Source organism: Dryobates pubescens, chromosome 6, assembly GCF_014839835.1.
Source record: "Dryobates pubescens isolate bDryPub1 chromosome 6, bDryPub1.pri, whole genome shotgun sequence".
Lineage (NCBI taxonomy): Eukaryota > Metazoa > Chordata > Aves > Piciformes > Picidae > Dryobates > Dryobates pubescens.
Window position 1 is genome coordinate 37,459,263 of NC_071617.1, and position 72,089 is coordinate 37,531,351.

General features: G+C 40.6%; 2 protein-coding genes across 2 annotated transcripts in view; both read right to left on the bottom strand.

Annotated features, from left to right (window-relative positions):
- Positions 1 to 911: 911 nt before the first annotated feature.
- On the bottom strand, positions 912 to 46,114 carry AHCTF1 (AT-hook containing transcription factor 1). The gene is made up of 36 exons (XM_054162335.1): positions 45,774 to 46,114; positions 38,881 to 39,007; positions 37,455 to 37,708; positions 32,980 to 33,160; positions 32,014 to 32,221; positions 31,241 to 31,357; positions 30,065 to 30,149; positions 26,823 to 26,973; positions 24,709 to 24,841; positions 24,440 to 24,621; positions 23,928 to 23,989; positions 22,905 to 23,033; positions 22,010 to 22,100; positions 21,827 to 21,916; positions 21,535 to 21,675; positions 20,704 to 20,808; positions 19,875 to 19,968; positions 17,695 to 17,818; positions 17,551 to 17,607; positions 16,329 to 16,475; positions 15,404 to 15,591; positions 15,093 to 15,237; positions 14,860 to 14,991; positions 14,418 to 14,565; positions 14,173 to 14,323; positions 13,655 to 13,762; positions 13,081 to 13,276; positions 12,269 to 12,466; positions 10,352 to 10,781; positions 9,083 to 9,185; positions 8,651 to 8,757; positions 7,848 to 8,029; positions 4,009 to 5,818; positions 2,986 to 3,119; positions 2,251 to 2,357; positions 912 to 1,625 (listed from the first exon to the last, which is right to left on the bottom strand). Exons 2-36 carry the CDS (start codon positions 38,999 to 39,001, stop codon positions 1,433 to 1,435), a joined length of 6,804 nt encoding a protein of 2,267 aa, XP_054018310.1. The 5' UTR covers positions 39,002 to 39,007; positions 45,774 to 46,114; the 3' UTR covers positions 912 to 1,432.
- A 21,442-nt stretch (positions 46,115 to 67,556) lies between these two features.
- SRD5A2 (steroid 5 alpha-reductase 2) overlaps positions 67,557 to 72,089 on the bottom strand; it is a 25,891-nt gene continuing 21,358 nt past the window's right edge. The window contains exons 2-5 of the mRNA XM_054162499.1: positions 71,242 to 71,405; positions 69,292 to 69,393; positions 68,218 to 68,368; positions 67,557 to 67,679 (exon numbers count right to left, since the gene is read on the bottom strand). Coding sequence (XP_054018474.1) covers positions 67,613 to 67,679; positions 68,218 to 68,368; positions 69,292 to 69,393; positions 71,242 to 71,405 — 484 coding nt within the window. The 3' untranslated portion in view covers positions 67,557 to 67,612. The remainder of the gene's footprint in view (positions 67,680 to 68,217; positions 68,369 to 69,291; positions 69,394 to 71,241; positions 71,406 to 72,089) is intronic.

Here is a 72,089-nt window from a genome sequence, read left to right on the forward strand (position 1 = left end):
AGGCTTTTGTTCAGTCACAAGTACTCCCAAAGAGAAAAAAAAAAAATATCCAAGTGCACACAACTGCTTCTCTAGAACAATCTGTTCTGAGACAGAAAAATCATGACCCCTGAAGCAGCTTCTTTTACAAGTTCAGTCTGTCACTGATACATTCATCCACCACGTACAAGGTATTAGAGTTCACCAATAAATTATTTCTTAAGAGTAGCTGTAGTAGTTTTTACTAATTGAAAAGTTTAATGTCAGGTTTCCACCATTCTGTAGTCTTCCAAGTTGCATCCATATATAAATTAACATACATAAAAATAATCCATTGTCTAAAAGGCTGTACATCAAAATAGTACTTCCACCGTCTGCTTTTAAAATAGTTTCTTGAATTTATTTTTATAAATTGAAGCTTCATAGGGACATTTATTCCATAACCCAAGATATCAATCAATTATTCAAAAATACTGTTTGCAACGAAGATAACCTGTACATTTTTTGTACCTTTTTCAGACTGCCGTGAGCTTTACCATCGGGATTTTCAGTGCTGTGTGATACGCAGGCTTCAAATACTGCAAAATATGTTTACAGACAGGAATCATTTCCATTATAGCATCCTCCTTCTTCTTAACTGTATGAAAATAATTTTAGTTCATTTTAGTTCAAATTTCAAAGGATGTGGGTGATACCCATTTTCATTTGGTACGCTGTTGGAAGCACTGCACTTCACGCAGTAAATTTTTTGCTGACGACAAGTTGTAAAAAAACCCAGTGAAGCATTAGAAGTGTGACTAGTCTCATCAACTAGAGAGCAGCTGTCCCGAAGTTCAAGACAAATTTAAAAACTAATAAAATATTGCACAGCTTAAAATGCAACTTGTTTACATTCTGATTGCAGTACAGTACAACTTAACCGTGAATGTAAGAAACTACCGCTCTGTACTGCGAGACCAAGCACTTGTGCCAGAGTGTCAAACGCTTAGAAAATATAAACTAGCGTGGTTTAAATGTTCTCTTGGTTTGGGAACTGCAAGCAAACTTGTCTAAGCTTAAAAAGCTTTTTTGGCCTCAGCAACTCTGGCAAACCAACTTTAATGTTTCTGAGCAACACAGGCCATCCCATTATGCCCTCAAAAAGCTATCAGACAGTAAGCATATTGTGAAGTATACATTTTTATTTAACATTCCTAAAATAAGCTGTATTTACATATTATATAAATGTATGAAGTCTTAATATAAAATAGAAAACTGCATTGACTGAGGAAATCACACTCCATATGGAGTTACTTATTGAAAGACCATTTGTTTATGAAATTTTACAATAATTTATATAAATTATCTCTCCCAAATGAGTTTGGTTTGGGTTTTTTTTCCTTCCCTTTTTACTAACCCACACAATTCTGATGACTTTACAAACAGCGGTGTACATTAAAAACTTTAAAAACAGTTACAGCATCTTCCGGCGCACAACTGGCTTTGGAAAATTTGTCAGTCTGGTTTTGTTCTTTCGCAGAGTCTTCTCTGCCCCATCTGCAGTTTCTTTCTGTTTGCTTTTTGTTCCATCCACTGGACTTACAAAGGGAGAGATTAATTTTATTTCCACTGGTGGAGGTGACCAAGAACCTTCTTTTCTTGTGGCTCTGAAAGAGAGGTATCAAATGGGTATTTTTATTACCAACAGAATTTAGTAGAGGAAAAAGACCCTCTGAAATTACAAAATCAACACCAAAGAATTATTCGTGGGCTTCTTTGTACATAGGATCAAGGCAGAAAAGGTACAAAAAACAAGCTTCCTTTTGCTTTCATTCCTTACTATACTGCCCCAAGCATTCTCAGCAACTATCCATATAAGACTTCAGAGCCCTCCACTCCATCTTTTAAAAGCCAAACATCCCCAGTTTTCCAGAAGCAAGCAGAAAACATACCCAGAAACAAGTTTTCTTTGCTCATTTTCTGACGTACTCCTGCCTTGTATGGGGAACTAATGACCGTAAGAGTGTGGTTTCATAAGGCGAAATAAGGCAACATAAGAGCATGCCATCATTGCATAGAGTATCCACTTGCCCTTTTTTCTATTCCCTCCCTTTTCTATTTCCTTTAGAAAACTAAACTGTAAAGTGGGAAAAAGGTGCCTATTAGGCCAGCAAGCGGGACATGCTCATCAAGTCAGAGCAGAACCGCACAGCAAGTCAGGAAAAGTTGTATGACTAACAGCTGAAGTGCTACCAGAGGAATGCGAGTAACTGTTCAAGAAGAATATCATACTTGCTTGCTTTCTTCATTTTTGATTTTGCAGTTCTACCTCTCTTCATTTTTCCCTTTCCCACAGACTCTGTGGATTTGGTATCCTCCTCCTCTTTAGCTGGAAGCTCCTATGTTAAGGCAAAAAAATGTTACTTATGTAGAAGTTCTTACACTTCTGGAGAATACAAATGAATGTTTTTTTCATGTAGAAGTCATACAATCATAGAATTGTTAGGGTTGGAAGGGACCTCAAGGATCATCTGGTTCCAACCCCTCTGCCATGGGCAGGGACACCTCACACTAGATCAGGTTGCTCAGAGCCACATCCAGCCTGGCCTTGAAAACTTGCAGGGATAGGGCTTCTACCACCTCCCTGGGCAACCTGTTCCAGCATCTCACCACCCTCATGGTGAAGAACTTCTTGCTACCATGCCAAAGTTATTTCCAAAAGCATTACAGTTCCTCTCTGCAAAAACAAACCTTCTATCTCAAATTACTAAAATCCTAAAATTCAAATTCTAAAATTAACAGATAACACACAAGTAAGTTTAAGGAAAACCTTTTGTGTAAAGCAAAGCAATACTTATTAATTTTTGACTTACACTGATTTAAATTTGATTTTGTAGCTAGTTTTTATGAAGGAAAAAGGGAAAAAAAGGTTAGCTCAAAGGAAAAAGGCAAGGCATTGAAAAGTGTAACTTGGAAAAGTGGTATAAAGCCAAAGTCAAGAACATGAGACTAAGAGTTTTTACTTACTGGTTCTTTCACAATTTGGGAATTGCTAGATACATTTTTCCTCCTTGACCTCAAAAGAGGGGGTGAAAAGACAAATTGAGAAGACAAGTCTGGGTCTAAGTCCTTTAGCTGCACGGCCTGGTCTGTTTTTCCAGCTAAAATGACAATGCACTGTTAACAAGCATGTACATTTATACATAAGAGACAGTGATGTTAAGCTACAGCTGATAATCAAGAGCACAGTAGCTTCCTGAAATAACAAGTCCAATCAGGTTATAAACACTCCTTGCAGAGGTTATTTTTTTCCCTGGTTCTACCTCTTGGGATCCATTCTTTTACAATATATTGAGAAACAAAATATAGCCAGTCTAGTGACTTTACCTGTACTTATGTGGTATTCTGCTCAAGAGGCATCAGCAGGTATTGCATATCTCTGTAGAATGTTTGGCATGTACTTTTTCATAAAAAGAACTCTCTGTGCAGTAACTTCACTAACAAAGGATATGCCCAGGAAAAACAATCAGATAATTAAATGGTTGCATAGTGTGTTGCAAAATGCAGCTCATTTTAAGTCAAAGACTGAAAAAAATTGGAAGCATGTCTTCATTTCTCTTTTGGTGGAAGGGATGGCAATCACATATCACAGTATCACTGTATAACTAAGGTTGGAAGAGACCTCGAGGATCATCGAGTCCAACCTGTCACCACAGACCTCATGACTAGACCATGGCACCAAGTGCCACGTCCAATCTCCTCTTGAACACCTCCAGGGACGGTGAATTACCAGATACCCTACAGTTTTCCAAACTGATAGAAATTAAGCTCATCACAAAATTCAGCTTACATTTCATTTCACTCTGTGCCTCATCTGTTTCTACCACAACTAGCCAGCAAGTTATGGAGAGTTCAGTGGAAAGATCAACTGCCTCTTTCCAGTATTTTTATTTTGCAGTCTTTACAGTAATTAAAGCCTTACAGTCTGTTTTCTGTGGCTTTACAAAACAGCAGTATGTCCTATTTGGTGTATAAACTTAGTGTACCTACCTTTAAATTTCTTTGTCAGCTTTGTAAGAGGAGGAGAGAAAAGGAAAGACTCATTTTCCTCAACAGACAGTTTCTGATGCATGGCAGTTCTTTGAGATCTAGTTCTTGTAATACGATCTGTTAAAGTTCTTGATGCTTCACTGTGTCCTGATGGGTTCGTGACCTCAAGCAACAAAGGGCTACCTTCAGGTCCCTGGGGGAGGACCTCCTCTCCTGTGGTCTCCTCCAATACTGATTGTCCCTTTCTGCCCCGACGTCCTGTCCTTACTGTGGTCCTAGGTGTGGCCGATTCCTCATTTGGCTGTGCAGGTGTTTGTTCATCAGGGTCCGTTCTTTCTGGTTTAGCATGTGGAACTCTTCTTGTTCTCCTAGGAGTACCAAGTACTTCCACTTTCCCACCTGAATGTATGTCTTCCTGAGTAGAGAGAGATTCTGTGTCTGCCAAGAGATTTTGTGCCCCTTTCCTAGCACTTCTTCTAGGAGTGACAAGAAGCTTTAATTCTGTTTGAGGAAGAGATAACTTAGACAGATCAAGGTCAGAATTTTCTGAAAACTCTGATGAATTCATCTTTTTTCTTCTGCCTCTTTTAGTTGGCACAGGTAAAAGGGGTTGGTCACTAGGATGCACGTCTTGATCCTTCGCATTTTCAGTTAACTGTAAATTAATGCTTTTTGGTTTTCTTGCACTTCTGCTGGGGCTGGCTACCTTTTTTGTCTTATTATCAGTGTCAGTCTGGCCAGTTTCTTGATCTCCTGATGAACCTTTTTTCCCTCCTCTAGTCCTTTTGGGAGTACCAGAAGCAGTAATACCTTCAGCAAACGAAATTTCATCAGCCTCTTCCAAGAGTTTAGATGCAGCTTCCTTTGCCCTCCTTAATCCTCTTCTTGGAGTAACAGCTATAGACTGCATACTAATGGGCAATGTTTGTCCATCAGAATGGCTGCTTTCTGCTTTTTCTACATTAGTCTGTTTAGGCTTTCTCCCTCTCCTAGGAGTAACAGGCATCGCAGGTATTTGTACATCTTGCACCTTTTCTTCTGTTTGGAGACTAGATGTCTCAGATGCTTCTTTTGTTCTCCTGGTACTTCTCCTGGGAGACAGTGCAAACAGAACTGGTCCATCTGTCTTCAGTAGTTGCTGAGCACCTGCAGATGGAATACTTACACTTCTACTCAGCTGCCCCCTTGTGCGTGTTCTAGGAGTGATGGCATACTCTACTTGATGTCTACCGGTTTCCTCTTCCAATCCTTCTGGCACACTTGTTAAGGATGCTTTTTCCCTCTGGAATCTAGTCACCTTTTTACCTATAGATTGTTCTACAACTTCAGATGTAAATTCTTTACTTCTTGTGTCTTTGATTATATCCAGTAAGTTCTCAGCAATAGCCACCTTAATGGGTTCGGGAACATATGGGAGTGACTCTGCAATATTTTGAGATTCCTGATCACTAGTGACAGTGGACACAGAGTTTGTAGCATGTTCTTGCTTTTCAGTATTTCCTAAACTGTGCACAGGTTTTTCCTCTGTTGGGCCAGTTGCTTTAGAAGCTTCTGCTAAGGTAGGGTCTCCCAGCTCTGCTTCACCTTCTTCTCCTTCCAAGACTAAAGTAAAACTACTCTGAGATATAAAAAGCTCTGCATCTCCCTCAGCAGCATCACATTCACCATCTCCAGCATCAGGCACATCACACGCAAACTGCTGCTCTATAGCATCATAGTTGTATTGAAGACTGCCTGATGGATGGGGCTCACTGCACGATGTTTCAGGTGCTGCTTCTGAGGTTTGTGCCTTGACTGCACTCTCAATAACCTAAAGGTAAAAAATGTCTGTTAATGCATTAATTATCAAACAGGCTAACTACAGACTGAGCTAGACATAACTGAGGACAGTGAAATGTTGTTTTTCCTTTCAGATCACCATAGAATGGGAGCTGGAAACATCTGATGAACTCCCTACTGAGGTAAGAGTTTATGCGTTTAAGGGACAGAAACAGAGCGTTCAGTGTGTGCAGTCTCCTGCTTCATTTCTGAGATTTCTCTTTGTGGCAAGTGATTTCCCACCACCCATGAACAAAGTTGGCAGTTTTGCAATACAAGCTGTATACACAACTGGCAGTAATCACCACGTTGCAGTGCTTGCTTGATGAACCACAAATCCATGCAGAGTGACCAACTCTGTCTCTAAAATAGTCAAATACAGTTATGTCCCCAAAGTTTAATGCTTTAGTCACCATAGTTGTGATGGAAACAACCAAATTTGCCAGGTATCACATCCAATAACTCAACACAACACTTTATGGAATCACTAGGGTGGCATGAGACAATACATATATTCTGTATACTTTCACCTCATGATTTGTACTGAAATTATTCTTTCCTTCTGGAGCCAAATGAGATACTCAAGCTTTCACGTGGAGGACAAATGTAGTATCTCTTAGGTATTTCAAGTAACTCAAGATGGTCACAATAATTTAATCTATGTGTAAAGGTCTTTGTCCAGCCCTCTAAGGTTACCTAGCTAGCCAACAACAGCAGAAAGAAGTCAATTAACAAGAATCTCCAGAGAATCTAATTATTTTCTTCCCTCTTGATTTGCCAAAAGTTGCTGAAATGTCAGGGCAACATGCCATGCTTCAAAACTAAAGAAATAAGTTTGCATAAGCTTCCCTATTACACTTACAAATCTACAGAGAAGAAAACATTAAGTACTTTGTCCTAAATTCAGTGAATGTCAACAAGCCAAAAAGAAAGGCTTGCACAGAAATCAGTGAGAACCAGTTCTAATGAAAGCAAAAAAATGTTTAGTGTACTACATGAATGTCTGCAGAAGTGTGTGATTGCCTCATGTACGTGCTGCTCCCTTCTTCCCATGGCACATTTTCTATTTACTCTCTTATGTAATTCATGTCTTTCCAAGTCTATAATCATCTTCTCTGCAACACTGTCCTAAATCCTCAAGCCCACATACGCTAAAGAAGTGACTGCCTATTTAACATCATCTGAAATCTGAGGCACTTAAAAACCTTTTCTGTTACATGAGACCTATCTGTATGTGGTACACCTACATTTCAGTTTGTATTTCACTCCAACTATTATTAATTCCTGTGAATATAATCCTACATGAAACTGACAGTGTACCCTAGATGGCACTTAGAGGTCATCCACAATGAATCCATCAGCCCCAGCAGAACCAAGAACAGGCAAAAAACCTGAGACACTGTAGTCCTAATTTTCAGTCCATGTGAATAACCTTTTAAAATTTCTATTTTACAAAGTTGAGATATTACAAAAATGAATGCTTACACTGAAAAGTTTTAGACAGCTGAAAGTATCTTGATACTGAAATAAAGTCATTACTGGGAATTCTGTTTATATTAATAAGGAACTAACAATAAACGATCTTGGCACCTACATCATTCTAAAAATTAGTTTGGTTCCCACATTATTTTGTCATTTGGTAAATGGCTCCCAGTATCAAAAAGCTGCACTCCCCAGCTCTTCTACTGTCTTTAACATTAAAACTCTTTATGTTTCAGGTCAGATAAATATTTAAGTTCTACTAAACTAAATGAAAACATGGTTATTTAGAAAAAAACAACAAACAACTAAGCTTTAGACCTTCTGTTTTCTACTACTGACTCAAAGACCTGTGTTCTAGGTACAGAAAATGCACAGGAGAAAAATGTATCTGCCCTTACCTAATAAGGTTTTAACTTGTGTTAGCCAGCTCAAGAAACTGCAATGTTTTTGCATGCCTTCTAATTGTCAGTAAGACAGCACCGTCCTCAATTAGCAAATTATTTTCTCTTTTATAGAAAATGGGAAACTAGTTTACTTACATTAATTTCCTCAGTTTTAGGAAGATTGTTAGAAACCATTATTTCTTCCTGTGGAGAAGTGACTTCTTCAAATTTGGCTGCTTCTAGGTTACTTTCTTTAGGTAAATCCACACACTTCCCTTCAAGGCGATTCTGTGAGCGAGCACTGACTGCATCCTCCCCGTCATGGACACTTAACACAGCTGAAAGATTTATGGAAATTTTAACTTATCTGTGATATAAATGATACAGGTTTAAGCAACAACAAGTCACAGAGGGACCAGGAGCCAACAATACAGTTCTCCCATCTGCAACATACATTGCACTTTCTCCAAAAAGCAGAAGCCAAAACTACCTCTCTGGTAAAAGAGGAAATCTCCCAACAACAACAGAAAACAAGCAGAATGGGAAAAATAGCTGGCAAGTCCAGAGAGAAAAAAGAACAAAGGAACATTGACAGCTAGTTATTCTTCATAGCTTCAATACCAATACTTCATTATCTTTTAAAATAGTAACTCAAGCAGCAGATCCCACACAATGCAAATTAGTAGCGTTATACAGCATTAAAATAAATGCTGATGTCTCCTTCTAATAGTTTAAATTCTGTCAGTTTTCTCAGTATCATTATGAAGAACAGGAACATTCACTATGCATTTCCTACAAGAACCTTCTTTGAGGAAGGGACGCTCTCGACAGTTCAAGGAAAGTTAGCAGTAACACCCAAGTACTTCACTCTGAGACACATGTAGTAGGTACCGCGAACTGCACATTCTACTTCACAAGTTCAGCTACCTTAACTCATGTACCTCCAATACTGTACATACTTTCATTGTCTGCCTCCACTGATTCAGAAAGCTGTGGGTTTGTTGCACTTGGTAAGGCCTTTTCTTTTGATGAAGAGGACATCTGGGACTCCAGGTGGTTTGTTTCGCTTCAGGAACAGAAAGAGAGACATTAATCATAAAGCTTCAAAATAAACCATGAAGAACTTTTACAAATTACTTTCTCACTGCAAAACCTTGGAAGTTGGAAGTCTTTCACACCGTATGTTAGTGTCCGCAGTGATTTTAGAAAAAAAAGGCCCAAATTGACAGCCAAATCATTTCTGTTCAGAGACAGAAAGAAACAGAAGAGCTGTTGTATTTAAGAACACAGGAAAGAACCAATACCAGATTAAAATCATTCTTTTCAAACACAGGGAAGCCTGCAGTTACATGTTGTGTGAAACTCAAGATGCATCTCTTTTGTAAACTTACCCTTCACTTGCAGTCCCAAAAGTAGCAGCCTCGGCAGCTTTAAACACCAATTGACTGTCCTTTGGAAGGGTAAGACATTCAGCATTTGGTTCTTCCACACATCCTACAAATGTAAGATAGATGGATGACTTCCCTGATGCACAGACATTCTCTTTGGATATTTATCTCATTCCAGCAATGCTTCTATCCTTTCTTGACCCTATTTCCCCTCTACCACAAGAAAGCATCTAAGGTCTTTTCTTGTCCTTTCCTTTAGTGATTAACTGGTAGTGCTGAAATCCAACTGCTTGCTAATCTGTTTTTAACCTAAACAGATTCAATTTTAGAAACATCTCCCCTGTCTTCTACTATCTGCTGCTTCCAGATTCAGCAATTAACTCTACAGACAGCATGGAATAGCACTTTTTTTATGAAGAGCTGAAAGGACTGAGTGCTGTATGTCAACACAGTTGGCCATAGCTGTGTTTGTACACCTCCTCCCCGCTCCTGCACCAATTTCATTACCAACTCTTCGTCACTGCTCACAAGCTAGTGAGCTGTTTCTTTTCTAATCTGCCAGCACACCTGCTTGTATGAGCATATCCTCAGCACCTCCTGGCTTGAATGAATCCAGTTAAGCTAAATTACCAAAGACCAGATGAAATACAAGGCTGCACAAACTATTGAGCCAGCAAAACAAGCAAATATAGCTGGAATGAGAAACAGGTAATAGAATCATAGAATTCTTAGGGTTGGAAGGGACCTCAAGGATCATCTAGTTCCAACCCCCCTGCCCATGGGCAAGGACACCTCACACTAGATCAGGCTGCTCAGAGCCACATCCAGCCTGACAACACACAAGCAGACTCAAGAAAACTATTTAACTGAGCACTAATGAGATGGTTAGGGCAAAAAAAGGAAAAAATCTATCTAGTCAAAGTACTAAGCTTGCTGTAAAAACCCTGTAGCCCACGGAAGTGCTCCTGAAACATAACCAGAAGCCTAAGCTTTTAACTCATATCCCTCACAAAACTTGCACAAATCACTGCAGCCTCTCAGCTGCAATTGCACACAAGTAATGCCAGCCAAAGCCACTATATATTCATAATGGCAAGGATTCCCAAACCAAAAAGGATACAGAATACAGGAACAACTTTAAAAGTCTAGGATAAGGAAGTGCCCAGGACACTAGCGAATACTCATTGTTAACTGCTGCAATTATCAGCAATTTAAACTTTTGAAGACATTTGAATATTTCAGAAACTTAAGTAATCACAAGATGAAACACACCAGCTTCTTTTCCTAGTTCTGATGAATCTAGTTGTTCTGTCTGGAAAGGTTTGTCTTCAACCATTTCACTGTCTTCTGTCTTCTCTAATTCATGAAAATCAGCAGGTTGTTCAGTGGAAGCATTAGCTGGTTTAGCAGCTATAAAGATGACATCATCTTCAAAATCGTCAGGTGATTTTGCATCATGATATTCCAGAGTAGTTTGGTCTGACCTGACAGAAAAGTTACTGTTTTCTTTGCTGACATCCATTGTCCCCAAACCATCTCCAGGTATGCTTTCTGAAGACTCTTCCATTTCAGCACGATCATCCTCAGTATTGCTCAGAGCAAACAGAGCTGGTTTATGTCTGCTTTCAGACCAAGAATCCTCCACCACTCCATGATGCTGCTCAGATGAAGCTCCAGATAATGCTTTATCATACTCTGTTACCTGTTTAGGAAAAAAAAAAAGTTTCATCATGAGTAACATGCACATGCTTCTTCTCAAAGCTAGAAAAGAACAAACATACTGGTATCTTAAATTTTACAAGCATCACCTGTTATAACCTGGAGTGAATACTGAACTGAACAGTTGAAGAACAGTGTCTTACAAGTATTTGTGTTCACCCTCTGAGGTAACTCAGGGAACCATTTCTACTGAAACACTCATTTTCTTGACACATTCCCTTCTAAACAGCCTTTCATCTAATCAACATTCATCATTCTTTCACTAATACTTCCTAATGTTGCCTGGAAGTAAGACCTGCCATTACACCTACTTTTCTTCTTTCTGAAAGGTGAGTCTGCTATTCCATGGCAACCTTCCAGTGGAATTTTCTCTGGGGTTACAGCTCCCAAAATACAGATGCACAATTAGCAATCTGACATTAGATGAAAGCAGATGTAACACAACACTTCAGAAATTCCAGGCACTACAAAATGAATTGTCATTCTAGCACATGACCTTGGAGAATTAAGATAATTTGGGTTTTGTAAGCTCTTGCTTCTGCTGTCATCATCTAAAGGCCGTTCATTTTCAAGCTTGCCTGTTCAACTTGCATTCACAACTCAAATACTTTAGTGTTCACTATGTCTGTAGTTTGGAACGAGCAAATCAATCTGGCCACACCACATTATTAGTAAGAACTTCATCTAGGAGAGAGCGCCTCTTGTTACCGTTGCAGTAAAAGGTATGATAAATACAAATTATAGCAGCTTTTGGGCACGTGTGCAGAAAGCTCATGCATGTAGGTACTGGCACATGCCCCACTCTGCTCCTGTTCTCAGTATGTTATACAGCAACTCAGCAACTCCATGATAAACTGAATCAGGGAATCCAAATTACACAACAGAAGGAGTAAAAGGAGGCAAATTTCAGATGGACCAACTTCATTTGCTGATTATACGACTGCTATCCATAGTTAAAGGTGAGAAGCAAAACCCAAGAACTCTAAGGTTAGAGAACAGACAACAGTACAGCTCTCTTCATTAGGAGTCTATTTTTATCATAATTTAAGCAAATCCAGTACTGTGAAAAGAGAGACAAAGTAAATGCAGCTCCTGTCTTCTCTTGCTTTCAAAGAGGTTCAACTAGCAAAGCTTACAAACCCAAACAATTGGCTTGATCCATATTCTTTACCTTCCTGCCATACCACCACGTGAAAAGGCACAGCAGGCAGCTGAAGTAGCAACTTGGAGCAATCACAGTTCCTTAAGGCACTTCAGTGACAGCTGCTGGGGTCACTGATGGTCCTGCTGGCATAAGATGTTATGGATGGTCTAACCTCGCTGGTTTTCCCCAAATTCAAGTCTGCCATTCTCATTTGCAATTCCTGCTCTCAGCTTAAGGCGTTTACACAATTTTTAAAAAACCTTAAGTCACATCATGGTCTAAAAAGCCTTTAACTGGAAAAAATCACAAACCACAGCCCAGCTTACCCCAACAGTCCATTTTGCTTTTGAGTTGTCTTCCCTGAAAGATATTCTAGGTTCCTTTGCTCGTAGAGGAGGAGTAACTGATCGTCCTGGAGATGCAGACGGAGTTGCTAGGGGTGTGGTGCGAAGGCTAGATCTGAGAATAGACTGAGGGGTAAACCCAGGAAAACCAGAAGCAGATGTGGCCAACATTTTAGCTCTCTATGATCATAAAGAAATAATAACATTTCATTTAAAATCAGGTAAATCTTCAAACCAGAAGACTTCACTTGTCAAAACTATTAGTTTAAATTACAAACTGAGTTTATACCAGCAGAGAGAACTGTCTAACATCTGCACTGCTCTTTTTCCAAAGGTATGACAATCTTAATAAATCACCACACTTTTTATATTTCTTCTGCCTTTTTTAATGTCAAAATGTTACCCTAGTTACAGTTGACTGAAGACACTGCCATACATAATGGCAATCTGCAAAGCAACAGCTTAAAAAAAAACACCCCAACTTTAACTGACTTTGTTCCATGCAGTGAAGACAAGTGCATTTCACAAAGCTAAGGGACACCATGCAGACGGCAATTAACTTATAACTAAATTTTTCCTCTTCACAAGTATTCCCATGTACTGCTTCCCACAGGACTGTAAATGCAATAACCACAAGCATACTGAAAATATTCTGCCAACTGAAATCAACAGCATTTACGCTAAATATTTGGTGGTTTTATTTTAAACAAAGTTTATGGAGTTTTAGGTTGGCTAGTTCTTACTGTTTGGTTGTGGGTTTTTTGGTGGGGTTGGTTTTGTTCTAAAGTACAAACCTTAACCACAAGAGGAGTCTGTAGCAAATTCAACTCTGGTGCTCCTGAAAAATTCTTTTGAGAGTTGGAAGAATACATATTTGATTTCAATGGGCTGAATGCCATGAATGAAGTAGAAGGTCTGCATGGTGACTGCCAGCTACCACCCTGTGCTGCAGAATCTGAAGGAACAGGACGAACCACCAAATCCAGCAATCTGTTAAGACAAACAGTTTAAAATATAAAATAAAGAAACGGGAAAAACATCATGCTGCATTCGAGAAATCTGTTGGGGTGACATATCAGGCTCATTAATATTGCTTCAAATTTCATACCTAATTTCCTAAATAACTGCAAGGCAAGAGTAATGCAATTTTAAGTTCCACAAGTTAGGTTCATTCCCATGGCAGCAGAAAATTCACCTACATTTCAACACTGGAACCACTTCAAACTCTCCACTTAGTTGTGTCCCAAAGCTGACCTTTTCTTTAACAGACACAAAACTCAATGCAAAGAGAACACTCTGCAAGCACAACATATACACTCATGTACAAGAGTATATTTTAGAAATATTCATTGTCTAGAGCTACTGTACCTGGAACATTTCTGTGACGATTTTGTAACTGGTGTCCCCACAAACGCATCCCGCAACTCTGCATCAAGGAGAGGAGATGGTAGGACTGGTGGCTCTGTAGCTCTAGGACTAGAATTAAAAAGGATTATCTAACTGAATTTCATGGCCCTGAAGTCCAAACACACCGGAATTTAAGTTTATTTGACCATACCACCTGTAGGAAAATTAATGCTAGCTTCTTTTCCACTCTTCATAATTCTGCCCATTTTGCAGTAAAAAAAGGTAGAAATGAAGCAGAAACTGGGCAGGCAGTGGTAAAAGATTACTGTTTGATCACACAATCAAGTCCATTGCAATCTATACACCAAGAGGTTGTTGGTAAATCATACTGCTTTTGATGAATTGATTCTTACACATTCTATACTTTATGTGCAAAAAAGCCAAGTGAATCTTTATTCAGGTGCACTTCCCAGCAAAACACTAACATCATTCAAACGGATTTGTCTCTCAAGGCTAAACTTTGTTTAAAGTCTGCTTACCTATCATACTGTGAGACACTGGTTTTCTGCTCATTTCCTATCCATACTTCTCCAATTTTGGAAAGTACATTACTGATGAAAGTTGATCTTGTATGCATATTTCCTGCTTTAGCTTGTTTTGTAACTGTTGATAATGGCTTTGGTCTTGATACTGCAAAGCAAAAGGGAAAAATGATCACCCTTGTGTAATCAAAACAATGATTAGTGGTCTGTTATACTATTATACTTCCCCCCCTAAAAATTACCTTCTCTTAAGATTGACGAAGGCAAGTGGTAAGGCCTGGCTCTCTCTTCCGCCAGCTTCCTCTGAACTCTAGGAAGGATCTTGCCGTATTGGTCTAATATGTAATTTCTGGCAACTGCTCTCTCTCTCAAGTGAGGATCTCGATCATTCTGATGAATGGAAAGCAGAAAGTTACATTGCAAGACACTGCACAGATCTGTGCCGTTTCTACTTAAGAGAATACATTTCCTCTACAGATACAGTAAAATACATTCAGTAGTGTTGGAATCTTGAAATAGTCTGTTCAACTTCTGGGTTCAGATGTAACTTCAGGTGTACAAACTTACTCCTGCTTCTTTACATAACGGTTTAAAAAACCTAAAGCAGGATTTCTACTGAGTACTATGAAAAACTGTCAGTAACACCTATCAGAAACTTGCACCCTTGACAAAACTTACACTTACCAGAAGATTAACATTCATTGACCGATTCAGCTGTAGTGCTGGGATGTAGTTGGCACGCTGCAGATGGTAGACTAAAAGAAATTCAGGATTCTGGATGCCAGCATTGGTCTGTAAAAACTTCTCCAAACACTCCTAGGAGAAACAACGTATTTCCAAAATCCATTATGATTCTGATGCTTTTTTCCCCCCCAACATATATATTAATAAGATCTTATTATCTCCTCCATACTTACTTGTTCAGTGTCTGTGAAAGGTAGCTTCAGCAAGTCTTCCATTAGTCCCATCTCCTGACAGATTTCATACATATGTTTTAACAGCTCTTCTATGTTTAACTTAGTGGTATGTTGCTGCAACAAACCCCATGCCTCCACCATGCACCTGTAATGATTTTTTTTGATGTGTAAAGGAATATTAATAGTATAAGCAAAAATATTCCCCCAAATTGATGTATTTAAAGTTTAAGGGAAATTTAAGGAATGATTTGGGGCTTTTTATTTTCTACCTTTCACAATATTTGAATGCCAAAGTGGTGGAATTTCTTTACCTATTGGACAACAACACAGTGAGGAAAAGCCGCACTTCACTACTGCTCGACATTGATGGCCTCATCATCTGTATGTATCTGAGGGCTCGCCTATGCTCTCCTTGGCACATGAGGGATTGAATAATCCTCGTATGTTGCCACGACACAGTTTTGATTGTAGCTGGATGAAAGAGCAGGGCCAGTGAATTCTGTGGAAGTTAGAGACCAGGTCTATTATGATATATGCATACAGGCATGTAACAATCTTTTAAAAGTTTCTTAAGGGTGAATGTGTGTTAAATAAACTTATATGACAAACTAATGAAATACTTGATACAGGAGATGCAAATAAAAATTCTTACTATCTCCAGAAAAAAAAAATCAGTTGGTCATGAAGAACAAAGCAAGTGCTTTAAAAGGAGTAATTCACACTTTTCTGAGGTAACTAAATCTTCATATACAAATGCTGGTTGTAATAAATACATAACTAAATAACGAACTGATCTCCCAGAAGCAGACATTAGCATTGTGACAGGCAAAAAACAACTTTCAGCAGCAGAAAGAGCGTGAATAAGATGGAAAAGTCTCTTTTGCTGTCTTCTGTCTCAAATCTTGCTGCTATGATCATAGTTTCAGTATTTAATGTACCCGAACCACTCTTTTTGAGAAAGTACTCAACTGGTCTGCTGAAAATAACCTAAACCGATGGTTTTGAAAATGCCAATGTCAAACATTATTAAAACTGATTTATTCTGAACTTTTCATGAACTTCCTGTCAAAGTAATTAAAAAAAATAAAATAATTTACTGACGATGTCAAAACAACATTACCAAAAAACAGCTAACATTTATTATCTATTATTAGCTAAACATCACTTTAAAAAGAAAATTTGTAGATTACATCTTTGTACTGTAATGTATGTATAACTGAACTGTAACATACTTACTTCATAATCATTGTGATCAAGAAGCCAAAAGCCTTGAATAAGCTTCACAAGACCCCAGGGGATAGCAAAGGCAGTTGGGAAGGAGTCAATTGAAGCTTGTGTTTTATTTGGAAAGGAATGCATGATATCTAGCAGCAAGTAAATTGTCTGATATTGAGTATCCAATTAAGGCTAATAATTTTTTAAGACCAAAATTTCATCATATTTAGAAAAACAATGAAATATGAATACAGAAGTGGTAGCAAGCAGAAAACAGGAATGTGTTGGTCTTGCCATTTTGAGCTATTATAACCTGAATATAGTCAGGTCCTAAACACAAAATAGCATTCTGAATAAACAGCCAGAAATACATACTCTTTGATTTCTGCAAGGCATTCAAAAAGCTTGTCTTTAAATACCTGAGTTACAAACTCAAGCTCTCTCCTTTCCAGAGTCTATGAAACAGTGTAAATTATGGTGTCGTACAATGCAGCTTAGTTCTCAATGATTAAAATTAGATTTAAATCACTAAGGGGATCACCACTGGGAGTATCTTTTTTTTTTTCCCGACATCCAGTTTTAGGAACATACTCTAATAAGACTGATTTAAGATACAACTGTTTTTAAATCCCTTGCTGTGTAGGCTCCATTCTTGGGTTTAAGCAACAAAAGGAATTTTGTACATTTCGGTATCCTAAAAAGATTCTGCTCAATGACTTTTCTCTCTGTTATTCTGTGTGCCTGCCCTTTTAATGGAGCAAAAGCAAGCACTGTGATGGAAAAAAAAAAATCAACACTTTCAGCAAAAATCAGGTACTGGTAAACCACTGTTAGAAAGCCTTTTGCTCTGTAGCAGCCTACTTTAGTGCATCATTGTAGTAAGCAGCCATTGCTACAGATATGGATGATTGAAAAAAACACCCCACTGCATTTAGATTTTGAGAAAAACTAAAGAAGATTTTAACACTTCTTAGAAAATCACCTCACATCAGAAAAACTTTGCAACTAAACAAAACAAAACCAAAAAACCCCAAACCAACCACCACCCAAAAAAAAATCATAAAGTCTGCAGTGCAAAGCAACAAAGCAATGCCTCTGACTGACAATTCTAAACTACGTTTTCCATTTGCATCATGTTTGAAACGTAAGCTAAAAGAAGGTTACTAAATACATACATGACAAAGACTGGAGAAAATTTACATACATACACTGAAGGAGTAAAAGTATTAGCTAGAAAGGATACAATTGCATGTTTGCAGCTTTCTTCAATGTTTTCTAGCAAATAGAGATCCAGCAATGCCTGAAAAGAAAAAAAAACAAACATTTTTTAAATGTTTTTTTGAGGAGAGAGGTTATTCTTACTGTTTTCATTGAATGCAACACTCACATGTAAACTAGCAGGTGGGTATTTCCCAGTTCCTCCTTCATCTCTCCGCCACAGTTTCTCAACTTTGTCTCCTAACTGGGAAACCATTCCATCAATCATCAAGCAGTCAGAATCCCATTTTCCTCTGGAATAAAAGGTAGCAAGGATTTGGACAGAATGACACACTAATTCCAGCCTCTCAGCATTAACCAGTCAAAAAAACTAAAAGCTTCCATGAGTTGAAGAAAGAAACAAACATACAAATGCGTAATTAAGACTTGAAAGGCGCGCACACAAACATTTCTGAGTCAGATGAAAGACGATCATTAGACCATGCTGAATTACTAAAGGAGTTCAAAATATAAATCCTAAGAAGTTCTCTTCTTAAGAGAAAAGTTGCAACGACCTTTCAGCGTTTCAGGTTTTCTTTAGTTTATTGTATGTAGTACACAGGAAGTACAAAAAAAAGGCTTCTAAGTGCTAAAAACAACCACTCTCATACTGTCTAACAGAGGAAACATAATAGTATCAAAACAGCAGAACTATTCTTTACCACAAATCTAATGCTTCAAATTGGACTGCTCCAATAGAGAGCTGTGAAACAACATAATGAAAATTTCAGATTTTATTCTCAACATCTCGTTTTTGTTACTGAAAACCAAGTTATTTTTAGAAAGCTGAGCACATGGGTAAAATTCAGTATACTATCATAGGCAGCATTTCTGTTTCTATACACATACCATTACAACCATGGATGGCTGAATCTTTAAAAAAATCACATTTTTCAAAAGTCCATAACAGTTTTCTGCTGACTGTGGTTCTACCCTTTAATTTCCCAAGGACAGAAAGCATGAAAATCACATTGGACATTGTATGCTTCTAAAGGAACACATGAGCCTGTGTGTAAGGTACTTGACAAGTAAGCCAAGATGAAATTTAAAGTCAATACCTAATAACACTGCAGCTTCCACCTTAACTCATCTTGTAGTATTTTATCAGTACCATAGTCTTATGTTCCCTTATTTATCTTTCAGTAAGATTTCCAAAGAAAAACCTATTATCCTCTAATCCAAGGCATATCACCTCCATGCTAGCTACCTTGTCCAGGGAAGAATTCACCTGAGGAAAGGACTTACAGAATCATAGAATCAGTAAGGTTGGAAAAGACCTCAAAGATCATCAAGCCCAACCTGTCACCCAAGACCTCATGACTACTAAACCATGGCACCAAGTGCCACATCCAATCCCCTCTTGAACACCTCCAGGGATGGTGACTCCACCACCTCCCTGGGCAGCCCATTCCAATGGTGAACAACTCCCTCTGTGAAGAACTTTCTCCTCACCTCAAGCCTAAACTTCCCCTGGCGCAGCTTGAGACTGTGTCCTCTTGTTCTGGTGCTGATTGCCTGGGAGAAGAGACCAACCCCCACCTGGCTACAGCCTCCCTTCAGGTAGTTGAGGACAGCAATAAGGTCTCCCTTGAGCCTCCTCTTCTCCAGGCTAAACAATCCCAGCTCCCTCAGCCTCTCCTCATAGGGCTTGTGCTCGAGGCTTCTCATTAGCCTTGTTGCGCTTCTCTGGGGTCTCAATGACCTTCTTAAATTGAGGGTCCCAGAACTGGACACAGGACTCAAGGTGTGGCCTAACCAGTGCTGAGTACAGGGGCTTCTATAGCCAGAGAGTCCTAGGTGTGCCAGCGACATGTAACCTGGACTATCTTATTAACTTACACAACTGTACTTGTAAATTGAAGATTTAGGCCAATACAATTACTTCCATCTATTACAAAAATCAATAAAAGGGATGACTTTTTAATGTTTTTTTAAAACCTATTTTCTTCTGGGTCCAAAACCACTGCTGCATGAACACTGATTTGCTGAAATGCAAACCGATCCTATCCGGATTCCATGATTTTTCTCAGAAGTAACAAATTATATTGACTAGCCAATGAATTAATTATGCTACCCAAAACTGATGATACCAACAAACAGTACTAAGCAGAAGTAACATAAACGTTGCCACGCCAGAAAGTAACCTCAGTGTTCAGTAGAATACATGCATCACTGACGTCAAGAGTACTGCCAGCAAACGCTACATTAAGCATAGCTTAAATGCAAAACCAACTGTTGGTATAAAAGCCATTTACTTCCAGTTCTGAATTTGCAGTGCAAGTGTTCTAGAATTTTCTGGTTAAGATTTACCTTGATAAGCGCTCGAGTTTCTGTCGATGGCCAGTATAGTAGTTCTGAATCAGAGGATAATTGTAGAATGGTCTGGACAAACGCAGATCGTCATCTACAGGCAATAAAGTCAAAGCAAATTAAAACAGTAATATCACATTTTTAAACTAAAACTTTTGACTGAAAAGACAGATCATGCAAACTAAGCACCAAGAAATCTCCAACTCTGAAAGAACCCAGTCCTGGTTTTGCCTTTGCTAAAAGAGCTGTAAGACACCAGACTCAATTCCTTGTTGTCTCAAGTGTCATTTCAAGTTTACAGTTGATGCAGCATTCAGAACACGTAGCGTAAGCTGGAGTTCACCGTAAAAATAGTGATTCTCAAAGGGAATAATTTTTTAAACATCACGTGAGCATCCAAGAGACAAAGATCACAATAGCATTTAGAATCCATCCAAATAATAATAATTAAAAAAAAAAAAATCTCCAAGGTGTACTTTTCCTTCAAGCAGTTAAGTAAGAAGTTCAAAACTTGCAGGTAATGCTTTCACTGTAAATAGAAGCATTCTGGTATTTGCTGTTTAACAGTCATTTGTTTAAAATCCCAAGTATTTCAAGCTGTGGACATAACCAACTCCTTGAAGTCAGATGCTTAATGCTCTTTCTACAAAAAACATCCAGGAAAGAAAACAGATGCATTATTCTAAACTATGTATTTGAAACACCAATGTAACTTCAGCATATGCTGTCACTGAACTAGTATGACTTGACAAAACATTTTCAAAAACATGGCTAAGCATGTGTTCACAGAAATCACTTACTGAATGGTCTCCTTGATACAAATGCTTACCTAAACCTTCTGGAAGGAGATTGGCTCGACAGAACCAGATGACCACTTGTGCATACAAAGAAATGAGGCTGGTTACCATCTGCTTGTTTGTCAAGTCTCTAAAACCTGAAAACAGGCATAAAACTATTTTTGTTACACAGTTCTTTCAATTTTTATGAACCCCCCTTCATCATCCTAAAAAGACAGCATAAACCCAACATTTTCCACTCTGTATCACTTTCCTATTTGAATAAAAACCCCACAAACACCACCAGAACAAAAACCAAACTGCAAAGAACTACATTCAATAAAGGTCAAAATAAAACACAAAGGCTGAATTATTAAATACACTCATGAATAAGATATTTCTTTTTCCAAGTAGCAGAGATCTTTCTTACAGCAGACTGATTAGATTTTTTCTTTTACTTAATATGCGAGGAACAATTGATAATACAAAACCTACAGAAAGTTAGGTAACTTACAAGTTACTCATTTGTGCTTCCTTTATATTTTTTAGCAATTTGCAATACACTATTTGCACACAAGTATAAATTGGTAAGAATTTAAATATAAAAACTATTAGCAGTACCACATTCAGTTGCTGTAATTCCAAGCCACATGGGTTACATAGCTTCTTGCTAGCCTTCCCCGCACATAGGCATGAACAATTCCTTTGAACTCAATACATATTAAGCTGCAGACCCAGCTTTTCAGATGTCAGCCCCTTCTTCCAGCTAAATGTGTCTTCCAATCATCAAAACCAACAGAAGCTCACATTTCCACAATTACAACCTAAGCATAATTCCAAGTGTTAATAAAACGCACCAAAAATACAGCAATACCATTACAAACCTTTTTCAGTAAGCTCTTGTGCTTCTGTCAGAAAACAGTTTAAGACTGTACTAAGGTTGCTCAAAAGCAACTGGCAGTGCTGAAGTGACTGTAGTGTCTGTGGGTCAATGAAGTTGCAAGAGCCATCAAACAGCGGAACACCTTTTCAAGAACAAACACAGAATCATTAACCTCCAGAGAAGTTTCAAAGTGCAGCTGAACTGTCTGCATTATCAGGTACCAGCAGATTACTGAAGGAGCTCAATTAGGAAGAGTAATTTTATGTTTGCAGAATGACTACACTGGTACTCACATATTTGGTCAAATTCATCTTTTGTATAGATCACTTTGTTCCATGTCCACTCAAGAACAAACCGTAAATTAGCAGCAGAACTGGGCTGCTCTTTAAAAAAAAAAAAAGAAAACAAAAAAGAAATGAATTGACAATTTCAAACTAAAAACATACATAATATAAAACCAGTGTAAGTATTATTACCTTCAGATGTCCAATGTTTAATGCATCCAGTCAGAAGTTCTAAAGAACCTGTCTGGACAGCAGCTGACAATACTGCTTCTAACTGCTCCTCCTAAACACAACAGACAAAATAAAATGAGAATCTAACACACTTTTGTCAGCTGAACCATCAACACCATTTCTAACTACATACTCCTTCAGACATCACAAAGTCAGTTATTATATAAGCAACTCATTCCACTTCCATGTTATTTCTAGCCAAAGGCTGGACTACTTGGTCTAAAATTTCAACATACTGACAGCTAATTCTAGTCATTATTTACACCCCTTTGCCATACACTGCGTAGCATCCTCTGCTAATACCCATTATACATTTTGCACATGTAAGTTTGCCATCAGGAATGCAGAAAGGAAAGAGAACAAACAAATGTGCAATGCTTGCACAGAAACAGTGAAGCTAAGGTCAAGCAGCTTTCTAAACTATGAAGACATGCAGTTCTGACAGCCACTAAGTAACCGTTTTCTAAAATGACAGAAAACAAGTTAAGTACTTATATTCCAAGAGGCTTGAATTTTAGGCTGTTCTACTGTACTATAATTTAGTGGCAGCTTATTTCAGCCAGTAATACTTCTTTCAGGTGAAATGATCATAAATTTTGTTCCCTTCGTTTTTTTGTTTGTTTGTTTTCTTGGGTTGGGGTTTTTGGTTTAAAGACAGATCTATTAGGGCTGTTCCCAGTCAGACTAAGCCATTTGGATCTCAGAATACTATTACTTCTGTTATCAAAAGTCAACATCTGCATTTCAATGCAACTTGTAAATAATATGAAATTCAGATTATCATGTCTTGTGGCCTCTACAGCCCTGTCAGACAAGATGCATGTGTTTCTCCCTTGATTCCCTGGTATAGTCTCACCTGACTGAGGCTGGATGGCTGGACATCAACTAGTCTTGGAGACAGCAAGCCAGCTACAAGACACCTGTTGTAGCTATCATGAATAGCTTCACTTATCGAAGGACCAGATTTCTTCAAAAAATTCAAGGTCTGAAACATCAATCAAAAGCTACAGATTAAGACACTATTGTTATTATTCAATCAAAAAAGTTCTGAACAAGAAGAAATAATATACATGTTCACTTAAACTGTCAGAAAGCTTGCATCAGTGATACACTTCAGGTTAACAATCAGAATAAAGCATAACCATGTAGAGTCTTAAATACAGCAGCCAAACAGTGCTAGTTTTGAAAAATCCTGTAAAACAGAGTATCAGCCCTTTAAATGTTTCATTAAGTTAATTTCTAAGCTGTTTTCCCTGAACACTGAAACAAAATATATTCTACATATGCTAAAACTAACAAGTTACTTTAAATCAGACTCTGGAAGATCACTTTCAAGCTTCTCTGTATAGAAGCTGATTCATGTTGGAAATATTTCATGAGCTGAAACTTAATTCAAAGTTATTTGTCACAATCTATGCAATGGCTCAGAAGTTATAGTATGGGCCGGTTTAGGAGGAAAACAAAATAATTTCTTAAACAGTTACATAACTTTTGCTTTCTCCATTCTGTCCTTTTTCAAGCTGATCAGGGACCTAAAACCTAACTCAGCATTATGCAGGCAGTTTAGCCGATGGGTAATAAAGCAGCAGCAGCTTTGTCCACCTTCCACAACATATTTGGTTTTGCTCCAAGAGTAACGGTCCATTCCTTTCTAGACATTCAGTCCTTGACTGTGCTTCAACAGGAGACAATGGTAGTTTCACAGGCCCAAGAGTGGACCTAAAACATCATTACCATTTGCATAAAACTGGCAGGATACAATTGCATGTGGATAGAAGAATGAGTGTAAAGTGGTCCCTGACACTGGAAGCAGTTCAATAGAAAACTTGGAAAAGGTACATCTCTTGACATTTTCAATGAAGATACGGTGAGGGATTACCTCCTTCTGGAAGCCAGTGCAAGTCACATGAACAACTCCCGAGTTCAGCAAGCACGTACCATCTGCAGAAACAATGAATGTCTGACAACCTTGCACACTCCCACAGTTATGCTTTGACCATTTTACATTATTTCAAAGGCAGCATCTGGAAAGAGATAACTAAGTACCCATTTTCTTCATCAGATCACTTACAATTTTTTTAAAAGTTAATTACTGTAGTGCTATCAAAGTGCACAACTTGGAGCTTCAGTTCAAAGTGATTTCATTTTATGATCACCACCAGTTCACAGGCTACACTACAAAAGAACCAAAACCCAAAACTCAGTAGATTGTCCAGATACATTTCACAATACTAAACACATTATTATTACAAGGTGATCAGTGTTGGGTTTTGGCAGGGGTGGGTTTACTTGGTTTGTGGTTTTTTGAGTGTCAAACTGAACGTGAAAATCAGGCAATGGATTCTGATCTCAATTTATGCTTATCACTATTAAAAGCCATGAAATACCTACCAAAATTATAGGTGCTTGGATTAAAAAACTGCTCAGGTGGTGGGTAAGAAGGAGGAACTCCTCGACTTAAACTCCGCTCATGTACAAGAATATCCAAAATGAGACTTGGAGAAGTCATGCTTATTACAGTATCCAGTGACCAGAATGCAAAATAGGGACAATCATGAAGGAATTCTTCTGGCCTTAAAGAAAATAAGAGCATAAACTAAATGCTGACTTTCAAAACCATCGTTTGCAGGGATACTGAAAACAACTTAATAAAAATCTACCTTAGTGAATCCGGCATTTGAGCATGATACCAGCGATTAATGTCAAACACACCCAAGTAAGTAGATGGTTTTCCCTGACCATAGGTGTTCACTTGCCAACTGAAGATTGATACACTGGTGTCAGGAGATATTACTGTAAAAGAAAAGACACAGTTTCTTATTCGTAGAAAATATAATATAGCTGGTATTTTTTAAATGCCACTTTCTATTTTGGCTTAGTTCTCGTATACTGCTCATGAAGCACAACACTTACTAAGGACATCTTAATGAAGAAAAACAAATTACAGCATGGCAAAAATATCGCTGGTAAGTTTCGGTCACACACTGCCCCTTTTTCCTGTTCCAATTGTATCAGTTCCAAGTCAAACTGGTGACACAATTATTAGCCAATGAAATTCTTCATACGCTAAGAACTGATCAAGATATTTAGCCAGATGAATAATCTAGCAAAAACCCAAAAACACCAGGAACACATGTTGCCACTTTTAGAAAGCATACAAATAATTATCGTATACATTTGTATCACTCAGCTGGCATTATTAATTTCCAGATCTGACTCAATTAAAAGTTTGAAGACTAGCTCCTTCACAATGGAGGAAAATAACTAATCACATGAAACAAATAAATGAACCCCACAAACAGGAAATTCAGATGAAGATTTTTACCATCAAACATTCACAGTGCTATATTTCAGCTCTCTAAGGAAATGGAATGGCCTGTCTTGTTGGAGGAGAATGCATGGATGTAAGGAACAAGACAATGGGATGCTTGATAAAATGTTTCTCTGTTCAATTCATCATTACTGTTTAGGGATTCTAATACAACTCTGCTATGTTTCACTGTGCTGAAATTGCCTTTGAATATGTCAATTATTTTTACAATTCAGAAGCCTACTTTGCTGCTAGCCTCAACATACAGCTCCTATGTGCCAAGAACTTAACTGGAATAAATCCTGAATAAAAGCTGAGTAGAAATCATCAGAAAAGTTACTTCGTAAAATGGAGACAGAAAGGTTCTTTTTGTTGTTGTGTTTAGATTTGGAGGTGGGTGTTTATTTTTAACAGGTTTTTAGAAGGCTCTCTTCTCAGAAACATGACACAAGTGAAGAAAATCCAAAGGTGTTTTTAACAGCTTTTGAGGCATTCTTCACAGAGGATGGATCAAAGGTCAGAGCATACTGGAATTTGTAAGCCTAGGGATGCACAGCAAATTACTGCTCCAGTGTTTGACATTCCTTTTGGTGAAGAAATTTTTTTGTAATATCCAATCTAAAGCTATCCTGGCACAACTTGAGGCCATTTCCTCTTGTCCTACCACTTGTTATTTAGGAGAAGAGACTGATACCCACCTCACTGCAACCTCCTTTCAAGTAGCAGTAGTGTGGTAAGATGTCCCCTCAGCCTCCTTTTCTCCAGACTAAACAACCCCAGTTCGCTCAATCATTCCTCCTAATACTTGTTTCTCTAGACCCTTCACCAGCTTCATTGCCCTTCTATGGAAGGGTACCTTCTAGCACCACAACGTTCTTCTTGTAGTGAGGAACCCAAAACTCAACAGTTTTCAAGGTACAGCCTCCCCAGAGCCAAGTACAGGGGCACAACCACTTCCCTAGTCCTGCTCGCCACAAAATTTCTGACACAAGACAGGATGCTGTAGGCAACCTGGGAACACTGCCTTACTGAGGGTGCACTCCCCTTTGACCAGATCACTGATGAAGATTGAAACAACAAACGGAACTGGCTCCAACAGGATGCACATGTGGATATAGGTTCGAGCAGGGAAAAGGCAAATCAGACAGCATTCCTAAGCAATGAAGAGAATGACCTTATTGTTCAAAGATGACAGCTGGAAGAATAAAACAACTAGCCAGCCTGATGCAGATGACCCCACCATACACCACTACAGCATGCCAGCAAGCATAAATAAAACCTTTTTTCAAATTTTCTTTAAAGAAGACCCACAGAACTTATCCAACTTTTCTTTTTAAATAAGCCCAATAAGGTAGTCTTTAGGGACACTTAAGACTTTTGGACTGTGATTACAGAACAGCATTCACTGCTTAGGTTCCAAACCCACTCATTTCAGAATAAGCACACGGAGACGCCAGAACAAACCTTCATTAACGCTGTCCTCTCTGTCAACGTGGTTGCGAAATTTTTCTACAGTCTGACAGCTGAGTAATTTGGTGTTGCTGGTCGTCCCTCTCAAGGGAAAGATTCCACCTGTGAGATCTAAACTGTACCTTTCATCACAGTATTCCAAACCCTGGGGGAAAAAAACATAAGGACAAAAAAGGTCACACTGAGGTAAAAACATACATTATACCTAAATATGAAAGCAAGTATATATCTAATATCATATACATATTACACTGTGTACTTCCCATGAGCTCATTTCTGATGGAAAATAGAAACAGACACATAAGAGAAGGAAGTGTCAAATTGTAACAGGCAAGTTTGCCTGCAAAAGCCAAAATTTAGCATTTCCCTAGCTAAAAGTTGAAAGATGTTGCTCTGAACAAGAAGTCCACTATTCTAAAAGACAGTTTCATCAGATAATGTACTAAAGCTCCAGAAACCTCTCAAGAGATTAATTTTGATGGCTAGAAATTTCATCTTCTATTCATGTATGAAAAATCAGGTCCCCACAAAGCTGGGGCAGAGGGGAAGGGGAAAAACAATACCAAACAATTCCCACCTAAGACAAATTCTGAAGCAGAACAGTGTATTTTGAATTTTTCACACTAGGGCAAGAAAACCTAAGTTAAGGTACTCTAGTGAATGGAAAATACTAAATACTGACTTTATTGACCAGTAAAATAAGAAGACAGTTTTCAAGCGAGATGCACTGGTCAGCAGACACTGTATACTCTGTCCATCCATAAGCACTGTATAAGACAAAAGGTAAGGATGTGCTCCATAACCGTGATTTGATGCACTACATTTAGCAACTGCTGAGATGGTATAAAAAAGATAATCTTTGAAATAATATTTTTTATGTTTAATTACTTGAGACTTAAACCACCCCTGAATGCAATGGAAACATGTTTGACAAACATTTATAAAGAGTATCACACATTTCAGAAGTCCTATTTGTGACTTTTTATGATAAAAAGTCAAAGATGCACTGTTTCGTAGCCTCAAGTCTGATTCCTGGAAAGTAAAGCACTGTCAAGTTTTCCAAGCTCCCATGAACTCTGTCCAGTGACCAATGGTAGATTTCTCCTTGGTTACTCAAATTTGGTCTGGTAATTGGGAACAACTCCTGATTTTTCTGGTATAGAAGATGGACAAGAAATAGGAGTCAACTAGCCACACAGACAGACAGGTAGTACTGACCAATCTTTGACTACAAGGAAATATTCTGAGAATACATGTAGAGCACAAAACCTGTCTTAATGCATTTTTTCTCATTTTGGAGCTTTTGGGAGTTAGTTTGGTTTTTTTTTTGGCAGCAGACATTAACAGGTCTTGATGTGAAGCTACATGTGTAAACTGCTCATCTGGAAGCTAGCTAAAGAACCTGGCTTTTCTCACTGGTTCAACTGTTTAGCTCTCTCCTTAACCACCCTGAAACAAGAATCAATCTTACAATCTGGTACAACACCTGTCTAAAGGAAACAAACAGCAGAAGAGCAGATCTCAAATCAAGAGACTGGTGCCTGACACCTCTTAGAAGCCTGCGAATATGTAACTGGTGGCTAAAAGTCTTACACTAACTACACTACAGCTTCCAAAAGGTCACAAACCTAGTAAGATTATTTAATCACTTTTTAAGAAAAAGTGTCCACTGGAATTTCTAGCAGACCCGTTTCTAAAGGCTGATGAATCATTTCAACCCTCTGAAGTAAAAGCTGACACTTGCCACATCTTATTCAGGAAAATAAGATGACTGAAACAAAGAACCGCCCAAGGTCCCACAGGTCAGTATTAAACTGCTGAGACACAACGAGTAGCCACAGGACAAATGGATATAGATAATTGCTGGGTGTTTTTCCAAAGACACACACAGTACAAGGTATTGTCTTTGCCTCTGCGAAGACTGTAGCTAAAAATAACTTTTGAAAGAGGATACAACAAAGCAGAAGTTCAAAAGTGAAACCAGAGAAAGATTAAAGAATCTTTCTGCTATCAACTTGCCAAAGTGCCCAGAGCACAAGAGATGCAGAAGTGAACTGCAGTGAAAGGCCTTTTGAAATTCAAAAAAAACCTCAATCAAGGTGCTGTTCAGCTAGAGCTATGTATATTATGTCACAAATACTGCACATCAAAGATAAAGAGATGACATCCATTATTTGGAACACAATGAATCACCTGAAGACATTTCTACTATGTCACCATGACAGATGCATTTTAAAGAAACACCACCTTTTGCAAACTCTTAACTTTTATCTACTCAAAGACAACACTTAAAAATGAGGAAGGTAAAAATTAAAACTCATTCAAAAAAATCCAAGCAGAGAGTATCACAATAAAAGAATTATCCTGGTTTTACTCAACACCTATTGAGTATACGTAAGAAAAAGTATCAAAATAGGAGGAAAGAACTGGTCTCCCATTTCCCTCAAAAAGATTGTTGGAAGAGTTCCAAGCATACTACCAAATTGAATTATGAAGATGCACCTTGTGTCGCTAGGCTGAGATACAACAATACCTCATCTGTATTTTAAACACATCTTTGCAGCCAGTTCTAAAAATTTACGTGCACTCTTCTGACCTAATGATACCATTGTTTACCACAAGTACTTATGTATTTTACTGGCTTTAAGAATAGATTCCACAGGAAACCCAGTCAAAAAGTAGGGAGAGTTAACTTTACAGCTACTAAGTTTCAGAATCAAGACTTAAGAAACACTGTGAGTAAATTTCATTTGAAGTCCAGCTGGCAGAGCTCAGGTGAAACGCAAGAACGCAAAACCAAATGCCAGAAAAGAATAAAGCTGTATGACCAGATTTAAAAACAAACCAACCAACAAACAAACACCCAAAACACCAAACAGAAGTTTATTCAAGTCTGCAATCCGGTTAAATAAAGCTATTCAAAGCCCTATCTTCTCTTCCATTAATTTGGTGTTTAAATTACGAATAATTTTATGTGTAAAAGCTACTTCCTCTTCAGGAACTGAATTTATATGGGCTCTTTACAGATGAATCTGGTTGGAACATGTGACATTGCAGCATAAAATTGTACACCTAATTTTCAAAAACTATGGATAAAGCCATGCCCAGTAAGACTAGGGAGAAGACTTTTTTCAGTCAGCTATGAATTTTGATGGTAAATACCAGCCCTGCCAATGTAACTGATTCTCACAGAGAAAATTACATTTTCTGTCTTTTCACATACATGCATGTCTTACCTCATACATGACTTGTCCTGATGCCAAGCGCTTTCTGTCACCAAATGCTAACTGCAACAGATGTAAACTCACAACATCACCTTCACTGAAAAAGGTATAAAGTATGAAATTTGATTACAAGCTGCTTTACGGTCCTCATCATTTTATTAGATCTAGATTGTGGTTTCCTTATAGCATGCTCCTGATGAAAATGAAAACAACACGTCAGAAAATGTGACAACTGGCCACACTTCAGCTGCTAAAATATAAAGGAGGAAGTTTTGACACTACCAGCTTCCGGGGCAAATGCTAGCCACACAATTTGGAAGCTTTAATACATGGTATGAACTAAAAAATGTGGAAATAGCTCTTCACAGTGAAGAGTTCTCAATCACACTGGCTTTAAAGTACAAAAGACTGCCACTCAATGAACAGCTGAGCTGATTAAACAGCTTGCTGATGCTGAAAGAGAGAGCTTTCCACCCTGCTCTTCTCACAAAGGTCCAGTCCCTCTCTAGCATATGCTGCACCCTTCCACATTCTGATTTGATTCATTAGCCCAGCAGGTGCTGTTAACTTTTTTGCCAGTGATAGTTTGCTGCCAAATGAGTTGAACTGGCTCACAAAGGCTCCAAAGACTGCTGAAGATGGCACAAGGTAATAGGCAAGGCTTGACAGGATGCTTGGCTCCATGGTTTAGTTGATTAGGTGGTGTTGGATGATAGGTTGGACACGATGATCTCGAAGGTCTCTTCCAACCTGGTTTATTCTATTCAATTCTATTCTCTTCTATTCTATAGGCAATAGTTATCCCCTCCTTTAGGGGCACCAGACTGTTGTACTGGGCACATTTATTGTTCCAGATCTGACGTGTCAACTACTTTTAATCATATTTAATACCAGGATGTGAATATCGAAGTAATTATAAAGTAGTTATCAAGAAACAAATTAAATCATTTAAGAATTGAAGTACAAACATATACAGCCACTGTTGCTTTGCCTTCCTTCAGAAGGCAGGAACTGGGAGGTCCATCTTCACATCTGTTAAAAACCGTGAAAACTACATTGTAAACCTAGCACCTTCTCTACCCAAGACGATCTCCTGCACAGCTCAATAAACAAAACAAATATATGTGTACCAGCTGTATGTACACAAGTACTTAAGAAGCAATTCAGTGTCTTATCGTTTTTACTCACCTTTCTTGTGTAGACTGAACAGCCCACAAGTAGCAACAATTTCGAGGATCATTCTCAGGCTCTTGAAAAGTAACAGCATAGACAGGAATCCTTCCTCCTTCAAGCTGAGAGTGGTGTCTGCAGGTTTGGAAAAAAAAAAAATAGAAAAAGAATAAAGGTAAGTCTACTAGCCTTAAATGTTTTACAGAAGCATAGAAGCATCTTCTGAAAAGAGCATCTAACATGCTTATCCTCAAAGTACGTGCCTCCCTGCCTTGGAATAGGTAAATCTCCTATTTCAGTCAAGGCTTTAGGAAATGTGAAAAAATGGTTTTTTTTTTCAGGCACAGATCAGCTACTAATTCAAGTTTCACTAGTATCATCCTGGACATTTTAATGAATATCACCCAAATAACATCACTAACATACTTAAGCCTTTCAATGCATGACTTAATTGCAGAAACTGGTTCTGAAAAATCAAAACACACACATTTCCTAGTTTCACTGACTACTGATACACTGTTTTACAGCTCTGTCACATCCTAACTGCTTGACATAACCTGAAGAGGCCTGCTTTCCACAATTTCTCAATTCACAGGCACAACACAGGAAACAATCCCAGTTCACTAAGAAGGCAGTCCATTTGATCTGTGCATGACTTAGGTTATTTCAGAAGATTGCAGTCAGAATTTTAGTCCTTGAAAAAGTTCTCTTTAAATTAACACACTTCCTTAAGTAAAAAATTGAGACCTTTGTACCTCCAGGCATGAACAAGTGTAAAAAGTCCTACTTACTCCCTCTTCAGAGTTTTCATATTCCACAGAGACAGGTAGCCATCTGAAAAACCCACAACAAGCTGATTGCTTCTGCTTATGTAGCACACAGTTGATATTGCTGTTCCTGAAGGATTTTGTAATTGAAAACACAGATGTCTTCCTTCTCTGGTCACAGTTTCTCTTCTTTGTGGAACTTCAGCAGGAATTCTAGTGACAACTTCTAGATCTACACAGACAAAACCACACAATAAATGAATGTGTTACACCATTTAGATTGCATTTTAAACAGTGACAGAACAACACACATAAACTAATTCTACCATCCCAGGCAAAAAAAAAACCCAAACCAAAACAAAAACACCCAGATAACACTTTTGTTGCTACTGCCATTTTATAAGTACTCAAAGAACAGAACTCTCTGACAGGTACTCTTGTATTTCAAAACCAGGTAGAAGTGTAACTTTCACAGACAAATTTGTCTTGGACTCTAAATCAGGAGTTTGGGCCCCACGATAAAGCCTGTTTTTTAGCCTGAAGCTATTGATATAATAGCCAAAACAGCCTATGTGATCCAACTACACAAATTAGAGATTTCATTCATCCAAATACATGACTTTTGTTAATTCACATTCATTTTTAAAAACAAACCTAAAATTTTCAAAAGTCTATTAACAAAAGCAGAACATCCAATAAGAAACAAAGCATCTCTAACAACTTCCTATCAGGCATCTGCACTGACTCATACTACAACATTCCCACACCAAACTGGGGTGTGACATAGGGATCTTGGGAGAAGGGGGCATTTATAACCTTAGAAGTATTAAGCCACTGTCATTTTTAATCAGTCCAGGGTAATACAATGTCAAACTACCACCTATAAGAAGTACTCATGTCTGCAAGCTAGTATCCTCAAAGTAGCATGCATATTGTTTAAGACACAAATTTTCTTACTTTTTAATTAAAGTTTAAAAACTGTAACCTTACCTGATGCTTCTATTTCATTCTGACTGCAAGATAAATCATCCAAACAAAGGTCAACTAGAAGTAGATGGCCAACATCTGTAGCCACTGCTGCCACTCCAAAGAGCCACCGCAGACTCTGATGCAAGTGCCGAGTGCTCACACTGGCTCCTCCGTGACTAGTTATTGGTTCTATAGCAGTTACCTACAGCAAAACCCACAAGTTAGTATTTACGCTATTTGAGAAGCTAAATAAAAATCATTCAAAAGTGAAGCCAAAATTAGCACATCAGAAGCAAGAAAGTAAATACAGCATCATAATCGTGGTACTTGGAAAAAATGCTGGTTTCTTCATTAAAAAAGCAAAATCTAATACTGCCTTCCATATACCAGATTTCATACAGTTATCTAACTGTATGCTACATTCTGTTATTACATCTTACCATTTCCATCTCCTATTCAGAAAAAAATCAACTCTAAGAAACTGGAGAATAAATCTTATGAAGAACAACTGAAAGAGCTGGGATTGTTTAGTCTGATAAAGAAGAGGCTGAGGGGAGACCTCACCACTGTCTACAACTACATGAAAGGACACTGTGGAGAGGCTGATGCTGGTCTTTTCTCACAGGTAATTAGTGACAGAACAAGAGGGAATGGCCTCAAGCTGCAACAGGGTAGATTTAGACTGGACATTAGAAAAAACTTTTTTCACAGAGTGGTCAAGAATTGGATTGTGCTGTCCAGGGAGGTGCTTGAGTCACCAACCCTGGATGTGTTTAAAAGTCATTCAGATGTATTGCTTGGGGATATGATTCAGGGGTGAACTTTGTAGAATAGGATTATCAGTTGGACTTGACAATCCCAAGGGTTTTTTCCAACCTGAATGTTTCTGTGATTCTGTGATCATATTTAAGAGACGTAGGTAAGAAAAACAAAACTACATCTAGTTCTCTCACTGCTCACAGCCAATTAGCACTGTGATACAATATATGCCTTCTTTGCCAAGCAGGTATTAGGATCAATCATGGCTCGAAATCAGACCAGGCAGCAGTCAAATTGCATGACAGACACTTCATCAGAATGAGAATTTTTTCTGAAGTGTTGAAGGCAGATACTAGCTTAGTAAAATTTACACTAGTTCTCATTAAGAATAACAACCAGATAAAGTAAAAGGAGGTTTAAATGCACAGCAGTACTTTTATGAATGTTTATGAAAATTTTTAAAGCCAGACCAAAAAAAAAACCAAAAAACAAAAAGCAAAGAACAGCAGCTTGTTAGATAAAAAGCTAACTGCATCTAAGAAGTGCTCTCGACTCTTTAACATGCATAGCAGCACTCACGCAACGGTATTACAAGGTGAAGACAGGCCTTTCAGCACTCACCACTCACCCCAGTGCAATAAAAACAACCCTCTATAGCAGAGATACAAGCACAGGAAGATTCCTGCACTAAAGCTATGCAACAAAAGAACATAGGCTATTGTTCAGCCTTCTTACAAAACACAGCACAATGAGACAGGGATCTTTACTTCAGAAACAGTTTTACATGAAAACATTACAAAGATGTGAGCAACACAAAAGAGGCCACTTTATAATACTTTTTCATTTTTACCCCCAAGTGTGGGGAGAAATAACCAAATCCCTAAGCACCAATTTTCTCCTATCCTGTATCAAGCGCTTGCCTATCAATTCACTACAGAATTTACCTTTCACTTCAGTTACAAGAATTCTAACCTCAGAAGTACCTGCAGTAATTTACAGGAAATGTGAAACAAAATTTGCCTAAATCACATTGTATTTCCAATCTCTTGGCTACTCAAAGGACAGCCAAAAGCATTGTGGTTATCCAGATTCTTGCTGTTCATAACAGTTACGAGGAAAGCAGAACTACGCTACGTACTTTGCTGCAGAACTAAAGTTCAAGTGTTGCTACTAAGTTCCTTTTTCATTGTACAACTGACTGCAATGGAATCTTTTCCATTTTTGCACAAAAACGTTTCCTGGTTGTAAAACTCCAATTTTCCATATAGAAGCTCCTGAAAGAGCGTATTTTTCCACTCTGGTACACACTGGCTTTTCATATTCTCCTAGACTACTGCCAGGTCGTTCTGGGAATGAACAAAGAAAACTTTTCGCAGCTCACTGAATCTAAATGCTAGCCTTTCTGCCTCATACAAATCAGGAAAATTTATGAAGATACTGTTCAATAGTTCTGAGACATACAACCATTGTAATACAATTTAATCAGTGTTTTTAATTCAGATTTGCTTCTACTAGAATTCAAATCGTACCATACTCCGTTAACATTTTTAGTTTGCTGCTGCATTTCACATATATCCACAGGGCACTGAGAAGTGCTCACACACACATGAAAATAAAAGATCATGCCAAAATTCTTTCAAAGCTTGTGAGTTTGGATTTTTTAACATTCCTTTAAGCTCTGAATAACCACACATCTACTTTTACACTAAAAGACAGTCATAAATTTATTATAAATACACTATAATAATACACTAATGGCATGACACCTTGGACCAGAGCTTACTCCATGTTAGTCTTAACCTGTACGACTTGGTTTTCCACAGGAGATATATCTACAGAATAGAGTCCAGAAATTAAGATTCCAGGTGCTCATTACAGCCTTAAAACAGTAACAACAAAACCTGCAGAAAGTGATGTTAAGAATGGATCTGTATTTTACTTTGAAAAAGAATCAGTGTGAAAAATCAGAGAAATACTCAAGTAGGTTAAAAATGCGTATCATATAACTCGTAAGTTGGAGGTACAAGCTGCAGAATAAATTAAAAACATATGGACAGTGACCAAGTGCACATTTTATCTGCTTAGTTCAAATTCATAACCTTCATCGCACACCAGCCAACATTTCCTCCCAACGCTTCTTCATATTTTCCCTTTAATCTTATTTTTGTGCTACAGAAAAACTTGCTAATGCAACTGCCAAATACATTTGACTTCAAATCACTTCTGTGGATGCAGATTCCATATATGACATGGTTCTTCTTTAGGACAGGAGTAAATGGCCTCAAGGTGTGTCAGGGGAGGTTTAGATTAGATATTAGGAAACATTCCTTTACTGAAAGAGTGGTCAAGCATTGGAACAGGCTGCCCAGGTAAAGTGGTGGCACCACCATCCCTGGAACTGTTAAAAAACCGTGGCACTTTGGGACATGGTTTAGAGAGCATGGTGGTATTGGGTTGATGGCTCAACTTGATGAATGTGACAGGTCATTTCCAACCTTAATGTTTCTATAATTCTATCACTCTACAACCTTTCCTTTTCCTATTCCCAGCTTATTTACTTACTTAATTCTTTACAAATCTCATCTCCTTATCTACTTCTGTCAGCACAGTTTGCCTTTCCATCTAAAACTCTAGGACTTATCAAGAGTACCAACTCGACTTGTATCTTCAGAAATTACCACAATATTAATCTTCATGACTAGTAACTGCACTGCAGCATTACAAATCAGTATTCTAGCAAGCCAAACCAAATCACATTATGGAAAACTGAGCAATAGGTATGTATTTCACAGAATTATCAGGGTTGGAAGGGACTTCAAGGATCATCTAGTTTCAACCCCCCTGCCATGGGCAGGGACACTCCACTAGATCAGAATGCCCAGAGCCACATGCAGCCTGACCTTAAAAACATCCAGGGATGGGGCTTCCACCACCTCCCTGGGCAAGCTGTTCCAGTGTCAGCAAGCTGTTGAGTGCCACATGCAGCCTCAGCATATTTGATGCAGACTATAAAAATGAAGTGGATCTCAATGTTCTGTTCAATTATGCTGATTCTTGTTTACATTAAGTTAACGAGATTAGGGGACACTACATCATTTCAGTTTACTGGTTATAGAAGACAGAAAAAAAAACCCCAGTAGTACACTAGTGGTACACTACTGTATCCTATCTAAACAAACACAATATTCAATAAGCAGATTCAAGGACTGCAGATTGAAGGTCCATCGTTCAACAGTCCATCAAATAACTTTCTCCCCATCCTGGGTCAACATAAAAATGTCTTCTGATCTGAAGTCACCTGCTAGTTGGAGATAGACTGGAATGTGTCCAAGTCATTTACAGCACAACTGGGGAAGTTTGAGATATTTTTAAGACAGTACTTCTCACAGAAATTAAACATTTAGGAAATGCTTGTTACAAACACTTTAAAGAGTTGGGGGAGGGGTTATCTTTTTCACTCTGGGCAAGAAAAGTTGTTTTTTAGGGTCTTTTTGTGGAAGTGTAATTATGTGCTCTATCAAACCAGAAAAACTTGTGTTACCATCAGTAAACTCAAAAGACAATGGTGTAATTTTACATCATAGTATCTATCAAGACTGGATACTATGATGAGACAGTATGCTAACGCAACACAGAAAAAAATATCTCCTCACAGAGAGATGCTCCAAAGCTTTTCCTGAAACAGTATTACACAACACCCAACAACATAAAAACATTTCTGATTAAAAAGTACATACCCTTCCTGGAAGAACAACTGCTTTAACCACTCTTGATATTCCGAGATCATACAGACAGAGAACACTTCCCTCTGCTTCTTCCAAACCAACCAGTAGGCCAGTTCTCTTCTGCCAGGAAAATTCCTTTACCACACGAACAGTGGGAGGCTGTTCATTTACTCCACTGAAACGGTATGCAGAGAGCCGCTCTCCTGTCATAGAGTTCACTACCTCAAGTTGAGGACCACACGCCAACCATGCTAGGCCATTTCTGCCTGTAAGAGAAAGAAAGCTGACTAAAGCAAATTTACAATAGAAGACTGAAAACAACTGAAATATCACAGTCACTGCCCCTTTCCTTCAATGAAAGCACCTAACAGAGGTAAAGCAGCTTACCTAATTCTGCTCAATTATTTAAAATCACCCACTGAAATCCTCAAGCTGTACACACATTAAAATTAACAACCTTATTATTTTGCATTTGTACTTCCTGCTCTCAAGAATTTGTATTGTTTGGGATGAAGATTACAATATACTGATCTATCATCTTTATACCATATTTGATAATCAGTATTTCTGGAAATCATTTAAATACAGACAAGTCTTAAAGCATCCTTCAAATATAACAAATCTAACCCAATTCAGTTTTTAATTTTACTTGACACATGCCTACTTTGGGCAGGGATTTGGACTTCAACAAGCAATTACCTTACAATGGAAACTGCATGAGCAAATTCAAACTTCTACATGTGCTGATCACATGAAGAATTTAACACATTTTGCATCATATGCCAAGCAAGTATTAACTCAGTTACTGTATTTACAGTTAAGACAGTGACCTGGTCTTAACAGAAGCCTAGACATCCAGACAGGCACCTGGCTCTGCCTTCAGATCACCTAGAAAGTAACTACCTATCTGCTTAGCCACTTTGAGCAACTCTCACTGGGTGCTCATCTGCATACTATTAAATACTCTGAAAATATGGCTGCAGCACTTAAGAGTAGAATCCTCTTCTGCTTTTATTCAGACTAGAAAAGACAGAGGCAAAACCCCCTGCTTTTTAAAACTGTAGATGAACTATTTCTGTGCATGACGTCATGATGGTCACAGAGCTTAAGCTGGCACAAATAAATACATCCCAAAACAACACTTACTTTTTTGAAAAGTGCATTTCATTAAAAATTGAGGACAACTCACTGACTGAACTTTAAGTAAATTATTTTAATAGCACAAGACTGATGCAGGTTGTTGTTATTTCAAAGTTTAACTACATTAATGCTTTAACATTAACATTTTAATCATTAAAACGTCCTTTTTGTTCTCTCAAAACCTGATGCATCTCAACAGCACCAGCCTGACACAGCTGATACTATAACCCTATGCTTCAGTTAAATTCTGGGCAATAACAGCTGTATATCAAGACCACATTTGAAGGAAAATGCTCACCTCCAGAAAACTTCCCACTCAGCACAGAATCTAGGGTTATTTCATCTTCCCCAAGTGCTTGAATAGTCACCTCTGGAAACTGCAGCAGACTGCTCGTTACCTGAGCTGTTAGGTCTCGCATTCTTCACTGTAAATAAATCAATTAAAAAAAACAAACCCAAACATTAGACTCACATCAGCCACAAATACTTTTGCAAGAAAAATGTCATCAGTATACCATGAATAATCTATACATTGCCTGTAGCTCTTTTCCTTAGATAGGTAACAGGAGAAAAAAGTAATACACTGAGTGCCAGTCTACTCACATGGGTTAGTAAGATACAATCTGAGAAAAAAACATTTTTAAAAAGTTTGAGACATTTCCATTTGTCTTTTCCCTTAATTTTATACTTTATTTCTTATTGTCAATTGTCTTCTAGCAGATTTCACCCATTTCTGTCTTGTTCACTATGTGCATATTTATTTTCAACACTAAGTTCTTAAATACCTTCATTCTCAAATTCTTCTAGAAAAGGTACTATCTGTATGTTCACATTACAAGCAACACAAACCTTCATAGCTCATCAATCAGCAGTTTTACATAGACTTATGATCTAACTAATACAGTACTTTAAAATACTGGTTTATTTCTACACTTAGGTCCTCATGTTCCTCTTCCAGTGCTTTCCTCCGTACTGCCTGTCCTTATCACACCTCTACAGTATTCTACAAGAATTTCTAGGCCTTTCAGATATTTTCCACACTCTTGTAGGCGTTCCACAAAGAGTTCACAACTCAGTATGTGAAGACAGGGTTATTTGGTGGAAAAGCTTAAAAGTTGAGGTGATTACCAAGATTAAATTGGTCAGTAAATAAGAGATTTCCATGCACATGGAAATATAAACTACTTACAATAACCATGTTTTGCGAGCTCTATGGGATACTGGAAAAAGCTACCAGCAGACATGTAATTAATTTTAGTTCATATAGCACTGCTTTCCTCATGAAGTCTCAAAAGGAACACATATGTAGGTCACTACTACTGGGTGTTACGCATGCTGACCAACTCAGGTATTAAACAGAACCCTTACCCCACACTGCGAACCAGTACAGCCAGCCACACCAACGTGCACACAAACCCTTCTGTATTAACTGTACCATATGTGTTCTCCCGCAAATGAATTTATGATTGTTTGTTTCTTCCAGCATGCACTAATAACCTATTCTCCCTACAGCACAGGTGGCTGCAGCAAGTTTTGAAGACTAGACTCTGTGAGCAACACAAATTTATTAGAAGGAAATGTTTATAAACAAATATTATTTTTATGAATTGCACTTCTGTGGAGAAAGATTATGCTTTAAAGCCTGGGCTTTACAATTACGTCAACTCACAGGTACTGTTTGAGAATATGAACCAGCATATTCTGCCATTATGAAAACAATGAGCATGTGAAACACCAGAGGTCTAAGTCAGGATCCTGCACTAAGCACAGCTCAACTTGTACAAAAACACTGTTGCCAATGGTAAAGCCAGTACTACTGGATGCTGCTGCAGCCAGCCAGTCTGACCACTCTGCCAGTGTTCTCAGCTACTGTACACCAAGCTTTAAGTTGGACAACTTAGCTGTAGTAGTTTTGTTGGGTTTGCTTTTTGGGTTTACTTGTTATTGTTTCAAAGTGGCAGTGGGATAAACTTTCCTACTGCATCTGGGGGCTCCAAATAATTTAAAAGCCCCCCAGTTTGACTAGCACTCTGACTCAGTTTAATTGCAATGATTTAACAAATATATTTGTATGACTAACCCATAATACAAAATATTAATACAGATATTGGGTTGGTAAACAGCTTAAACATTTCAATTCATACCCATTGCCTCTGGCCCTGTCAGTGGGCACCATCTACTTTACCCCATAAATACCTTCAAGTATGTAAATATATTGGTGAGATCTCTCTTGAGCCTTCTCCCAGCTCCCAGCTCCCTTGAGCAGTCCCAGCTCTCCCAGCCTCTCCTCACAGAAGAGATGCTCTGATCCCCTCTGATCATCTTTGTGGCCATTCCCTGCAATCTCTCTAGTACCACCACATCTCTCTCTTGTGAGACTAGAGAGCCCAGACCCGGACACAGCACTTCAGGAGTGGGCTCACTAGTGCTGATTAGAGGAAGGGTCACATCCCTGCACCTGATGGCAGCACTTCCCCTCCTACAGCTCACAATACTATCACAGCCTTCTTTGTAGCAAGGGCATATTGTTGGTTCATGGTCAACAGGGTGCCCAGGGCATTTTGTGCCAAGCTGCTGTCCAGCTGAGCAATCCTCAGTACATACAGCTGCATGGGTTTTTTTCCTCCCAGGTGGAAGACTGCACATTCCCATGTTAAACATGAGGATCCTGTCAGTCCACTTCTCCAGCCTGCCAAAGTCCCTCTGGAGTACAGCAGCACGATTCCCTGTTGTATCACCACCCTTCCCAGTTTTGTATCATCAGCCAGCTTCCTGAGGGTACACTCTGCTCAATCATCCAGACCACTAATGAAAACACTTAATAATCAAACTCCTCTGAGGTAACCTATTTTAAACTAGTCAATCCTCCTTTAAAGGAGAACACTGACTTGACAACATACGTTAAAGAACTTCACAAAATAGCACAAAATTCCAAAAAGAGCATGTTATTGTAATGAACAAAAAACTAAGTCTTTTTTGTAAAGAACAGAGAGATCTGAGGAAAAATGCTGGTGAGCACATCTTGATTATTAATGCAATGTGGCAGAGTAGTAGCAAGGCATTTTAATTGTGAACAAGTATGTTCCAGGAGCACTGGTAACAGCATTCAAGGAAACTTTGCTGCATGCTCTCTCCATGAAGTCACCCTGCCTTCACCTCTGCCTACCTGGACAGGCCAAAGGCACAGAACTTTGTGTGGCCAAATCAGAATAATAAATAAATAAATAAGTAAAAAATTAAGTTACTCCATAAGACAAATTTCTATTCAGGGGAAAAAACAAACAAACAAAAAAAAACAAACCACCAACCCAAACCACTCACCACCCCAACCTCCACAGCAAACTAAAAAAAGTCTTTTCTGGTGGAAAGCTCATACCCTGACAGTGTAGTCCTGTCTACAGTACATGAAATACGTTTATCAGGTTATCTAGTATCAACTATCAAATAAGTAACACTGGGACATTCACACAACTTTAATCATGCTGTAGTTGTTAACTGTGTATAAAAGCATATGAAAATGTTAGCACATCAGGCACACCCAGGTCTCCTTTAGTAAGCCAAGGCGCATTTTAAACCATTTTTTTTCTGGCTTGGCAATATGGAGCTGAGAAGATAAAATTCACAATAATACAAACGCTGTATTATAGCAACCTGGTTATAAGGGTGTCTTATCTGCATCATTCTGCAAAATTAAACCAAGGATTACAGGCAAACTGTAACAGGGGAAAATAGAGCAAGGTTGAAGGCATAAAGCCTCTCCTTTAAGAGATCTATCAAAACCTAACTGCATTCCTGCTCTCTTGGAAATCAGATTCATGTAAAATGCCACAGGCTTCCTCTATTTTCAGAAATAAACTCGGAACCCAACCTCCCAGCTGTACCCTACAGGAAAGTGGTCTGGGTGCAAGTGCCCAAATTATCATTCTTATTCACCCTAGATACTTAGGACTTGCAAACACCATAAGCCATTTCCAAAGAGAGTAGCCTGCCACAAGTCAGACTGATGACAGATTGTTGGATTGAAAAGCTCCAGGAAAAAAAAAAACAACTGAGAAGTTACACATGCAAGCAGAATCACATACAGCCAAGTCAGAGTTCTGAGCTGTCCAGTTTGACTGACAACAGTATGTGAAAATCAGGTTCAAAGGTGAACAATACTATGGGCTTGCTGAAGAAAAAGCTGAAAACATGGTGAGTCTCAGCTGAAGCTACGATTTCACAAAACATGTTAACTTCATTGGCGCCAAAAGAGAGGTCTTGCTGCTGATTCTCACCTCTCCGTCTGCTCCCTTGTTCTACTGCTGGCACTGACCTCAACATTTTTTAGAGCACATTATGAACCCAGTTAACTTCCTAAGCAAACAAAAAACTAACCTAGTAAATCAGATTGTCTTCTTCTAGGTTAGAGAATTGAACTGGCTCACTGTCCACAGATAGAGCTAGCAAGTGTAATAGTTGGCAGAAGGAAGGAAGCAGGACAGCATACTGGCAAGGAGGAGGAAGAAGAATTCATCTGTCCTCCTTTTGTGGCAGTAAGCCACTAACATAACTCATAGACGTGTGAAGCTAAACACATTGTTTGTGAGGAGAGCTGAAAAATCTTTTGGGACACCACCCAGCGCACAGTCAGCTTTTAACTCCCTCTTGCACATAAAGACTCTCAATGTCCCTGAGAAAGGCTGCAGCTGCATTCTTTCCTGCAGGCAGATGTGGAAGCTGAAGTGGTTGCAGGAAGTGTTACTTAGTGATCAGAGAAAAGACAACACCGTGTGACAGTATTCAGATCACATTTTCTATAGAAACAGGGCAGTGGGGAGAAAATAAAGACGAAGAAATGGATGAAAATAATTATTTTGAGAAAAAACAGCATCCACTTGGTTGAATAGCAGGTAAAAAAGAAAACCATCAAAGTTTTTGGATGATGATTAATGACTGGTTCAGTGCCATTTTTCCAGGAAAAAACAGGAAGCAACTCACGAGTATTGGAGGAGCAGTAGATGGAAAAGACACTTTATGCACCTTAGTAGACAGGTTCAGTGAATTTACACTTTGCCATATTTTACTCCTGCAGAAAGAAGATTTAATGAGTTAGCAGGTGATTTTGTGTGTACCACTAGGGGTTTTTTTCCCCACTTAAGCAAAAAATCTCCCATTTTTTTAGGCAAAAACTCTACATTTAATCCAAAATGTTAAGTTTTAGTAAAAAAAAAACAAAACCAACAAAACAACCCCAAAAAACCCACCACACACCAAAAGAAAGCCACTGGCATAACAGACAGCATAACTATAAGCAGGCTTATTTCACTCAAGTGCAGCCTACAGATTCTCTTGCAAAGTTCATGCAGATGCTCCACAAGCACAGATCTACAGCAGGAGGTGAGAAGAAGAAAGAATTTAATGTGTCTGTCCCAACAACCCCCAACAGCTAAGATCCTGTAGCTGACGTAGACCATAGATTTGATTTCTCTTTAAAGGCAAAAACCAAAAACCCAACACAGACCAGGATTTGACAGCAGAGCCAGGTCAGACAGCTACCTCCTCTGGTTATTTTCAAACACCACCATACTTTCATTTCAAATTTGTAGTCACTGTCTAATGTAGCTTAACCTAGCAAAATTCCCTAAAGCCAGTTCTGAAATTACGCTCTTTTTTTACATTGCTTGGTGTACCTGGACAGACAGATATCAGTGTAAAGTATCTCAGTACAGAACACACAGCCTCCCTAATAGAGGGAGACAGCTTACCACACCAGGATGCCATTGCACCACACAAGTTCCAGAATCACATAATCAACAGGAAGACAAAAGCCTTCCAGAATCAGTGGAGGTCACCCTGGCGAATACCCTTGTTCAGGCAGGGTCACCTAGAGCAGGGGGCCCAGGCCCATGTCACAGAATCACCAAGGTTGGAAGAGAACTCAAAGATCAAGTCCAACTTGTCGCCACAGGCTTCATGACTAAAGCATGGCACCAAGTGCTACGTCTAATCCCCTCTTGAACACCTCCAGGGATGGTGACTCCACCACCTCCCTGGGCAGCCCATTCCAATAGCTAACAACTCTCACAGTGAAGAGCTTTCTGCAGACAACTTATCTAATTCTGAAATATATTTTTATAAACAGCAACCTGACAAGCCAACCCGTGAAAACATTTGCAACACATGCAACTAGCCCAGGGTTTTGGTGACTCTCCTACCAACTGAAGTGTTCCCTCCACCACACAGGTAAAACAGTATCATACCAGCAAAGGCTTCTCACTCTTATTCCTCTAAATCTATATCCAACAGCTTACTAGGCAGAAGACACAGAATTCATAATAGTCTGATAAAGTCCATTTCACTGTTCTAAAAACGCAAACCGAAGGCAAATGAGCAGATGCATTAAGTGCATGCAGAGCTGTCCTCAGCAGAACAGGACACGGTACTGTGTACCCAAACCATTGTGACAGCTGCCAGCCAACACTAATACAATCATTCAGACCGATGGGCCTAAGAAGTCACTTAACTACCATGTTTAGTCATGCCCATGAAACAGGGTTCAGCATTCCCTACAGAATTAAGTCTCTAAATGTCCCATCATTTTACCAAACATGATCTGGAATCAATTATTAGACCTGAAAGACTGACACCACACTTCTAATTGACAGAATCTCCACACCTGAAATCGTGGCTTATTAAGAAGTCAAACACTTTTGTTTCAGTAAGCAACTTCGCTGTGTGATGCGTGCCTCGTGTAAAACATCGAGACCCCCTCCCTGAACGCGCTGGATGCCTGTAAAGCTGTGCTTTCCCCATTAAACCCAGCCCTCTTCCCGCGATTCCCGCTCTACGCAGATAGCGAATTTCCCGCCTCCTCCTGCAAAATGACACCGAAAGGGGGGAGGGGAGGAAAAAAAATAAACTGGGGTCGAGGGAAGAAGGTTTTGGGGTTTTTTAAAAAAAAAAAGACACCAAAAAAGTGACCTAAGGAGCGAGAGGCGCGGGCGTGCGCCAGGCTGCTGGCCAGGGGGAAAGCTCCCGGCGGCAACCGCCACATCTCCCACGCCCCCCAGCTTCTGACGGCCGCCGGCCGCCCTGGCCAACCCCGTCCCATGTGCGCTGCCCAGGCCGCGCCGCCGGCCGCCCTGGCCAACCCCGTCGCGGCCGGGCCACGCGTGGCGGACACGGCGCCGTAACCCAGGGAGGGTGACTTACATAAGGGGCCGGTCGTCGGGGTTCAGGCCCACCCAGGTCCCTCTCCGGGCCCGCGCTGCGCCAGCGGCGGCGGTGCAGGCCTAGCCGCCTTAGGAGCGCCCGGTACACGCTGGAACTGGAGAAGGAAGAGAGGCGGACGGGTGGGGGTCGCCACCTCTACCGCCTTCTCCCCGCACCGCTCCCTCCTGCTCCGTGCACGCCCCCGTCCCAGTGCGTTTTCCCCCGTACGTGCCGATGAGGGCGGCGGTACCTCCCGCAGCAGTTACAGGGGCCTCCGGCTGCCGCGAGCCCGCCGGGCCGGGCCACACTCGAGTCCTGCGCAACCTCGCGCGCCGCGCCCCTCCCCCCGCGCGCGACACCCACCTCGCTCGGCCGCCGCGCGGGGGGCGGGGCGGGAGGCAGAGTTCTCGCGAGAGCTGCCGCGGCCTCCGCGCGAATTTTCAAACCGCGGGACACGGCCCTGGGCGGCGGCTGCCTCTGGACTACGTGTCCCGGCCTGCGGCGCTGGCAAGCCTCAGCCCTGGCACCCTGCCGCGCCTCCTTCCGGGGCGGACCGGCTTCTCCAGAGGCTCGCCGGGAACTGTAGTTCCTTGCCTGCCGCGGTGCCCATCTTTTCAGCGGGGCGTAGGGGAGGCATCGTTTTGCTTCGGGCTACAGCAGCCACCGCAGTCGCCGAAGGGTCTGGAAGTGGGGCGACCCCAGAGTCCACAGGGAGCACTCCCACCCGCGGCAAAACTGCAGGCCCTGTAGAGCCACTCTTCATCTGCAGCCTACCCTCTTTTCCAGTCAACGGCAAAGGCACCGTGGCAGGGAGATGACCTGCTCTGGCTAGCTCTGCCTACATGTGTCCCTCATAGCAGAGGCCACCTGTCCTCCTTTTACTAGCCCTGCCTACACACGTCTCTCTCACCTCGGGGGCTGTTGGGCCTCGTGTGCCATCCGTGCCTACACATCGCTGTCCTCCCTGGGGCACTTGGCTGCTGAAAATGAGTTCCTGAGGAGTTCAGCCCCAGCATCCCTCACCACGGAGTTCTGCTCCTAGCAAGCGTAGCATGGAGATTAAACTCCTCACTTGTAGTTTGCATGCTTGGTTTGTGTGGTGTTTGCACCTCATTGCAGACTTGTCAGCACAGCTCTTTTCAGCAGCACCTACAATCTTAAGCAGTGTCAATGAAAATTCAGAAGATGACTCTATTTCAGTGAAGCTTAAGCCTGCTACCAGTGTGTGCAGTGTCTGTAAAGGCAGTGGTTCTGTAGTTTGAATGAGGTTTATGCCAGGAATACTTTCGCATAAAATATGCCAAAAGACAATGCGAAGAGGGATATTCCATACCCCAGGATAGCACAGTCGGCATCTGGGCATTGGTCAGCAGGTGGTGAGAAACTGCGTTGTGCATTACTTGGTTTTCTTGGGATTTATTTCTCTTTGTTATCTTCCTTTTCATTACTATTACTTTTATTATTCTATTTCAATTATTTGTGTCTCAATCCATGGATCTTACTTTTTCCCAAATTTCCTCCTCATCCTACTGTAGAGGAGGTGTCAGGAGAAATGAGCAAGTGTTTTCCAGGCGTGCTTGATTCCTGGCCTCTAGTGTATTTCAGTTGTTCCTATTTGACTGAAAAGGTCTGAAAATGAAAGAAGCAGAAACATAGCTAAACATTAATGAAATAACACTGACAATTAAAAATGCTTAAAACAGTTTAGAATAGAAAGAATCAAATTGAATCAAATCTAATAGACTAGACCAGGTTGGAAGAGACCTTCAAGATCATCATGTCCAACCCATCATCCAACACCATCTAATCAACTAAACCATGCAACCAAGGGCCCTATCAAGTCTCCTCCTAAACACGTCTAATGATGGTGGCTCCACCATCTCCCTGGGCAGCCCATTCCAATGGCCAATCACTCTCTCTGTGTAGAATTTCTTCCTAACATCCAGTCTGAACTTCCCCTGGCACAGCTTGATACAGTGTCCTCTTGTTCTGGTGCTGGTTGCCTGGGAGAAGAGACCAGCCCCCACCTATCTACAGCCTCCCCTCAGGGAATTGTAGACAGCAATAAGGTCTCCCCTGAGCCTCCTCTTCTCCAGGCTAATCAACCCCAGCTCCCTCAGCCTCTCTTCATAGGGCTTGTATTCCAAACAGTAGGAAATCTGAGACTAAAAAAAACATATACCCATATGGCAGCATAAGTAAGCATTTCTTTACAAACAGAAACCTTGATTATGGCATGCATTCACCACTGAAGAGAGGGCAACTGGAGGTATTTAACTGTGCAAAACCATTCTTTACAACCATCATGATGATAGTTCTTTGTGTCATTTCCTTCATGGCACAAGGTACATATCACCATTGCCTTTCAGGTTTTGCCTTTTGGAGGTAGAACATCGGCAATATTTGAAAAGTATCACTGTATTTGTGGATTACTATTTATTGAATCCTAGTTCATGATGCTTGCTGTTCTAGATGTTGTTTCATTTAGGACTGTGACAGTGACAACAGTCCGATGTATCCTTTGTGCAACACTATTTATGTATGCAAAAAAAATAAAATGAGCGAAGTCCCACTTTCTTGTACTGAGTAAAAATTAGGTGACAGAAAATATCTCCAACCCCCCTTCCAGCTGACAGAAGATATTTCCAGCAGTTGGTGATAGGACCCCAGCTTTTTCTCCAGGTAGCCAAGAGCTAGCCATATTGTTCTTTCTTACAATATTTATTCAAATCTTCATCAACATGAAGAACACAGTTTTTAATGAATCTGCACATGCCTGTTCAGGATATGGTACTATTTTTTTCTCAGCTACCAAAAGAGCTCAATTTCTTTTATGCTTACCTTAAATTAAAGCATCCATTAGTCATGCCAGCTCCAGCAGAGCATAATGCAGTCACAAACACATTTAAATGGCAGCCATCTAATTTCTTTACATGAATGTTTTGCTATTGTCACAAGTTAATTAGAGCTCACTGAACCTGCAGCATTTGTCTCTCAATTTAAACAAAGAAACCAAGTCTTCTGCTTTCAATTTCAGAAACCAAAATGATTTTTCATCTGTGACATTTTAACAGTATTTTCACTTTCATGCTATTTTATCTTCAACCCACATGGTATCCTTCACAGATTTGTTACACATTGCATTCAAGATAGTTTTCATTACAATTTAGAAACTGTCCAGAAAATACCAGAGCTATTAAATGTCACTCCAGCAGTTTAATGCCTACCTTTTCTCTCACATTCCTACCTTTTCTCTCACATTCCCACATGTATGACCTAAAATACCCTACAAATGCCATTCCAGACCTCTTTAGCACATCCATAATAGGTTTAACTGATTTTGGAGAAAAGCAGCTAAACTTCGAGATTAATGTGTAAACCTGCAACACAGCACTGCATGCACCATTAGTCACTGAAAGAAGACAAACTAAGTATAAAGTGGAAAATGCAAGTCTAATGCTATCCCTTTGAGCATGTGTATTGTAACATGTTCCAAACACTTTGACTTCACAACTGACCTTTGCAGATATTAATAAACAAATCTGCAATGCTTCTAAGAAGTGGAAGATCATCAAAGAAGTGGCAAATTCATTCAATTTCTCCCAGCACTATTAACAGTATACATTATCTCTAAATTACCTCTGTCCCTCTTAAGTCTACCATTCTGCACATTATTATGCAAATGATGATCATGAATCAGTGGCTGCAGTTGTCATTTTAGAATTATTTGATTTGTACCATATAAGAGCACAGGTCATGGACAAGCAGCCACCATGCCAGGGAGTGAAGTAGCATGGTGTTGCAGCCACTGTTCTGAGGGCAGCTGCTGGATGTGTGTGGAGTGCATGATTCCTAAGCTAATCAATTCCTTAGCATGCTGCATAGAGCAAAACAATAACATTCCATGTGTGCCAAGAATAACATCCTCACATTGGCACCCTTTGATTGGAACATGCTTACATGCTGGCACCTCTTCTTGGGAAAAAATTTTAGCTTATATATGTGGTTGGATTTTACTGGTAAAGGAATTGATAACAAAGAACATATAAACAGACACTCTGAGCAATAGTTATTTCAGTTAGCAACTTAGGTTAGGAATGGTTTGTGGGGTTTAGAGATGCTAGGGACTTTGCATCTGTTAGTCAGCTACTTCTTCTGACAAGGGCTTTGGTTTAGGGATGCTGTGAGGGACATGCTCGGAACTTCTGTTCGCTGCTTCATCTGTTAAGGGCTTCCGGGACTTCTCCTGTGAGTGGGACTCTGAGGCTCTGTAATGCTGGAGATTCTACAACACTGTAATGAAGGACTTCTGGGAGGACTTCTGAGATCCTGTGCTCTCTGCATTTCTGGAATCTCTTTGCTATACAGTAATGGGGTTTGTGCCTTCATTCATCACCCAATGGAACCTCATTATAAGGGGTCTACAGCTACATTCAGTTCCCCTGGACCAGGGTAGCAATATCATAGGACAGCCTGGCTCCTGACCTAATATGAGAGGTTGTGCAACCAGTTACAAGGCATCAATGAGACAGTATGTGCATGCACAAAGGAAGCCTAACCCTTGTCAAGTGTTGATTGTGAGGAAGAGGGGAATTTTGAAGGTGCATTAGTTTTACAGGTGTGTGCCGGCAGCTCCTCCCAGATAACACGGGCACCATGACACCCGTGGGGCTGTCTATGAGAATGTACAGAGAAAATAATACCACTGGCTCAAGACTGATTGCAGAGCTGACTCTTACATAAGAGGCTTTGCCTAAGACAGGCAGAGCTGGGCTGTACTACGGAAGGTCTTGAAAGTGAGGACAAGCAGCTCTCATCTGATGTGACACAGAGTAGGGAGCTAGGGAAGAAATGCAAAGATAGGCATGGCAGCAACAAGGGACCACCTAGAGCCATATCCTTTGCAGAGGTATCTAGAGTGACTATATGCAGGACAGAATATATTAAGGGAAGGAAAAGTGCTTCAGTGGTGAGCACTATGGAAAGTGGCCACAGCTCGAATGAAAGCCTGAGTTGTGTGGCTAAAGACAAAAAGGCTTTGTGTCAGGAATTGTTTATAGAACCCTTACAAGGCTCAGACACAGCCTGAATAAGGACACAGGGAGAGGTCTTGACTAAAGACAGACCCCCAGTTGTAGCCATGTGTGAACACTGGCCTAAACAGTAACGGAGGAGCAGCATGATGAAGGTTTAGCCAAGCTTGAGGTTGAACTAAGAGCAAGGCTTATCTAGGCAGGCATCATAGAAGTGGGCAAGGCTGTTTGGAAAGAAGTTCTGTGATTCATCTTACCCAGTTTTAAGTGTCTATGGTGCAGTCATCAGCATCAGAGCCACTCATATGGGCTCCCTTTTTAGGGAGTGGAAACATTTTTTGTCCTGGGTGCCATTCATCTGACCTGCTTTAGATACCTCTTACAAGATTAGCCATAAAGAGAGTCTAGAGTGTTGAAGGTATGACCTTATGTACCCTTTGAATTTTGGTCAGGTTGATCACATATTGAGAGACTGATCTGAATAGAGCACTGGATCTTTAAATTGCTCAGCAGCAATTTGTCCGTGGTTAGGATTACCCAGGGACAAGACATGGAAGAGAAAAAGGACAGAGCCTTATACCACCCATGCTGAAGTCTGAGTGAGAGTGAGATAAAGAAGAACCTCAAAAGTCATGCTGGCAGAGTGAGGGAAGTGAAAGGGGAAGATAGAGCTGTGAAAGACAGAGGGAATAACCTCTCAGGGTGAGAAGCTCAGTCGGCTTGTGGCAAGTGCCTAATAGGTAAATGGAGATGTAGGGGAGAGCTGGAGCTGCCTGAGAAAAGGACATTGAAGGCTCCTACAAAAACAATGCTGGAAAGGAGGAGATACACAAGACCTTAACTGAGCTTACAAAGTAAAGAGAAGTGGTATTCACATTTGTATTGAGTTTGCATGGCAAGGTTTTGATAATGAGGGGGTCACAAGGGTGGCTCCTAGAAGCTTCCCTTATAATCCAGCACAGCCAATGCCAGATGGCTCCAAGACAGGCCTGCTGCTCACCAAGGTTGAGCCCATCAGCAACGGTGGTAGCACCTCTGTGGTAACATTTAAGAAAGGGAAACACTCCTGCAATTGCAGCCAGAGAGAGTAGTGAGAACAACTCTGTAAACACTAAGGTCAGTGAAAGAAGAAGGAGAGGAGATGCTTCAGGTGCCAGAGAAGATATTCACTTGTAGCCCATGCTAAAGTCCATAGTGAGGCAGGCTATCCCCCTGCAGCCTAAGGAGGTTAACAGTACAGCAGATACCCACCTGCAGCCCATGGAGGACCCCATACCATCGCAGACTGATACCCAAGAGAGGCTGTGACCTTATGTGAAACCCGTACTGGAGCAGACTGCTGCAGATGGACCCATGGAAAGAGGAGCCCACATTGGAGCTGGTTTGCTGTCAGGACTTGTGACCCCATAAGAGACCCACACTGAAAGAGTCTGCTCCTGAAGGGCTACACCTCATGGAAGTAACCAGCATTGGAGCTGTTGGTGAAGAACTGTAGCCCATGGGAAGGACTTGTGTTGGAGAAGTTGAAGAGTCTTCCTTGTGAGGAGGAAGGAGTGGCAGAAACAACATGTAATCAACTGACCACAATACCTATTCCCCATCCCACTGTGCTGCTGGAGGTGAGGAGGCAGAGAAAACCAGGAGTAAAGTTAAGCCCAGAAAGAAGGGAGAAGTGAGAGGGAGGTGTTTTAGAGTTTAGTTTGTACTGTTATCCTACTTGATTCTCTTTTGCCCATGATAGTGATTGCTGAGTGACTTCTCTCTGCTTCAGTTTCAACCCACAAGACTTTCCTAATATTTTTTGAAGGAAGGGAGGAAGGGAGGAAGGAAAAAAGGGAGAAAAGAAGGATGGGAGGAAGGGAGCGGGTGAATGCTGGACCTGAATGCAAATTGTATGCAAATTCAAAATAATGAGCTAGAAATATCAGACTGCTGGGCGTACAAGATAAGGTCAGGTTTCATGCAGTTGAGCACAGTGCTAGGTGCAGGGAAGGGCTCCAGCACTGCTGTCTTCCCCACTTAGGCAAACCTTCTCCTCTGAGAGATCAGGGAAGAGACCCAATGCAGTTTTTTAATTACAGGGAGTGGGAGATGTGACTCAGTCTCCTGCATGGTGTCCTGGGCAGCACAACCTTCCTTCTAAGTCAGCAAGTAGATACAAGCCCAGTGTGTTGCTTTGTGCCACTCTTGCACAGCAGTGCAGCTGTTGATCCAGTGTAGCCAGTGTCCACTTTTGCCTTTTGTTGCATTTGAGTGTCTGCGAATCTGCCTCAAAAAACTAAAATGGAAAGTGATGCATGGTTTGGTTTTTGTTTCCTAATCATTGTGAAGAGCATACTGTAGTACATCTCCTTCAAGCACTTCTTAGTTGGTGCTTGCAGTCTACAGTGTTCAAGAAGCTGTACTAAACTAAGCAAATGCTCAGATGAAGAAAGCTCCTTGTTAATAAGTTCATCTATCAGAGATGTAAAGGTGAAACAAAAGAGGAAATGCTGCAGTGGTAACAGCTGCACAGGATTGTTTATGAACACATGCTCAGGCATGTGGTTATACTTACAAAAATATGTAATTACAAGGATACCAGTTTAAAACAATAATTAAATACTGCCTTTCAGCAATTACATAGGGAGAATATATTTGGAAAGTGAGATATTATAAAGTCTCAGGCACAACAGAAAGAAGCTTGGGCTGTTTGAGAGGTTTCACTGTGAACTGCTTCAAGTGAAAATGTTTTAATTTAGTCTGTTTTGTGGTTTTTAACAGACTAATCTGGATTCAGCATGCCTGGTTATGAGATAGTAGCAATTAATTCTATAAAATTTTTATTCTTAAGTAATTAATAAATGTTCTCAGCCTTTAATTCTATTACATATTCCATTGTGAATAAGTATTTTCTACTTTTCCTTAAATTAGTCTTAGTTCAGTTGTAGGTCATGTGCTGGTTGTGGCTGGGATAGAGTTAATTTTCTTCATAGTAGCTAGCATGGGGCTGTGGTTTTGATTTTTGCTGGAAATAGTGCTGATAGTTCAGGGATGTTTTAATTATTGCCCAGCAGTGCTTGCACAGAGCCAAGGCCTTTACTGCTTCTTGCACCACTAGGCCAGTGAGTTGGCCAGGGTGCACAAGACATTGAGAGGAGACAGAGCTGGGAGAGCTGACTTCCTTCCATACCATATGACATCATATTAAATATACAAAGCTGGAGGAAGAAAAAGGAAGGGGAGGATGTTTGGAGTGATGACATTTGTCTTCCCACATAACCATTACACATGATGGAGCCCTGCTGTTCTGAAGATGACTGAACACTTGCCTGGCAGTGGGACATGGTGAATAAATGCCTTGTTTTGCTTTGCTTGTGCACAGTTTTTGCTTTATTTATTAAACTTCCTTATCTCAACCCACAAGTTTTCTCACTTTTACCCTTCCATCTCACTGAGGGAGAGAGGGAGTGAGCAGCTGAGTGGAGCTTAGTTGATGGCTGGGGTTAAACCACAATAGGGTATTACTAATATTACACATTGAAACCATTAATCAGTGTTTTCCAGTATCAAACCCAAAGTCATAGAAACTTAATGAACCAAAAGCAGTATAATGGGATGTCTTCTATTCTCCACTAGAGCAGCAATAATTTAATATAAAGAGAGGCACTCTAGAATTTCCTAGAGAAAGAGAAAATTAAATGGTGATTCTAACTGCAGTTGATGAAGAGTCAAGCAGCCATAAAAAAATAAGAGGGAAAGAAGTGTCCACATTTCAATTAAAGAAGATCAGTTAAAGTAGAAAAAGGCATCTTGGGAGAGCTTGAAAATGGCTTTCTTGAGCAACACATTGTGTACTGGTTGCATCTCAGTGTCATCTGTAGAAAATATTACAGCTTGCTTATCAGAGCTACTTCTTGCTACGATTTTATGAGTTACAAGTGATATATTACAAAGCATTAAACATTAAAGTTATATATTACAACATTTTAGGGTTTTGGGGGTTTGGGTTTGGTTTTGGTTTGGTTTTCCATTGGAGCAGTCATTTGAAGTCTGGACAGCTTTCTCTTGCTGATTAAAAATGTGATATTTTTTTTCCCCCCCTTAAATCAAACAGGGACAGGAAGGTGCTTTCTGAGTCTGATCCTCTGTCACCCCTGTGCTGCATGCGGCAATCAGAGAAGTACTGTGATTAGCAGACTTGGCTTGAGCTGTGTTGCTGAAAAGATCTGCCTGCGCTCTAACACTTAGTTTGCATTCATGTGCTCCTAATTGAGCAACAGAGAGAAAAAAACACTGTAGGGTCTGGCTTGAGGGAGGTGGAAACCTTGAGTAATATTAATAGCTTGACTAATGCCATTCAGGCTTTCAATTTCATATTTTAGGGACATTTTAAAATCTGCAAAAAGCAGCCATTTAGCAGTGAGAAAAGAGGGATTTCAAATACTTTACATTGCCCACATAAGTGAGGTTTTTTTCCTCTTCAAGTACATCCATTTCTTGAAAATGCAATAACCTTCATGTTAAACCAACATTAATGTTGTTCTGCCAATAGCAAGGCTGAGAAGGAATGCAGATGTACTTTCAAGGGGCATAATTGCTTCTACAAACAAACTGATCATTATGACAAGATTTATCTCATCTAATTTTAGCCATATGAAAGATGAATATCTAGTTTAAGTGTGCCTAAAATACTCTTTTTTCTTCACTATGCTGACAGATCCATAAGTTAGATTTCCCTTTCTTAGAACCCTGCAGTGCCCTGGAGCTTACACCCACCCACCTACAGCACCACTGCCAATAAATGAAAGGAGTCATCTGGACTCCCTCCTTAGCTGGGGGAAAGGTTATGATCTTCAAGAGATCTTGTTTATCCTGTCACAGGAGAGGCACTTGAGTGGGTCAGCATGAATGTCCTCTGGGGTGCCTGGGTCTCCCTCTAATATTAGAGTTAACTTAAAATAGCTATTGATGGCTGGGAAGAATCGCTCTGTTCATGCACCTTGTCTTCACTTAGAGTAGGAGGATCCATGTCACCCTGGTCTCCAGCTCATGGTCCATCAACACAAAAGCCATGAGGAGATGGGCTTCCAGTGAAGACTGAGACAAAAAAGTTATTGGGAATCTCAGCCTTCTCTTCATCCATGGATACAAGTTCCCCACTGTTGCTCATTGGAGGGGGAAGAATGATGCTTTCTTTAACCTTCCTTTTCTGTCTAATGTACCTGTAGAAGTCTTTCTTGTTTTTCTATACATCCCTTGCCAAGGTCAGTTCCAGCTGTCACTCAGGCTGCTGAATCTGCTCATTAGCTGTTAGAACAAGAATTCGCTGTGAATAAAGCATCCTTTTAGCTTCTTCTATTCCACCACTTCAAAACTAGAAAATATTTTTCCAGAAGTGGCATAATGGAAATTGACTGAGTGCCACCAGCTTGAGGATCTCCCTGGGCACGATCAGGCATGGAGCAATGCCCAGCTGGCCTTCAGGTGAGGCTGGGGAGGTTAGTCCCCATGCTTCACACTCCTGACTATATGCCCCCGTCTCAATGCATGGATTGGTTTGCAGTGGGATCAAGTCCCTGGCACATCTGAGGCAACTCCCAAGTGTTAGCACTACCTAACCTACATCAGAATTTTCTTCTTTGCCTAGGGCTCCCAGGGACTTTCTGGGGAAGGATCTTTTCCTTGTCAGAGCACCCCAGCTTAACATAGCACCAACTCCATTGAAACATAGCACCAACTCCATGGAAACACATCACCTCAGGCTGGGATCAGCTGGATTGTTTCCCCATCCCCTCTAGAAATTACACTGGCAGCTTGCACTGTGCTGATTGAACAAGTCAGTGCAGCTTGGACGTGATATATTTTTTCACACTAGTGGCTACTGCCTCTTAAGAAACACGCTCCAAAAAAAAAATTACACTGCTAAATCTGGAGGAATTGCTGACCCATGGCTGTGCAGCACTTCAGCCAAGGAACAGCTCCGGCAGCAGCTGCTGGTGCTGAATGGTTAACATCACCTTCCTCCAATTTGCAAAGCTAACGATATGCAGGGATCTACTGAAGGGCCAGATGGCACCATTGACTTCTAGCATATTTGCCCTTGATTTCAACAAGGAATTCTACCTAAAAATAATCACTTTGTCTGGGTTTGGAGAACAAACGTGCATAGATTTTTCAGGCTCTAAGAGGCTAATTCAGTATTCTAATTCTTCTTTCTGCATGAGAACAAATCACTGGATTTTACTTAGTCATATTTGCATCAAGATCATGACTTTTGGTTGAACAACAAATTATTCTGCTGTAGCATGCATGCTCGCTGAGTGCCTCTCACTTCAGCTAGAATTAAAGCCTGGGGGTGGGAGTCCTCTTCGTCAGTGCCCTGCCCTTTTGAATGAATGTGTTTGTCCTAGAGATTCACAGATTGACTCCTTGCATATGTGATAGATTCTAGCTGCTCTGCACCTTCCACTTTATGAATCAAAAGCAGTTCCATGTGAAGGAGGAATAGGTCTGTCTAGAATTTGCTTTTGACTGATAGCTGTTAGGTCTGAAACATAAGCCTAGAGACAGACACACTGGATCCTTGGGCATGCACTTAGAATTACCTGCTTAAGAATTCTCCTGTGGTTAACATGCTGCATTTTTAACAAGGGAGTTCAATGTCTCTGCCATTCTGTGATTCTGTACCAGTGAGACAGACAGACCGACAAAGGGTCCTCAGAATGAAAAGGAAACAAGGAACTTAACTGTCAGGACTGATAGTGAAGAAGGTAACTGAGAAGCTTGGCTGAAAAGAAGAAGAAAAAAAGAAAAAGAAAAAAAAAAACAGAACTCATGGGTTGCCCCTACTGAGAAGGTGATTTGTACTTAATTTTTTCCTGTAATACATAGTAATAGGGACTGGACTTGTTCAGCAGAAGTTTAGCTGCCTCTAGGGCTAGCACTGTATGGGTTGCTGGTTGCAATACTATGCAGAGCTTTCCCTGCAAAAACTGTTCTTGTGACCATAACACTGAGCAATTAACAGAAAAAGCTTTGTGCACTACCAAAATGATGTGTTTCCATCTACTTCATCAACTCAGGTAAGGAAATGTCATGTTTCTGAACCAGATAGAGCTTGCAAGTGTCCGACAGCAGCAGAGAGCAGAGGAGGTGACCAGCCACACACAGCCACACCAGCCACACACAGCCTTGCTGTTCAGTTTAATTGTCACAAGGCAGACATTTTCTTATGGCTCAAGGCAGAACAAATAAATAATGTTTCTATCAAGTAAGTGACTTGCTTCCAAGAGGGAGAAGGAACACAGTTTTGGCTACAGCAACAGAAAAAGGACTTGTGGGGAATCAGAGGCAGCACTCCACTGAGTCACAAGTAGCAATACTTTCTTGTGCCACTGCCCTTCTTCCCAGGTTAGTGAAAGGGACAGGCCTGGTTTCAGGGCTATCACTTCTTTATGTGGTCAGATTATTTTTTTTTCTTATTTGAGTGGGAAACAAGGGGGTTGTTTGTTTGGTTGGTTTGGCCTGTTATAAAATTCTGCATGGAATGAATGCCAACAGGGCAAAAATTACACTTGCCAGAAGCAACAGCTGTTGTGCTGAAGAGGAAGAAAGAAAATCTTTTTGTGATGACTGCCAACAACTTGGGTAAGCGTGAAACAACAGCTGGTACAGACACGTGTTCTTCTCCCTCCTCATCTTGCATTATTAGCAACTGCTAATGCAAGTCAAAATAGTCATAATAATAATAATTTACTGATAATAAGAAAGTTTACCTAAACCAGTTTATTTTCTATAAGACCCACCTGGATGCATTCTTGTGTGACCTGGTATAAGTGATTATGCTCTGGCAGTGGGGTTGGACTGGGTGATCTTTTGAGGTCCCTTCCAGCCCCTAACATTCTGTGATTTTGTGTGATTCTGTGATAATGTATCATTGTTTCTGTTATTTTTCTGAACTCAAGGAAGAGACAGAGAGATAAATGTGTCCTATCTTAGATACATGTTTGTTGTTTGTTTGTGTGCTTTTCCAGGGGAAGGAGTTTGCTTTACTCTTTGAGCTCTTCTGAATATGTTTCTTAGCACTTCCTGCCATTTCCTGTGGCAGTAGCTGGGCAACATGTTTTTATGCAGAAAGTCTGTCTCCAGGACAGGGAGGACATTGCATTCACTCCAGGAAACTGAGGGTGTACCTGGCTTTCACAACTTCCCTGTGATAGCTTTGGATGGAGGGTGGTACCAAGAGCTGCTTGTTGTAAGGATCAGCTGCTATAGCTGAGCAGTTCTCCAGGCTAGACCTTTCAAGTCTCACAGAAATCTCTTGAGCAGGTATCATGGGTGGGCATGGTGGGACATTAATCAACCACGGGACTATGATGAGTCCTCAGTGTGATACACACATGAAACAAGGTAAATATAGTTGTTGAATGTGTCAGGCCAAGCATTTGCAGTAGGCTTTGGTACCATTGCATACAGGCAGAAATGTAGCCCTCGCCTGCAATCCCATGACTAAGCCTAGTCAATCATCTTCAGGGAAGATTAAGCCAAATGAAACAAGTGAATGTTTGGGACATTTTTTGGCAGAGGATGTGCTAAAAGATTCCAAGAAGTCACTGCACCCTTTATTGGGATAGCTAGTGAAGAAAGTGTGCTGTGAGCCTCTCTAGACTCACCACTGCCTGAGTCAACCATGCCAACCCTGTGATATACGGCTGAAACAGGACTGTAAGCCAGCTCTACCTCTGAGTCATCAGGCAGTCTTCAGCATGGCTATGAGTCATTCCTCCTTTGCTGTTCCTCCTCTCAGGGTTTAAGCATGGCAGAAAACCACAAAGAGTATGCTGGGTAGAGGAAGTGTGGTGCTCTCATCAGACACCATCACACACTTGCTACCCTCCTGGGGGATGCCCAGGCAGACCTGCTGCTATGGCTAAGATTTTTCCTTCTCTGTAACACATTCATTGCCCAGGGAATCTGGCATAATTAAAATAATTCCTTTGATTTACTCAAATTCCAGTTTATTCTGTTCCCAGCAAGTTTGCTGATGACACAAAACTGTGTGAAGTGGCTGACACACTTGAAAGCTGTGCTGCCATTCACCAAGACTTAGGTTGGAGAGCTGGGCAGGGAGAAATTAAATGAAATGCAACAAGGGCAAGTGTAGAGTCTTGCACGTAGGAAAGAACAATGCCATGTATCAGTGTAAGTTGGGGACTGACCTGTTGGAGAGCAGTAAAGGGGAAAAGGACCTTCAGGTCCTAATGGATAGAAGGATGACCATGAACCAGCAATGTGCTCTTGTGGCCAAGAAGGCCAATGCCATTCTCAGGTGTATTAGAAGAGTTGTAGTTAGTAGGTGGAGAGAGGTTCTCCTACTCCTTTACTCTGCCCTGGTGAGGCTGCATCTGGAGTATTGTGTCCAGTTCTGGGCCCCTCAGTTCAAGAAGAACCTCAGGGAACTGTTTGAAAGAGTCCAGCTCAGAGTGGAACATCTTCCTTAGGAAGAGAGACTGAGGGAGCTGGGGCTCTTTAGTTTGGAGAGGAGGAGACTGAGAGGTGACCTCATTCATGTTTATAAATATGTAAAGGGAGAGTGCCAAGAGGATGGAGCCAGGCTCTGCTCAGTGATACCCAGTGACAGGACAAGGGACAATGGGTGGAAGCTGAGGCACAGGAAGTTCCATGGAAACATGAGGAAAATTTTTCTCCCTGTGAGGGTGATGGAACACTGGAACAGGCTGCTCAGGGTGGGTGTGGAGTCTCCTTCCCTGGAGATATTCAAGACCTGTCTGGATGCATTTCTATGTGATCTGGTATAGGTGATCCTGATCTGGCAGGGGGATTGGATGAGATGATTCTTCAAGGTCCCTTTCAGCCCCTAATATTCTGTGATTTTGTGTGATTACACGAACAGAAGAAATGTAGACAGTCAAGTCTGGGGCAGCAACAGAACCCACCTTATCTTATACAGGAAGACAAATTAGTAAACTTTTTCTTGGTAGCCCTTCTAGCCAGGAGTCATCCATACAGTCTGGGAGAATTCAGAGACAGACTGAGTCTAAACAGAGCTCTGGCCAACAGTCCCAGAGGACTCACAGCCCAGCACTGACCATTAGTGTAACTGATTCAGGGAACATAACACTACACTCAGAGTAAAGATGACACTCTGAACACATGGAGCTGTCCAGTGCTACCCATCAGAGCTGATGCTATATGTGCTCCTTCATTCACAGCCTGAAGACCTAAGTCTAGGGGTGACTTCTCTTTGTAGGGAACACCAGTATTGTTGCTTTGAGGCCATCCTGAACTACTTCCTCAAAGTCTTCAGAGAACTTCCCAGCCACTTGCGTATTGCTTTCCTATTTCTTACTGTCACTGAACCTTATATAGAGCTCCTCATCTGACTTGGGCTGAATTCCCAAGCAAGCCAATCCTGCCACAGACTGCGTACCCTAGTCCAGAAGCCAACCCTTTCCTTCCACCCAGAGGGTACAAAGAAGTCACCCATGTGTTTGCCTCCTCTATAACCTGCTGGAGGGTGGAAATTCAACTATTTTTTGGTCTCTTCTGACTTCACTTGCTTTTAGAGCAGGAAACTCTGTTAGTTTTCTTTCCTCCACTGGTTTGTATTCACCGCCTGAGATTGCAGGCTGCATACTGGGTAGGTGCATAACAAAAGAATGCAGACTGCAGGTCTGAATCTCCCAGGGTGGCAAAATCCCAGATGGAGCATCTCCGAGAACCTGAATCTCAAATATTCCAAATGGAGAGCAAATGCTGACATTTGTATTAAAGGCAGCAGAGGAAAAGCCTAAGAGGGATAGAAAGAGGTGGCAGGGCATTGACCTCACAGAGCCAAGGCACTGCTAGCTCAGGTAGGGTCTGAAAGGTGATGCTGGAGTTGCTGACACAGACCCAAACAACACATCACACATTTCAGAAGACTTCAGAAACTTGCATGGGGAATGAAGGAGAGGAAACTCTTCAAGGAGGTTGTTCTTGCCACATGAACGTGAGGAAACCAGTGCAAACTGTAAGTGAATCAAATAGGGATCAGTTGGTACAAGGTTTTGCCATCACAGGATGCTGAGGGAGAAAGAGCTGTGTGGGTTGTCCTCCATCCTGCCAGAAGGACAAATACTTTAATCAAGGCTGCAGAAGTAGCAGTCTCTGCTTGAGGTGATGGCTAAACCTGACTGGAAAGCATTACTGTGATAACAGAAAGAAGGGAAAGGCATAGGTGTACAAACTCAGTCTATTTGTCTCATTGCATTGAGACCTCAAGGCCTAAGCAGAGAAGAAATTCTAAAAATCTCTGTGAAACAGCATCTCAATCAGAAACTGGGGGAAACAGCAATATTGCTTTACAAAATGAAGCTTGCCTAGGTTGCTATGGCTAACATATGGCAGGATTCTGGCTAGGAACAGTGCTGAATCACTAGCTACAGGCCACTAAAGTATCTAGACAGATGCGGGTGAAACCAGAGCCTTGCTGAAGCCAGGGAGAATTTCACCATTGGACATGAAGAGAAGCACTGTTTGCCAAGCCTGAGTTCAGCCCAGTGTTATTAGCACAGCTCCAGGATGTCCATCTCAGTTTGGGGACAGTCACTGCCTTTTGCTGTTCATGACTTTGCCTACAGTTATGCTAATAACCACTTGGGCTCGGGCTCTAGCTTGCAGGCTGCAAAGCAGAAGTTGTATCACGTGTAAGAAGACTGCCTGACATTGCTCAGTTGACACCCCTACAAATATTTCTTGGTGTATGAGTCTGCCAGGATACTCAAGGGTAAGATTTCACCCCACTGCACAGGAGGCAGGATTAATACTTTCAGTGAAGAAATACACATTTTTGTATCTATTACCAGAGTGGTTGTTATAAATTCACAGCAGAGGGAAGAGAGGATTTAGATCAAGTGGCTCTAGTGATGCAAGTATATTTTCATTCCTGTAAAGCAGTTTCAATCCCAAGAGTGATGTTTGCTTATATTTAAAAATTGTCTGTAGACCTGCCAGAGCCACCTTCCCACATCTCTAGAAATCCACCATGAACAACATTTTCTTGATTTTCTCTACCTGAATGCCTTGATGAAAGTATATTTTTCTGATCCTGCAGGGATCCAAAACATAGATTTTTCTGGTCAAACAGCAGAAATACTATTTTGGCAGCAGCAGATTTCAAAGTCATCTGCAAGTTGCTCTCTTGCTGGGGAGATGAGAGTCATTTTAGGAGTTTCCATAACAGAAAACAGATTCACTCAGGGCTCTGTGTGTACCTCGCCACTCTGGGCAAGGAGGGCTTTGCTCTACTGTAACATCCTGAGCTGTGTCATTGCCTTATTAAGGAGGATGACGAAGATGAGGACAAGGGTGTGGATGAGGTGTAGGGCTCTCCTGGAATTACCAGATAACTGAGTTCCCCTCGGCAATTGTGATACTCAGCGCCCTGTAGGCAGGGGAGGCCCATGGTCAGCTCCCAAGGGCTGGTGGGCAGGTTATGGGGGCACAGGGGACTTGTATTGCTGCTTTCCCACTCACCACTTGTCTAGGAAGGGGAAATCCACACTACTCAGACTCCATTCAGGCCCAAGCAAGGCTGCTGTGAATCCCTTAACAGTAACTTTTCTACTTCTTCGTCTTTTACCACTGAGTGTAAAAATGCAACACATCCCTGTATAGTGTACAGCCTTTCTTCATGGCAGCAGCACTGCAAGATGAAAGTAGTTCAGCCTGAAGGGACATGGTGTGTTCGGTTATAGTAGGGAAGTGTGGCTGTGACAATATTATGTACAATCTCACATGGCAAACATGTGAAAAGTAGGCAAGTAGACTGGAAAGCAAAAGCTTGGGTGCTATGAATCACTGCCTGGAGGAGCTAATGTATCCAGTGATTCCACTGAGAGGGAGAGGCTTCAGCACCTAGGCAAGAGGCATGGTGGTAGGATTATTCCAAACATTGCACCAGCTAAAATCAGCCTCTTCTCTCCTGAATATGGAAAGGAACTAACTTAACAAACTTCTGAAACTGTGTAGTTTTCTTTTACGTTTTAGACTTACAGCGCCAAAGATGAGTTCATTGGGAAGTCACTTACAGCTTGTGGTAACACAAACCAGAACCAGATCTGAACATCTTTCTTTACTTTTCCAAGCACTTCTGGATGTCTGCCCACCTTTGCTCCTACAGTGATCAAGGTTGTTGCCTCTCTTTGCAGTGAATCATGGCATACTCTTAAGTGGCTCTGTGGCTACTAGGCAGGTTCTGGCTCTGAATTTGCATCTGATATTTGTGCTTCCTAGATCACATTACTCATGCAGGGACAGTAGTGATTGGGTTTGAGAGGAAACATCTGCTCTGAGAAATTAGACTGGTTCAGGAGGTGCCGGAACAGAGGATGTAAGGCTTCCAGGACTATGCTTGGATTTAAATTAGATCCTATGATGATTTGTGTTAAGAAAGCATTTTGTTAACTTGACAAGTGAATCAAACACAAGCAGGTAATCATTCTGCTGTTGGCAAATGAACCTAAGATTCAGTGGGTGACACGTATTAGCATTTTTCTGTGATGAAAGATCTTCTTAAGATGCATTTTAGTATATATATTTAGGATATGTTATGACTTCAGAATATTTTGTAATAATATAAGAACTCTGCCTCCCAAGAATATGCAACAGGCAGTATCTTACTTGTGTTCTATCAGCATCTACAGGCATCAAATGAGTTTGGGATTACTTTGCCAGGTACTATGAAAACAGGTCCTGGATTTCAAGACCACTTCCAGAGACTAGAATAGAAAAGAAAACAATCCCAAAAGTGATGAGGTAACTTTCTGCAATTCATCAAGCATACAAAACAGATATACTTGAGCCCAAGGCAGGAGAGCAACGAGTTCCTCAGTATTTGCTGCTCAGGACACATTGTGGTTTGGTATTTCTGCAGAAACATTCAGAGCTTCTGGCCAAGCATAAGAGACACTGTGTTCCAGAAGAGAAGCAGGAGCAGGAGTACAACTTCCAGATGAGTGCTTTTCCTAAAGACAGTCACCCAGTGGCCAAAATTCTTTGGTTTATTTGGTTGGGTTTTTCTCATTTTGTGTAAATATAGTATGTAAACTATGTACTTTAAAACAGTAGCTACAAATGCCCTATGGTGCCTGCAGCTGATGTGTTGTCATGAGCGACCTCTCAGCTGAAGCAGGACTGAAGCCAGGCAAAACCTGAAGTGTGTGTGACACACAGAGATGGGAATTAGGGCTGACAAGTGGCATTGTTCTCCTGTTTGCCTCCCAGTGAACAGTATTTAGTTCTGTTTTCAGTTGTCAGAAGAGATTAGATATCTAAATTCTGGGACCAGTCTGTTGGTTCACTTAGGTGAAGAAAATGTGTTTAACAGAAGAAGCTGCCTGATGTATGATTAAGCTGTCTGTGTATTACCACATCAATAAAGCACATGTTTACAGAAAGTTAGCACTCAAACAATACAAAAATAATTAAATTAACAAGAGTCCTCTGTATAAAGGATTAATTTTCCCAGCAGTCTACCAGCAGGGATGAAGGCTGGGTTATCAGCTCCACATAGAGATCTTTCTATCAAAGCAGCAACACCCAGAGCTGTCCTCAAGTCCCTTTCTAGGTGAACAGCACACAAAAATGTTCCGAGATAAAGGAACACTAAAATATGGGGGGGTGGGGGGAAAGAAGAAGAAGAAAAAGGAATGATCTATTATTTACAATGTTTACCAGCAGAGGACACTTCTGTTAGCTCTTGGGGAAACAAAAGGATATGGTAAAGTCAGAAAAATGATGCTTTTCAAACCACTTTACAGTCAGCTCTGAAATCATATGTCTGCATAGCCTCCAGAGGCTTGAGCAGAAGGACACAAAAATATCCACTGTATTTTTCTCCCAGAGATGAAGGGAGTGTATTTTTCCTTATAAAAATAAGGAAAGCCACAGGTGTGCCACCCCAGGGCAGATTGGTGTCCCTGGCAGAAGCCACCAGTCCCGTGGAAGAACTTGACACAGGGAGAGCTTGTGTCTCTTCTTCATCACTATTAACTGCAGTTGTTCCTTGCAGGGGGTTTAAGAAAGACACTTTACGCCTGCTCCAAAAAACACTATGGGGTAAGGCAGAAGGAAGACATGCACTCCCAAGGGAAGAGGCCATTCCCTCCCACCCAGTATCCTTGTTGCCTCTAGCCTTTCCATCCCTGACTTTGACCCAGTATGTTTCCACATGGAGGATTTGAATAAGGGAACAGAAGAAAAATATGTTTGTGATGCTGATTCCAACCTTGGTGATGCTGTGATACTGTGATGTGAAATTCATGGCCTGTGCAACGAGAACTCTGCTTGCACATTATTTCATCCTTAACTGTGGCTACACATGGTGAAGGGTCTGGTTCTCTTGTGTGTTGTGAAAGGGTTAGAGCAATGGGACCCAGCCTCAGCTGGCTGTTCTGCTCTATGGTGATGAAGACAATTAATTATGCAAGCAAAGAAGGGAGGATTAGCCCAGAAGGAAGAAGTCAGAGTGAATATGATTTGCTAAGCGACATCACAGTAAGTTATAGCCTAGGACAGCTCCATGTTTTATGTGAATTTTATTGTGTTTTGGAGAGAATTGTGTACAGTCAACCAGGTTACTCCAGCAGCAGGTAGTAGGCTTAAAATATGCGGTCTAGTTTTTTTCTTTCCAGCTACTCAGCATAATTCTTAGCAGATTTTGTTCTCTAAAGGGTAGCTAAAACTATCAGCATCTCTGAGGATGTCTTTTCCTGTTGGAGGTAATGCCTAACCATATTCTCAAATTAAGAAGAGATATTCTGTGGCATCTTGAAATTTCAGTAATACCTCTGTATCATCTCCTAATATGAGTATCTGAAAACACCCTCCATAGGCAAAATGTACTGACAGTGCTGGAGAACTAATTTTCATCATATATCACAACCTCAGATCTTTTTATAAATCACAATCAAGTGTTTCTGAGTAGACAGGCTTTTATTCTGAAAATAACTCTGGATTTGCAAGACAAAAAAACCCCCAAAACAACAAAACCAACAACTAATGAAGCTGCAATTGCTTTAACAAAGTACATTTAAAAAAACCCAAAACCCTGACAGCTGAAGATTAATCATCTGACAGTGAAGAGAGGAAGGAAGGAAGGAACACAGACGATTTGCTTGTGAGTGCCAGTTTAAGATACTTCCCTCTTCAAGCATTCCCCAACATCTCTGTGCCATGGCACACTGCTCCTGGTCTTGTGCCAGCATAAATATTCTCTTGTTGCATTATGGTTCTGGGAGCTAACTGGCTTTTAGATAAAATATAATGCACTGAGTTATTTTCCTGGCAAAGGAGACACTTAACTCCAGTCTCAAGTGTGACAATCCCTAAGGCAGTGCCAGCAGAGTGAGGGCACATGTGCTATAGCATGGAGGCGGGAAGAAGCAGCTGCAGAAGTGCTATAAATTGGAGTGGCTCCTGAAATTTTCCTCTGAAGTCATGGGTTTACTTTCTACTTTTCTGAATCAGTTTTTGGTCAACACTTTCTCTCTGATGTCAGTGTGTCAGTGCAGTTATATATCCATTTTCCATAGGCAGAATTCCACTGACAAGCAAACATGTTGCTTGGGGAGTTCCTTTTGCCAACAACAATCTGCAATGATCTTTGTCATTAAAAACAAGAACTTCAGTTTCAAATTACCTACTTGTCTGTCACAACTCCAGGTTCTCATGTGTACAATTAATTAGAGTCACACCTAACATTATAATTAGGAATTGGAAAAAGGCCTCTTAAAACAGAACACAGAGTCCATATTTCAGTCATTAAAAAACAAAAGGAATCAAGGCTTTCCTTGATTTTGGATAGTCTGTAAATGTCTTGAGATAGTACCTGAAAAAAAAAAATAAGGAAGAGAGTGATCATGCACACATGCAAGAAAACTCCACCATTTCAATACAGCTCTGCTGAGGAACCTAAACCTTCCTGCAAGCTGCCTCACTTTGTAACCTCCGGGTTGAATTAAGTGAAATCTGCTAATACTGTTAAAGTTCTAACAGACCCAAAGTAGAAACTTTAGGAATTCAGAGCAGGGGACCATATCTACTCCAAAGGATGGCTGAAGTCGTAAGGGAACCCTCAGGAAAGGTTCACATTTAAAAAGCACATTGAAAAGAGGCTTTAATGTGGTGGAAGCAGTGATGTACCTCCTGTTGGATTAAATGACTGTCAGGCCCACTTGACTCCACAGGGGCTCCAGCTGACTGCCGTTCTTTCACCCCATCACAAATAAACTGATACACTAGTTGTACATAGTATTACATTTCCATTTTAGCTTGAATCCTGGCCTTGCTCCTTTGCCCCTCCCTGACATTTTGCAAACTATGCTCCAAGAGCAAGCAGCAGCATACAGCAAGAAACAGTTTAATACCTGTGATGGTGGTAAGCACGTGGCCCAATGCAGCAAAGAGTAAAAAAGGCAAAGGCGAAGGCTGGTAGGGACCAGGTTGCTATGGCAAACCCAAACCATTCCACAATTTCTCCAAAGTAGTTGGCTCCAGAAACATAGGTGAACAGCCCCCCTGCGTCAGCAGAAAAAAAATGTGTAATTTCTGTAGTCATCTCAAGCACATGGAAAGTTTTCTATAAAGTCAGCAGCAGAGTATGCTACCTTTCTTATTCAGAGTCCATAACAGCAACCTAAACACACTGAGCTGAAGCCAGTGGAGCCACAACAAACTACAAGGAAGATCTTTTACACGAGTCTCACATAACTCAATTCTAACCCAGAGGCTTCCAGCACTTTCACAATCATTTATTTTCATTTGGAAAAGGCCCATTAGTAGATTCAAATTTAAATTATTAATATTAGTCAATTCTCTTCTGGCCCTAAAAAATATTTTGCAACTCCACTGCCTTCAGGGGATCCAGAATCTGTATCTCAGTTTTGGCTCATAGCTAATCACATCATCTACAAGGGGCAGGTAAATATTTGAAGTGAGAAACTCTAGGGGAGAGATACTGCCACCCATAGTAAGCCAGCAGGAGGAGTCAACACCAAACCCAGGAAAATCCTGGATCCCCATCCATATTGCTCTACAGACCCAGATGTTTCCTGGTTCAGTGCCCTGGCTCATGGCCACTCTTCTTCAGCAAGCCCCACCTTGAAGGAGGTGTAAAGTTTACAATTCTTTCTGGGCAAGGAGAAGAGTATTTCTTTCTTTGCAGCTACCTTCTACATGGCTACAATTCTCTTCTCTGAATTACCCAGTCCATTTCCTAAAACCTCTCCTCATAGTGCATGTTTGCAGATACTTCTGTTACTTACTGTGGACTGTCTGCAGCCAGCTCATGCTAGTCCTTGCAGCTTAGAGAGGCATCGGGACCAACCACCTGCGTAGTACTGGAATCTCTACCATTATTGTCACTTTGCTGTGAATTCAGTCAGAAAATATTATCTGTCCTGCTGCCCTCTTTTTCAAGGAGGTAAGAGATAAGAATATACCTTGAGGAATCTTGTAAGTGACTTCCCCAGGTTTCCTCAGCTGGCGCAGCAGGAGATCACTGTGAATGTTGATTCCCATTCCTACCAGAAATAAGAGGAGGCCTAAGAAACAAACAAACAAAACAAAAATAACTAGAAAGACAGCTTTGTGTAGCTGTCCCTACTCAAGCACATATGTGAGTTTTATCTGAGAAGGCTACTGAACTGGAGAAGCATAGGTGACTGGTGACAAATAATCCTATATCTCCGTGTCAGTTGTGGGATCACAGTCCTCTGGCAACTGCATTAGTTTCAGTGTGAAGGGCAACTTTGGGCAGAATAATGACCATCCTGAGTACTGTTTTGTTGGTGAGATCAGAGCACTTTCAGCTGGTTCAAGAAAAATGCAAACTTCCCAGATGGCCATGGTCACTATTTATGGAACATCAACCAGAGGGACAAACTACCTGACACTTGATGGCTGACGGCAGCCACCCACATTTGTGGCAATTACTGCAGCGAAACTGCTGAGTTGTAGGCAAGTAGCATTACTCTCATTTTACAGCTGGGGAAAGAGGATCACAGAGAACACAAACCCATTCACACTGGAGCCAGGAAGGGAACCTAAATCTCAGCACAGCTCAGTCCGCTGCCAGTGAGGCTTCTTAAACAGAGCTATGAGCATGCACCTAGAGCAGTTACTCACTGAAGGATGATGAGGGCTTCTGGCCAGAGTAATTCATTGACCATACTCCATTTAGATGAAAAACTAGAGACATTAGATTGAGAAACTCTGCAGGTGACATGCCCTACATTTCATGCCACATTAGACACTAAGAAAACCACCTCTGACAATGATTTGGAAGCAACAAAAGAAATAGAGGTGGTGTGTGCTACAAAGTACAGAAAAAAAGACCAAGTGCTGATGAAACCTCAATGCTTCCAGTAGGAACAGAAGGTTGGTAAGAGTCTGTAAATCAAGAATCTACTGCTTGGGGCTTATTTAATACTTCAAGTACTGCTAATGCTGATTACTTCCCCCTTCCTCCCCCTTCTCCCCTCCCCATTAAATATGTATTTAATTTATTTTGCAAATTGTGTTATGTGGTGTTTTCTTTGTTGGATATGGGTGCTCTTACTAAACAACGTCAAGAATTCTTAAGATGCGATGCTGTCTGAAAAGACTGAACATACCTCCACAGTCTGTAATAGAGTACAGAAAGTGCCTTCATTATTTTGTACTTGTCATATCCAAAACATTTCCTCAGACTTCCATGTTAACCTTCATTTCTGTGAGTGCATTTAAAAAACATCCTCTATGCAGCATCAAAAGTGTAATGCCACCTAGCTGCTCCTGCTCAGTTATTCTCTCAGGAATTGTACAGGAAATTCAGCTAGGCTATTAAATTACAGAATCTAAAGGAACCATATTAACATACAACCAGACAGTGCATAATCTCTAATCCTCCTACATGCCTTACATGAGAAAAAAGGGCCCTTTGCCTCTAAAGCCTCATTTATGCTGGGGTTTTGCCCTTCTTTTCTCTCTTGGTCATAATAGCTGCATCAAGTGTAAAGCTCCTTGATGGGGAAGAGAAAGCCACAGTTTGCATTTGCACATTGCTACTGCTGGGTGGAAACTTCTGGCTGTGCAAGGGCACATCCCTGTTCAGCTGAAGCTTGAGATTGCATCTCTGCAGCCCATAGCAGCGGGAGGCTCTGGAGTGGTGTCAGTAAAACAAGGCTGGTGATTGGAAATCAGCACATTATATTATATGCCTTCAAAGGTGGGTGCCTAGAAGAAAAAGTCACTACACATTTATTTGTTTTATCTGGGCCAGCAGGCAGGTTTTATACTGACATCCATCACAACTGATTTGACTCACATGTTTGGTGAGGATTATGACATGATTCAAAATGCTTACAAATTGCTTGGAGATTAGACCTTGGGAATCCTGCAGCTGTAATTACCTGATGTAAATCTGACGCCGGTGCACCAATCACTTGGGTATTCAGCACAGTAAATCAAGTAGTACCCCTGGAGGAAGCCATTATATATACAGAATAACATGCCAAAAAAAAGCAATTGCAGTGGGAAAGGTCTGCCTCTAGTGAAGAAGGGATAAATAAATGTCCTAAGGTAGACAAGAAAACAAAGTCAGCACATTACTCATGATAACATTGCATTTGCAATTTCTCTGCTGTAGGAAAAAAAATTAATAAAACAAAAATATAAAAAGGTCAATAAATGTTAAAAAACAAACAAACAACACAAAGAAAACAAAACTGTAACAAGATCAGCAGCTAATGGGAACTGCAGATAGTTTTTCAGGTCCTACAGGACTGAACGTGAGGTGGAAAGATGGAAATCTCAACCAGAGTCACTGCTGCTGGGAACGTCTCTTCGTCTTCCTTCTCCCTTGTGGGCAAAATGAGGAAACTGTGCCCACAAACAGCATTTTTCTTTCAAGACTTTAGCTGCCTTTTGCTATAATGCTGCAGAGGGCTGAGCAAAGGATGCTGTGGAGGCGTATGGACATGCTGTTTTTCAAACCCAAGTGTTGCAGAGTAGCATCATTTGCGATATCAATTCCCCAAATGAGCATTGCTATGCCACAAGCACTGTGGAAGAGCTTTGTAATGGAAAAGACATTTCTGATCCCCCTACAAGGACTGAACCTTGAGTGTTTTAGCCCATGCTGGCAGATGGAGTTGAAGGAAGTGTTGAGACTCCCTCTGGCTCTCTCAATCCCCACAGTTTATAGCCGAAGATGTAAACCCCTTTCCCAGCCTCCCACCCAGAAATTTCCACTCATCTC

Coding starts and splice junctions, on each gene's coding strand:
- AHCTF1 (XM_054162335.1), bottom strand. CDS start 39,001: ATGCGAGACCTAACAGCTCAGGTAACGAGCAGTCTGCTGCAGTTTCCA. Junction 14,992..15,092: donor CTTTCACAGACACTGAACAA/GTAAGTATGGAG, acceptor TGTTTCTCCTAG/GAGTGTTTGGAGAAGTTTTT. Junction 14,324..14,417: donor TTCGTCAATCTTAAGAGAAG/GTAATTTTTAGG, acceptor TTTGCTTTGCAG/TATCAAGACCAAAGCCATTA.